This window comes from Amaranthus tricolor, chromosome 4, assembly GCF_026212465.1.
Source record: "Amaranthus tricolor cultivar Red isolate AtriRed21 chromosome 4, ASM2621246v1, whole genome shotgun sequence".
NCBI lineage: Eukaryota > Viridiplantae > Streptophyta > Magnoliopsida > Caryophyllales > Amaranthaceae > Amaranthus > Amaranthus tricolor.
In genome coordinates this window covers 8,194,630-8,257,998 of record NC_080050.1, presented here as the reverse complement: position 1 = coordinate 8,257,998, position 63,369 = coordinate 8,194,630, and the positions used below count along the sequence as shown (strand labels likewise).

Sequence of the window (63,369 nt, the reverse complement as noted above, 5' to 3'; positions counted from 1 at the left end):
CAAGCACTACCTTTGATGAATAAAGAAAATTTATGCGAAGAACATAAACATCAAAGGTGGGGGAGGTTTTGAAGAACATGAAGCTAAATAAAGAAATTTTGGTCAGATGATATACCTATTGAGGCAATAGAGATGCCTAGGAACGATTAGAGTAACTTGGCTAGCAAATCCTTACAACAAGAATTTCGAGGACAAATAAGATGCTTGATAGCTAGAGAAGAAATAATCTAATGCCCTTTTACAATAATAAAGTAGATATCTAAGATTGCTCTAATAATCGAGAAATAAAACTCATGAGCCATACTATTAAGTTAAGTGAAATAGTCATAGTTGGAAAGATATAAGCATATCATATAGCCAATTTATATTTATGATGAGGTGATTTATGATGGAAGCAACTCATTTTATAAGCTCGATGATAGAGTACTATAGGGTTAGAAAAAGATACTTGCACATGGTTTTTATTAATTTGAAATAAAAAACATAAGATAAGATACTAAGAGAAGTGGTTTAGTGGGCAAAATAAAAGAAGCGTATTCCAAAGAAATATATAGACAAAGATGTGTATCGAGAAGTAAATACGAATATTATGGCATATAGATGGTAAAATGGGGATTTTCCCATCGTAATTGATCTCATCAAGGCTCAACCATAAGCTTCTTTTTTTTGTAGAAGTCCTAGATGAGATAACTCAATCAATACAAGAAAACGTGCCATGACACATATTTTTTTTTGATGATATTATTTTGGTAGATGAGACTAGGAAGGGATATATACTAAGTTAGAATAATTGAGACATGATTAGGAGTCAAGAAAGTTAAAATTAGGTTGGAGTAAGACAAAGCACCTGAAGTGTACCTTAAGCACTAATGAGATAATGAGACGTATTATAAAACTAAAAGAGAAAGAAATCACCCCAAGTAGATGCTTCAAATACCTTGGGTTTATATTTCGGAGTAATGAAGACGTGAAGTAAGATGTGACACATAACAAGATGTTCTCATCATTGAGATAAAATAAGAAAATGATTAGTGGTAATTAGGGTTTGAAAGGGGATGTGATAATCAAAATGGAGGGGGTAAATGAGAACGGGTGGATGGGTAGGGTTAGATAAAGTGAAGGAAATGATTAGTGGTAATTAGGGTTTAGGGTTGTTTATGGATTTCAGTTATGTTATTAACATATGATATTTTAGTAACTATTAAGGGTTTCGTGAGGACAATATGGTAAAAAACCTATAAATTAAAATGAAAAGGGGACAATAGAGGTAAACTGACCAAATAAGAAAAAGAGACAATTATATTGAATTTGAGGGAGTATTATTTATTGGGTAATGATATATACAACCCTTAAGGTTGTGTATATAAGAGGGTATCTCAATGAATCTCTAGTAGAATTGATATTAAATACTTATGGGAACATTCATCAGTATTATGTTTTTCTTCTTTTAGGCTTTTAATTGTTTTAGGAACTTGCAACTGTTATTTATCCCTTTAATTTTCAATCTTTTGTGTGACTTTTGATCTTTCTTTTTTTTTATCTACTACAAGACAACTAGATCACTGGCACTACGTAAGGGTCTTTAAAGATGTGCGAACTAATTGACCGCATGGACCCCTTCTTTCTCCTGTATATGAAAAAGTTAATCAAAAAACAAAAATATATTAACTATAAATAAAACGCGAAATAAAAATTTTGCATAGGACTATAAATTTTTCAAGACGACTCTGCCACCACATATACCAGATGGTAGATTACCACCAACAATATAACCTTTTAGCTGCCTCTACGGCACCACCGTCAAAATTTTTACAGCACCATGCCATCACCAACAATATAAGAGTTTTAACTAGTATTAATCCAGCTTAAATTTCCAAAACATATATTACATTATTTAATTATGTCTATTTAGAACTCACTATGTTGTTTTGGATTCACAAGGTTCTATTGTTTGATTAATCTCCATCTTAAGTTTTAGACTAAGAAATGCACTAATTCCTTTCTGGCCACCATTCCATAATCCATGATAACATTTCAAGGAAACTCTATAATCCTGTTAGTATTTTATAATAATCATTTTAGTATTTAAATTTGGTTCATCACTTATTGCCATAAATTGTCTGTGTTTTTCCACATGTTTCATTTTATAATTCATTCATGCATTATTTCATCATGCATTAAACTCATCTAAATTTGTTATGAAGAGTTACAATTTTTTAATGTTCAACCCCTATGTACGTTAAATCTACTTTTTAAAGTAATCGGGCTATATATATTGTATCTTTGATTTAATGTTGTGGAACATGGATGAATTAATATGAACCGCTACTCTGATTAGTGACTTTGTTATTTAATATAAGTTTTATTATTCTTGATTTCAATTACTTAAATATTTTTAATTCAACTTAATTACTTTTTAATTTGGACATCTTTTGTTTTGATTTTCTTATTACTTTGTAAAAATTATATTTTTTTTGGTATTCAACCAAGATTTTTGTTAATTAGTTTCTTTGATGTTAAATTTTTTAACAATATTATAGATGAAATTTTAAATGAGTATTTTCCTTTTTAATTATAGCAATGCTTTATCTAATTATTTTTATGACAAAAAAAAGAAAAAGTAAAAAAATCAAATAAAATATCAAAGATAAGTGTTGACAAAAAATTCAAACTTTAAATTTTTATTAGCAATCATCAATATTGAGATTTAATTCAAATTTAAAAAAAAATTATAAAAAAATCAAACCACCTAATAATGTTGATTGTTACAACTTGCAAGTTACAATAATATCCCATTTGACTATTATCCTATACAATGGCGGATCTACCTACGGGCCCCCCGGGCACGTGCCCCACGTAATTTTAAAAAAAAATCGAAAACAGGGGCTTGTTAGTTCAGTCTCATTTACCAATTACTCGCTCTCTGGTTCTCAGCTCTCTCTCACTCTAAACCTAAAAACTCTACACAAACTCTTCCTCCACTGTCGCTGCCGCACTCCCGCACCACGCCACCGCCGGCTGCTGCTCCATCACAGACACCTTCCACCGCTGCTGCCTGGTGCTTTGACGTTGTCGGTGCTGCTGTGGGTTGCTCGACGCCTCGATTCGAACACAGTCGAACTCGAAGAGTCGAAGGTTTTCAAACCCTAATCCCTAAAAATCGAAATTTTTGATTTTTTTTAAGGTATTTTCACTCTTTATCCTAAACCCTAACATTAATCTTGTTCTAATCTTTAATCTTAGTGTTAATCTTAAATTCTTAATCTTGTTGACTTGTTTTAACATTTATTTTTAAATCTTGATTTTTGAATTTTGTTAGAATGTTGTTTCTTGATTTTTTTTTTTTTGGTTTATGTTGTTTGAGTGATTGAAAATTTGTTAATGTTTAATTGTTAATGTGTTTGTAATTTGAATAGATGATAGAGTAGGAGTAGGATTGTTAATCAAATAACCCTGGTTCCGTGGTTCCTATTTCACATTCATCAACAAAAACCCTAAAAATCAAAATTTTGATTTTGTAAGGTATTTTTACTCAATCTTAATCTTAATGTTCTAATCTTTAATCTTAATCTTGAGGCTTGATGTTGTACTTTTAATCTTAATCTTGATTCTTGAATTTTGTTAGTGTTTTTTCTTTTTTTTTTTTGTTATTTGAATAATTGAATATTTGTAATGTGTTCACTAAACTTGAATCATTGATTTTGTTTGATTTTTTTGTTTATCTTCTTTGAATAATTGAATAATTAAAAAATTGTGAATGTGTTTGAATGTTCTTACTGGTTTTATGAGATGATAAAGGGTAAATTATTTCCCAATGCAATGTTCGTGGTTGAGGGAAGTTTCAACTTTTTATTTTTCAATGTTAATTGTTGTATGATCATTGAAGTAGGAAAAATCACTGTTTGCTATGTTAAATATATTTAATTATTAAGTTAGGTATGAAAGATTAAGGGCTAATGATGGGTTTAGATTTTTCTTTCAAAAAAAGTTATGGGTTTAGATTTGGTTGAAGTTCCAAGAATGGTGAATTGTAGTAAAACAATGAACATACAACACTGTGTTTATCTAGTACTGTTAAGATGATGTTCTGTCAATGGTTTCAAAGGTAATTGTTGAATGATAGTTTAGTTACCTTTTTAGAGAAGAATTTGTTTCTCAATGTTTGTATTGATGCTACTGTACATAGATTCCAAAATATGAAAACTAGGCGAAAGCAATTGTAGATTGTTTGTTACTTTATAATTCATTTTGTTGGACTATGTTTTCATTGTAAATTTGAACCATTGTAGTTCCTTCGTTACCTTTTATATTACTTTGGCTTTCTCTTGGGATCATTGCGCTTCTACAAGTCATTTTGTCGAAATAAAAAATATTTTAGTTGTTAATTTTACAAATGAACCTCTGTCGAAATCCCTTCCATTTGTTGGTGTTTCAGGGGACTATGAACCTTGGATCTGCCACTGATCCTATATAAATAGCATATTGCATCCGACAGATCCAAAAGGTACCCATAAATAGGAATTTTCTATTTATCCTTTCCCTTTCCTCATCAACAAGATAAACATTCTCCTAATATTCAAGTACAAGACAAAAACCCCAAACCCTAGATTTTCCCTTTAATGACTCCATTGACAATGCTTTTTTTGTAAAGATTTTCGCCGCTATGCTCTTATTTCTTTCTCATCCTTTCAGATCGATCTTTGGTGAGGTTTGTTCTCTTATTTTCCCCCTTTTTTTTCAATTAAATTGGGGTTTTTTTTTGGTGATGCTATACCTAATTTATGCGAAAGATTCTGGTTACGAAAATTGAATCACTGATTCTTGATGCGCTTGATTGCTGAACTTATCTATTTTTGATTATGTTAGTAGGTTTTTGTTTTTTGTGTGTGTTGTTATGAGGTTAAAATCTTATTGATGATTGCTTCGATTTATCAATGGAAGAGCTTGTTTTCTTTCAATTTATTTTTAACAAGCTATATAGTTATTTATAGCTAAAACAGGCCCTTCAATTGCAGATATATTACCTGAAGTTTGTGGATGTGATGGACTAACAATGTTTTTGGGTAGCATATTTGATGAATTTAAGTTATTGATAATTCTTTGTTTGTATTTGTTCAACTGAAGAAAAACGGAAGGATTTTTCCTTGGATTGGATCGTTGTAACACTTATTTACTTGTGATTTTTAAGTCATTATCTGTAGTTATTGTTGGCTTATTTATATCTATGTCGTTTGGTTTTATGTACCTTCTTTTATATCTAATTTGTGGTTGATACTCGATTGTGTGGGTATTTTTTTTTTTTTTTTTTGAGGGTATTGGGAGGGGGTTGGTTGGTTATGTCTACACATTATTACAAAATTGAAAGATTAATTTTATGCAAACCTATCCTAATGTTTTGATCTCTAACTTACAATATATACAATATAAGTACTCCCAAGAATTTCGTTGGCATGGTTAGGGGTGTTCAAAACCGGATACCGGGTCGACCCGGTTCCGAAAAACCGTGTACCCGGTTTTCCGGATACTTTAAATTCTGTTCCGGATCTGACCCAGTTTAAACCGGGTCAGAAACCGGATACCCGGTTTTGTTTTTTTTTTATTTTTTTTTCCTTATTTCTTTTAACATTTTTTTTAATATATAATTCAAATAATATTAAAATACTTAACTTAATTAGTCATAAACTATTAAAATACAACCATTAGTTAATTGAAATACAACCATAATTCCATAAACTCATAATTCCATAAACCAAAAGCAAGCGATTAAAATTTATAAGTTGAAACTTCAAGCTCCATTAATCATCTTCAACGACGTCGAGAGTTCCATCGATTATGACCTCTGAATGCTCCAAAGTTAATGCATTACCTAAACCAAGAGCACGAACAGTCGAACAATATAAGGTTAAAGGAAAAATATTTTTACTCTTAAATATTAAATAATCAATTGAAAAATTATTACAAATTTATACTAACCTTCCTCCATTTCTTCAAGTGCAAGCAAACTCTCCTCTATTGCTAAAGGAGTTCTAGAAATACGAAGCCAATCTTGTGCGCAAATAAGGGCTTCGACCATCTTTGGAGTCAATGATGTTCGAAAATCATCAAGAATACGACCACCAGTACTGAAAGCCAATTTAGAAGCAACGGTAGAAATAGGTATAGCAAGCACATCTTTAGCCATCTTTTGAAGAATGGGATACCTTTTTGTTTGATATTTCCACCATAGTAAAATATCAAAGTTAGAATCATGAGGTTCACATGCATCTTCTAAATACCTATCCAACTCACTTTTGTTTAGATTGGTTAATGAACAACCTGTCTCCATTTAATATCTTGAATTCATTAGTTCAATAAGGTCCACCTTCCCCACTCCTTGAGTCCCACTTTGAGTAAAAATGGTAGAGGTTGAAGAGGTGGAAGTGGAGGAAGTAGCTCCACTTGTCTTTGGTGGAGGCATAGAATAAGAATAAGAATCAAACAAGTTTTGAAAAACCATTTTAATCTTTAGTGACAAGAGAGTAGCTTTTGTGGCATCATATGAAGCACGCACAATCCAATCAACATAATTCCACTTATGCCTAGGGTCAAGGAGAACAGCTACAAACACTAAAATATTGATATTATCGATGTTTCCATAATATTTGTTATATTTTGCCATCATATTGGTAGCCATTTTCCTCATACCCTCATCATCGATACTCATGTTGGCAAGCAATAATCTAGTCCCAAAAATCTCATGTGCATAAGAGTTGCAAGTTACATAACGAGAAGCAGAAAATATCAAAGTTGCATCATAAAAAACACTCAAAAAAGGTAAGAAAGTAGACACTTCCTTCCAATCCTCTTCAGTAGGAGCACCACCAAACTTCCTAAGTAACTTAACTGAAGCAGAATCTTTCATGCATAAAGAAGCAAATGACTCTTTAAATTTGATAGCAGATTCAAGCATTAGGTAAGTTGAATTCCATCTAGTTTCAATATCCAAAACAACAAGGCTTTTGCTCTCCTCTTTTTCCTCTTTTATGCATTCTTTAAACTTGTTAAGCCTAGCAGGAGAAGACCTTACATACTTCACAAGAACACGAACTTTCAAAACAGACAAATCAACTTCATTCAAACCATCTTTCACAATCAAATTCAGAATATGTGACGCACATCTCATATGTAGGTATTGACCCTCCAACAAACTAGTATCCCAAATGTTAAGTCGTTTCTTAAGGTAATTGGTCGCTATGTCATTTGAACTTGCATTGTCTACGGTCAATGTCATGATATTTTTCAAACCCCAATCAATCAAGCATTTTTCAACGGCTCTGCTAATAAGTATTCCCTTGTGACCAGCAATAGGACAAAAGTTTATGATTTTCTTTTGCAAATTCTAGTTATCATCAATAAAATGTGAAGTCAAACACATATAACTTAAGTTTTTCCTTGATGTCCAAGTGTCTGTTGTTAGACAAATTCGTGACTTAAACTTTTGAAAAAACAATTTCAACTCATTTCTTTTTTCAATGAAAAGACTATAACAATATCTAGTGGTAGTGCTACGAGAAGGAATCTTAAATAAAGGATTCAAAGCCCTACAATACTCACGAAATCCTTCACGTTCAACAAAAGCAAAAGGCAATTCATCCACAATTAGCATTGTAGCAAGTTTTTTTCTACACAAATCATAATCAAATTCCCACAATTTCGGAACACCAACACTATCAACACTACCATCCTCATTGACTCTTCTAGCAATATAAAATTCAATTTTCTTTTGCTTCATATCCAAATTTGGAGGATATTTTTTGCATCTTTTATTATGATTAGCCAAAGGAGTTGTTCCATTTTTGCTAGGACAAAAAGTTTTGCAATACTTACAATGAGCAATTTGTTGAATCCAATTCATCAACTGTGTAATGATCCCACCATTTTGATCTATTACTCGTACCAGTGAGGTTGTTTTTTCTGTTTTTTAATTGGTGATCTTGTATCTTCATCCTCATCGAACAAGCGATCAACACTCTCTTCAAATTGAGTTCCTTCATTCTGTAGTGAATTTCCATTATCATCAAAAGACGACCCCATGTTCTATACAAGTTACCAATTCATAATCAGTTCATCGCTAGTTGTACAATACTACAATCAATTCACAATCAGTTTATCATCAATTCATCCATGACCTTTCAGCTAAGATAGTCACCACAAGTCACAACTCACAACTTACATGAATCATTTCCAATTTACCATTCATCAGTTCATCACAATTCAGTGATTCACAATCAATTATTTTCTCCAAATTTAAAGCAAAAAACAAAGGATTTGTAGAAGTTAACAATTCACAATCAGTTCATCAGTAGTTGTACAATCAATTCACAATCAGTTCATCATCAATTCATCCATGACCTTTCAGCTAAGATAGTCACCACAAGTCACAACTCACAACTTACATGAATCATTTCCAATTTACCATTCATCAGTTCATCACAATTCAGTGATTCACAATCAATTATTTTCTCCAAATTTAAAGCAAAAAACAAAGGATTTGTAGAAGTTAACAATTCACAATCAGTTCATCAGTAGTTGTACAATCAATTCACAATCAGTTCATCATCAATTCATCAAATTAAATGGCTACCGAAAATCAGAATATCAGAACAAATATCAGAATTTTGAACAAATGATAAAGAGCTACCGAAAATCTAGATGGTGGTAACGGTGGGTAAGAATCCATGTAGATCTTCAATAAGTACCGAAAATGGCTGAATAAATCTGGGACAAAATCGAAAATGGCAAAAAAAAATAATTAAATAAGTACTGAAGAAGATCTGTGACAAAATCGAAAATGCGAAAATGGTGATGAACTAAGATGATAAAATCGAAAATGGCAAAATAAATAAATAAATAAATAAGTACTGAAGAAGATCTGTGACAATCGAAAATGCGAAAATGGTGATGAACTAGGATGACAAAATTGAAAATGCAAAAAAAAAATAAATCTGTGACTAATATCAGAAAATGCGAAAAATTAAGAAGATCTGGAGAAGAAGAAGAATGGCGATGAACTAAGAATGGTGATGAATTGAAACAAACTTACCCAATTAAAGAACTGAAGAAATGAAGAAGAAGAAGATGCGTCTCAACGTGAATGGTGAAGAAGAAGCAAGATGACGGCGTGAAGAACTGAAGATTGAAGAAGCAAGATGACGTCTCAGTGAAGACTGAAGGAGGAAGAAGGCAAGCAGCAGCCATCAAGAATGAAGGAGGAAGAAGACGGGATACTGGGATAGGCCCAAGGTAGATTATGTCATTTAGGGTTTTGTTCTTTTGGAAATAAAAATCAAAAAAAAAAAAATCAAACCGGATACCGGGTACCCGATTTTCTAAAATTCGCGATCCGTATCCGACTCGAATACCCGGTTTAAAACCGGGTACCCGACCCGAATTTGGAAAACCGGGTAATTTACCCGGTTTTAAAAATCGGAAATCGGGTTTTTCGGATCGGGTTTTCAAAACCGGATATTTTTGAACACCCTTAGGCATGGTAATACATCCACTTTTACATGGAGATAACTTAGATGTGTGTTATCCCAATAAGAATATTTGCCTTGTATCAATATCCGTTTCTCTGCACAGATAAATTAAATTCCCTGTTACCATTTACCAAGAGTTTATTTCATTGGTATTCCTCATGTTGTCTAGTTGATTAGAGAATGATTCTGCATGCTCTTTCCTTTGTTTATTTGGTTGGAAATCTGTTTTTTGTCTGGTTATTTGTAGACAAATATGCAAACAATCCTGAGAAAAATAAATAATATGACAATCGACATTGGGTATGTTATAAGTTACTTAAATTGTTCAATTAAACTAGCTTTTCTTCTCTTAAGCCTCAAGACTCAATGAATAACAGTCATTTAGTTATTTTATGAATTTATTTGGTGAAGCACTTGTCTTATGTTTGATCTGTGCTGGCATCTAGTTGTCTTGGTCTTGCTCCGGTCCCATGAGTTTTTTAATTTGCAAAATAAAAGGGATGCACCAGAGGCTCTTGCTTCAAGCCTTGAATCTGTTGCAGGTTTTGATTGCTTCATCTGCATCCATATTTCTCTTTAACCTAGGCTGTATTACTTTTTTGAATGGTGTATTAGGATGTTATTTGTGCTATGTTTGTTTGATTTTAGTATTTAACTGCTCAGTGCATTTTAGGATAGTTGTTGATGGAGTCACACATCGCTTCAATTGGTTGTGCATTTGTGTTTTTAAGCTTGTGGATTATATTTACCATCCTCTTAATAAAGACCATAAATAAGTTGAAGCTATAACTGATCTGAAGTACCTTAGCTAAGCAAATCTTAGGACTTATCAATTACTAATTTTGCTTAACCAATGATGTTAAAGTAAATCGCTTGTTTTTGGATGCATTTCTGCCTGATGCATATAAATATTATTAACCTTTTGATGATGATTCAATCTCTAGATAATTGCTGAGGTCTACTTACTTGCATGTTTTGGGACAATTCCCACTGTTGATTATTCTTTTTCTCTCTATTCTCTTTGTGACTTGAAATTTGTTGATTGTACTTTAAATTTTTGATATTTTCTAACTTGAAAATCTTATGCATTCTTATTCTTATTGGCAGATTGTGATAGAATTAACTATTCAATACCTCAAGCTGAAGGAATATACTACTTTTGGAGAGAATATAAGCTGCCGAGTAACTTGTCTACCTCTAGTGAGAAATTGACACTTTATTTCTAATAACAAGGATCTTGAATAGACACTAGTTCTGTTGCATTTGGGGTTTACTTTTCCCGAGGGGGGGTCGAAGAGCATCGGAACACAATGCGTTCGGTGCCCACTATATTTCCTATTGTCCCTTCCATTTTGTTGGCTACTTCTTTGCATAGTTTTTTATGTTCCCATCGTTTGAAACATCTTGAAAAAAGTGATCGGCGTGGTAATCTTAGTTAACATTAGGCTTTTTCTGTGATTCACTATTTTGTCCACTTTTGTCCTCCTTGTGTTTTTGGTTTCCCCCTGTTTCTTGCTGAAATCTTGGAGATAAACCGGGATTACTCATTGGGAGGTGTTTGATCTGCATTTTCATCGTTGCAATAGTCTTAGAAGGTTTTTTCTACTTCTATTTTAGGGCAATTCTGTGTTTTCTTTGCTATACGAACTTTGTGTTTTCAGTTCCCTGGCTCTTATTCCGATGGACATTGTTCATGTTGACGGTAGTGCTACAGATGAACAGTCTTTTGCCGTGAAGAAGCAGCATGCTTGCCGTGTTACTGGAATTGAAACTATAGAGGAACTTCAAAATGCACTTCATGATACTCTAGCAGTGAATAATGAGAACCTGGAAATCAGCAGCAAGCTACCTTCAGATTATGGCAGTAGCAGTCTGGAGGATGAAAGCACAGGATCAGGTGACAGTAACCTAGATCCGGAGGGCTCTAATGCATCATCTTGTAAGTGCTTACACAAGAGCGCTACTTTCCCTATTGCGGTTAAAGAGGAAAATGCACCTGAATCTCAGCCAGAAAATAAGTCTTGTACGCGCTCTCAGTCTCTTCCGACTGCAAACAAGCTCATCTCTGCTATGAAAGGTGGCCGAGAGAAGGAAGGTGTTCCTCCTAGGAAGCTGAGTGTATCTTGGGCACCTGATGTGTATGATCCTGTACCAACTTCCTTATCTCACTATCCAAAGAAAAAGTCTCGGCTTCAGTTAAAGAGCAACAAGAAACATGGAAAGAGCAAGCAGAAGAGTAAGAATGCACGTGGGGGAGCAAGTGCATCGAAAGATAAGAAACAACACCGCAACATGGGCGGAAAGTCTGATAAGTGTTTGGACTCCTTTTTGGATGCCGATAAGGTACCACCATCAAACAAGTTTGCTGCTTTCACTCTGCTGGATTTTGATGATGGTATTGAAATAGGTAGCCCTGATTCCAGCTGCGCGAGCAACTTTCTGGAACAATCCGGTGGTACCATGCATTGTGTTTGCTGAGCTGATGTTATGTAAGCCGGTCAAGTGGTTTTACCAGGATTTTGCTACCGAGTTTGGCATCTTCTACTGTTGTAAATAAATAAGAAGTTGAGACATTTTTTGAGGCTTTTCTATGGTATCTGTTTAGCTACTAAGCTGTTTTGCTCTCTTTAAAAGACACTTCTTGATTGAAGTAGTGAACTGTGTGCGTTGGTTGACAATTAAAAATGGGGTAGTTAATATTATCCAGGTTAAGCTATATCAATATAATGTGATGTGTTATGTGTTGTGTTAGTACATGTAAAAACAAATATCATGTATTATTTTAGATTTCTGCAGCTGTCTTATACTTAACAGACTGGTGGAGAAGCTTTGCTATCCTACTCTGGTTTTATGGTCTTTGTATGATGGCCTCTTGACTTAGGAGCTGCATGTTGAAAATATATTGACGAATAATCTTTTATGAAAAATGTTTTATAAATGTACTGCACACCACTAACATTTGTTACTAACTGACTATCAAGGTTAGAATCCGGATCTACCTTGGATCGATAAATTCTTTGTTGATAGAAGACCTTATTTGGGTCAACTTAAATATGGGTCAACAAGTCTTGTATGATACTATTTTACCGTGAAACGAGCCTAAACAAACTGCCCATTAGAAAAAAACAAATAATAGAGTTGTATAAACGAAAGATAAATAAATAAATTTGAGTACTTAGTAAAGACAATGTTTAATTACATGATTAAAATAGACACTCTTCCCTTCAATTACTAAAAAAAAACCCGACTTTTGTTGAGAAAATGGAGCATTTGATAACAGAGGAGCAAGTACCACCTCCTTTCATCCTCATTCGATTTTAACTTCCTCCTACGTGATAAAAAAAACCACTGTACATCGTTAGATTGGATAAAGTAAACTGAAACTCATCCTAAATCACGAAATTGAACAGAAGCTTTTGGGAAATCCCCACTCAAAACAAAAAGGTCTGTTTTCACACTTGTTTTTTAGTTGAATATTTGTTGTTTACAAGTTTTTTTGTTTGATTTGAATTCATGCTCTTGTGAATGTATTTAAGTTTCAGTTTAATTTCTTATTTTGTTTTGGAAATGAAAGATTGTTGCATTCTTATCTTTTTGGTTTTGGGTTAGGAGAAACTATGAATTGGAACTAGAATAATTGATGAAGATTGTGGGTAAAAAGTAGAACCTTACATTGACATTCATAAGTATGCCATTATTGATGGACATTGTTCTGCCTCTCCTTTATTTTCAGTCACAAATTCGATTATCCAATATCGTTTACACTTTGTTTGGATGAGAATTTTTGAATTTAGGAGGTAGGGGAAAGGAAGGAAAGGGGGAAGAAAAGGAAGGGAAAGGATGAGGAGAGAATAGTTGGAAAAGACGAAGTCTCTCTATTTGTTTTGAGGGAAAGGAAGAGACAACCTCTCCAAAATTGATATCCAAATAAAGGAAACTATATGACTTCAAATCCCATTCCTTCTTTTCCCTTCGATTCCTTCAATCCAAACAAGGTGCAAGTGACACCCACATGCCTCCCACCTAGGCGGGGTTTTACTCTTATTTGTGATAACCAATATATTATTTCCGATCAACACTTAGTCGCACACCATTTGCAACTTCACCTTGAAAAATGCACATGATTTGAGCCATATTAAGTGGCAGCCTTGATTTGTTAGGTGTAAGGCTTGGAAGAACATAGCCTCCCCAACGCGTCGTCAAACGGAGAACAGTTTGGTGGTGGCTGTGGACTTGTGGTTCATCATTTTTAGGGGTCAGATTTATGAGTCTTTTACTTCAATACTTAAGTGGTGGTGTTGTGATATATGAATATGTTTCAATTACTTTCCTTAATTGTATATATTACATTAAATTCATGCATGATTGTGGCTAGTGCAAGAAAAAGTGAGTGAGTTATCTTACTATAAGGATTAAACAATATACAAATTTTCTTGAATTTTATTGATGTTTAGCAGGAACTCCTTCCAAACCTCTCTTTTTGTTATTTAGTACCCGTAGAAATTATAACCATTATAGTGTCTAAGGATAAAATATCAAATGGGTGGTTTTTATAGTGTGTTCCATTGTTTTGTGAGCTTACTGAGCTAATTTTTTTATCCTTACCCATTTTAGTTTCTCACCTTGAAGGTTAGTTTTTTTTTATGCATGTGGTATTTATTTAATCTTGGGTTCATCTTAAAATGACAAACTATTAAGTTTGTTTTACGAAGCAATGATTAGTTTGGACGAGGGACTTTATGTGTAAGTTGTTCTAGTTAATTTTTTAAATCTATATGTCATTTAGAATTTCAGTCGTCAAGTTCAAACCACAAAAATAGAGGAACTACTAATTTTTTATTTATTTTGTTTTTTACTACATTACCTAATGATGATTACACACAAAGCCTTTCCCATTTGCATCCTATGTGAAATTGACCACACTTCTTCCTTTATTCTTTAGCCTTTTCTCGAAGATTGTATGTCGAAAAGCATAGGGTTTGGAAAGCCTTTATCTCACGTGTTGTAAGAACATTTTTAATTCAAAACATTGCTTCCATAAAAGATGAAAGGTAGACCTTCAAGAAAAATCAATAAAAATGATGGCTTGCAATCTAAAACTAACTCTTGTACATTCCTCCATAGATGAATAATATTGAGTCATTTACATATACTACTATGTCCTCTTTGAATTGCATCAAAGAGGAATTGATGTATTTTTAAGAAAGTGGTAATAAATAAAGAGATAGAATGCATTGTGTGGATGAAATTAAAAGAGAGTTAAAATGTATGGGTGGGATTAAAAGAAAGTGGCGGGTCATTGTTCAAAAGTAGAAATGATGCAAATTAAGTAGGACGGACCAAAATGGAAAATGATGCAAATTCAATGGGACGGAGGGAGTATGTATAACTACTCTCTTTTTCTCCTTAAAGTTGAAATGTTTCAATTAGGAGTTTATGAAATGGGCATGCTTCAGTTATATCCTTTCATTGCAAGGGATTTGCTTGTAGATGACTTTGGTTTCTACTAGATTGATTTATTAGGATGCTAACTTTGCTATCGTGTAATGGAACAAATGATTGATTAAATTGTATCAACATACCCGTGGTAATTGTTTTTTGTCAACATACTAACATGAGCTAGAATGAAGGGTGATTACACATATTTTAGAGCTAGACCTCAATATAGGATGATTGGTCTTACCACATTAAGTGAAGATAGTGGGTGGCTTAGGTTGAGTTAGCCACCTTTTGCTGAGGGTACAATCTAGCCATGTTAGTGATCATCGTGAGTAAATGTTATTATGATTGATTTATATTGAAATCCTTCCGATTTTTGTATTGCTAGCGTCTAGGAAGTTGATTAAGTGGAAATTGCAAGGTTGAAAACTTTTTATTATTAAATATTTAATACTTATTCAAATGAATGGATCCTCTATTAGTAAAGTGAAACTGTTTTAAGGTGTGATTTTACTTACTGAGAGAATTGTTCATATCTTTACAATTAGGGAGATCAATGGAAATTCTAAGTTTGGGGTACTGAGGTACTATATATTGTGTGAAGTCTATTAAGGGTGTGTGGTATGAGTTATGGTAATGGAATAAAAAGGGAATAAATAAGGAAAGGAAAAGGTAATGTTAAGATTTCTAAGTGTTTTCGTTAGACAGTTTGGTATGTGTATGGAGAAGAAACACTTACTGATTTTTGTCATTATGTTTTTGGATTCGTTCATCTTCTGTAGTCGGTTGTGCCACCACCTCCACTGCTCTTACTTCCTTTCGTCGTGTTGGTTGGAACTTACTACTACCCTATACTCCGACAACCTTGATTTAGGTGCCCCGAAACCGTGCAATGGCCATGTAACACCCCGGCCCCTCGGACCACTGGTGACTACTCATGGTGACTGTAGACTGGCCCCATAAACCAACGCAAGTATTTCCAGTGCACTTTGGCCTCACTCGTGCGCACCCGGGAACACTTCCTAGGAGGTCACCCATCCTAAGATTGCTCCCCACCAAGCACGCTTAACTGTGGAGTTCTTAGCAAATGGGCTCCCTAGAAAAGAAGATGCACCTTGTTGATATGAGTAGTCTATCAATCTTTTTCAAGCTAAATTTGGGGTATTACAGGCCAAATCCTCTATTGTTGCGAATCGAGGAGAGATAACAAAATATTGGTGTAAAGAGATGAATAATATAGAGAATTTATGGGAGAGAGTGAAGCAGGGGAGAGAGCATGTCATAACAATTGAAAGTTTAAACGATAATGGAAGTGACATGTAATTTAGCATAATGCCCTTGTTTTCGCTCAATACTGACGGGTAACAATTTTGGGTTTCAATCAACTATTGGAATTAAATTGGGTAATGTAAACTTGTGAAACGAACAAACTCCAAGGAATTTGGTTATATAAATCCGTTCTTATGGTCTTGAATTCCATACCAAACACTTACGAAATGTCATTAAGTGAAATCAAGGAATCTTGAACAAAAATGTTACTGTTGATGTAATAGACATGATATGAGTTTCTAAAGGATTAGGCTTTGGTAGTTTGTAAATTACTGGTATTGAGTAAATAAAACTTGATAAAGCTGGATTTAAAGCTACTACATAATGTCCTTCATTTGTGAGTTTATGATTCTCATCAACCATCCTCATGGTAAATGTGATGTATAAATGAGCAACTATACCGAAATTTCTTATTTTATCAAACATTTTCAATCAAGATTTTCTATTTTATTTAAGAATGCACATGTCTTGCGTGGGTGCGTTTTTCACCGTTGGGCATTACTATTGTGATTTCAATGATGATTTTCTTCTTGGAGTACAAAGTAATGATCTTTTTAGTGTGAAAGGTATTATTATTTGCTATATTTTTTTCAGGATTACAACATTTGGTGATTCACACTCGATGATAAGTCGATTTAAATGAAAATAAAGAAGATTGTGCATAAAGTGCTGGTGATTTACTAGAAATATTTGGAAAAAAGTGTTCTAAGTTCATTGCTTGAAAGTGTAGTTGATTGTTTTAGGCAAAGTCTTCTTACGCTTTCTTAATTTCACAAGGCACAACTCATTTAATTCGAGAACGAATTAAGTAGGTTGTTCACTCCAAGTTTGATCGACTATTTAGCGTTCAGTTGGTAGTACCACATTATTCTTCTTTACTTGTTATCTTATTTTTGTTTTTTGTTAAGTTTCTATTAGATCAACACTATTATATGCATCAAAATATTGAGCTCGTTAGGGAAATGGGAGTAGTGGAATGAGAATGCTTGGATGGACGAGTGAACATACTTTGAGGATTTATGTAGAATGCAAGACATAACAAAATATTTAGGTGATTTAGGTGTCACAACTGTTGAGGCTAAGATGAAAGATAATTAACTAAAATGGTTTGGACATGTGCAATGACCGAGTATTGAAGAACTGTTAAGGAAAATAGAAATTTGAAACTTGGGAGATTTTATCACAACTTAAAAAAGTTAAGATGCCTAGGAACGATTAGAGTAACTTGGCTAGCAAATCTTTACAACAAGATTTTTGAGGACAAATAAGATGCTTGATAGCTAGAGAAGAAATAATCTAATGCTCGTGTACAATAATAAAGGAGATATCTAAGATTGCTCTAATTATCGAGGAATAAAACTCATGAGCTATACTATGAAGTTAAGTGAAATAGTCTTAGTTGGAAAGATATAAGCATATCATATAGCAAATTTATATTTATGATGGAAGCAATTCATTTTATAAGCTCGATGATAGACTACTATAGGGCTAGAAAGAGATAATTGCACATGGTTTTTATTAATTTAAAACAAAAAACATAAGATAAGATACTAAGAGAAGTGATTTAGTGGGAAAAATAAAAGAAGCGTATTCCAAAGAAATACTTTAATATAGACAAAGATATGTATCGAGAAGTAAAAACGAATATTATGGCATATTGATGGTAAATTGGGAATTTTCCCATCGTGATTGATCTTCATCAAGGCTCAACCATAAGCTTATTTTTTTTGTAGGAGTCCTAGAAGAGATAACTCGATCAATACAATAAGACGTGCCATGACACATATTTTTTGTTGATGATATTATTTTGGAAGATGAGACTAGGGAGGGATATATGCTAAGTTAGAATAATTGAGACATGATTAGGCGTCAAGAAAGTTAAAATTAGGTTGGAGTAAGACAAAGCACATGAAATGTACCTTAAGCACTAATGAGATAACGAGACGTATTATAAAACTAAAAGAGAAAGAAATCACCCCAAGTAGATGCTTCAAATACCTTGGGTTTATATTTTGGAGTAATGAAGACATGAAGTAAGATGTGACAAATAACAAGATGTTCTCATCATTGAGATAAAATAAGGAAATGATTAGTGGTAATTAGGGTTTGAAAGGGGATGTGATAATCAAAATGGAGGGGTTAAATGAGAACAGGTGGGTGGGTAGGGTTGATAAAGTGAAGGAAATGATTAGTGGTAATTAGGGTTTAGAGTTGTTTATGGATTTTGGTTATGTTATTAACATAGGATATTTTCGTAACTATTCAGGGTTTTGTGAGGACAATATGGTAAAAAAAACCTATATATTAAAATGAAAAGGGGACAATAGAGGTAAACTGACCAAATAAGAAAAAGGGACAATTATACTGAATTGGAGCGAGTATTATTTATTGGTAATGATATATACAACCCTTAAGGTTGTGTATATAAGAAGATATCTCAATGAATCTCTAGTAGAATTAATATTAAAAACTTATGGGAACATTCATAAGTATTATGTTTTTCTTCTTTTAGGTTTTTAATTGTTTTGGGAACTTGCAACTGTTATTTATCCTTTTAATTTTCAATCTTTTGTGTGACTTTTAATCTTTCTTCTATTTTATCTACTGCAAGACAGCTAGATCACTGGGCACCACGTAGGTATCTTTAAGGGTTTGCGAGGTAATCGACCGCATAAGGCCCCCTTTTTCTCCCGTGTATATGAAAAAGTTAATAAAAAAAATATGTTAACTATAAATATGCTCTTAGTTCTTTCTCATCCTTTCAGATCGATCATAGTGAGGTTTGTTCTCTTATTTCCCCCTTTTTTTTAATTAAATTGGGGCTTTTTTTTGTGATGCTATACCTAATTTATGCGAAAGATTCTGGTTACGAAAATTGAATCACTGATTCTTGATGCGCTTGAATGCTGAACTTATCTGTTTTTTATTATGTTAGTAGGTTTTTGTTTTTTGTGTGTATTGTTATGATGTTAAAATCTTATTGATGATTGTTTCGTTTTATCAATGGAAGAGCTTGTTTTCTTTCAGTTAATTTTCAACAAGCTATACAGTTATTTATAGCTAAAACACGCCCTTCAATTCCACATTTATTACCTGAAGTTTTTGGATAGCATATTTGATGAATTTAAGTTATTGATAATTCTCTGTTTGTATTTGTTCAAGTGAAGAAAAATGGAAGGATTTTTCCCTAGATTGAATCGTTGTAACACTTATTTACTTGTGATTTTTAAGTCGTTATCTGTAGTTATTGTTGGCTCATTTATATCTATGTCGTTTGGTTTCATGTACCTTCCCTTATATCTAATTTGTGGTTGATACTCGATTGTGTGGATTTTTTTTTTAAAGGTATTTGGGGGGGTGGGGGGGGGGGGGGGGGGGGGGTTGGTTAGTTATGTCTACACATTATTACAAAATTGAAAGATTAATTTTATGCAAACCTATCTTGATGTTATGATCTCTAACTTAAGCTCAATACATGTCCATTAATTTTATGCAAACCTATCTTGATGTTATGATCTCAGCAAATATTTTGGTTCCATTAATATTTGGCAAGATATTCTTCCGGATAAATATACAAACATTCTACATCATAGATGTATTTTGAAATGTAATAATAATTTGGCTTATTAATAAGGAGCTAATAGTAGAGATTGAAAATTAAGATATCCCGTCGATTGGAAACAATATTCACATTTTTTTGATCATGTGCAGTCGAAAAAGAGGTGTGTCGCATGGCATTTCCTGCTCTATCTGTCACCAAAAAGTTTCTGAATGCAAAATTTCTGCTTTATTTATTCAAAAAGACTGGAACTTGGAGATTAGAACAGCAAATGGAGAATGGAGTTTGGAAAGAGGCACCAAAAGATTTTGGTCATGAGCTCATTAGGAAGGAAAATAATAAAATTTTATCAAGGCTAAATAATACTAGTTGAAAAAATAAAGCAACAATTATGCACCACATTTACGTTGCAAACGATGAAGAAAAGACGTATGAAAAAGAAAATGTCTAAAAGAGATAGGACAATAAAACATTACAGTAGAAAAAAGTCTATGGTCACTTCAACAGCAATAAAACCCAAGAGTTGCTCCCATAAATAGATACGTAGAGTTGCATACTAAGAAAAGCAGCAAGCAGACTATTGAAAACATAGAACCACAAGCAGACTTTTGAAATCATAGAAACGCAAACAGTCTATTTCAAAGAAATGTAGCCACTTGAAAAAGATAATTTCTCCCACCATTTTAACAAGTATTAAACACAGCACTCGGTAAGATATTAGTCAATGGTTTTGAGCAATTGAGCTTTTCGAAACAAGTTGTGCAGACAAGATATTTAACTCCGATTAGACCTGAGGCCTAGGTTTTAAAAAAAATTATTTAGTGGAATCTTTTCAAATAGCTAATCATTTTGTAGCTTCGATATGACAATTGGACACTTTTGAGCTAAAATCATGGAATTTTTTATGAAGTAGCCAAGTCAAATACTAGGACATGTATCATGCATGGAATATATACATGAGTATGAGTAAAATTAGATAATGCAAAGGCTATACCATGGTAGGCATTTTTGGCAAGACGAATATACAAGACAAGTGTAACAACTACGCAAAATAGATTTAATGCCTCTACTATACAAGCCTACGTAAACGGGCTTCAAATTTCACTCTTGAATAAGCAAAAGCTTTCCTTTGCATGAAATCAGATTAAGAAGGTTATACAACCTCTCCGATACGTGGACTGACAAAATTAAAGTCCACCTGAAGCCCCTTGACTGGTGGATCATACGAGTCTATGAATTGGACCAGCCTGCAATTCGCAACAAGAAAAACCATGAGGCTGAAGGTAGTTTGTGCAGCAAAAAGTAACTATGGAGCAAAGGAAATAAGAGAACTTTTAGGATTTTTTTTGAGCTATTTAAAACATATAGTTTGTCAACCACACTTAAAAATCTCACGTTAATGACAATATGACATACAACTCATCTCTGAATCAGAAAATTGTTCATGTTTCCCATTTAAAAAATCTATTTATCACTCTAGAAAGTGACTTCCAAATGAATGTAATGTTTTGTGATAATGAATAATCAAAGAAATAAATACATTCAAGTTTATACTCAGGCAAGGATGTCCCATCATCCATGGGCCATGAGCCAATTTCCTACAAATATTCTTCCAGTCTCTTTCTTTTTTAGGCAGAACAATATTTATTTATGTCAAAGTCCAAACTATAAAGAAAATTACTCAAAAAGAACTTTATAACATACATATTATCTCATTCCCTTATCCTCCTCAAATTTTGAAGCTTTTCATGAAAACATATCAAATAATCTGAATAATATTAAAATGAAAATAGAAATATTAAAAATAAATGCTCAAATGTGAAATAATTATTAGAGCTAATATTCCTAAAAACATTCAGAAAAGCGAAATATTGCATAGAAGTTTCAACAAGCAAGATGACTATATTGATATGCACACCAGAGATCAGAAAGAAGATGATAGACAGCAATAGACAAAATCATAAAAACAAAAGAAAACTTCCACATGTAATACAAACTCAATGAAGAAATAAATATGTAGACCAGACCCTCTAATTAAATAATCAAAGTGATGCAAGAAACCTGCCTGTGGTAAAAATCACAATCACGGTCGTTCCTCAAGATTCCATGTAGAAGGTTGTACATCTGCAGCAACATTTTCCCAGGTATCTAAAGTGAAAGCAACAAATTTTTAGTACTGAAACTAAAAGTTCTTACAAAATTTTATGTACGGAAAGGTCCATAATCAAGAGAAATATATTTAAAGAAGCACAAATATAAGTAATGAAATTTGAGAAAGAAAGTATACTAAGATGAAGCACTTGCCTTTTCAAAAAATAGATTCACGCGGAAAAATGAGCAAAACAGATCCATGAAAGCGTGCAGTATAAATGAGTTCTGATGAGGCTGCAAGAGACTATGCTTGATTAGAGATTAATTTAGAGGCCAGGAAGTCATATTAATTTCAAGGGTTTTTATGGGTCCATATGTATCTCTAATAAAGATTTTAGTTTTTGACAATAAAGAAGAAAATAATTAAACCATAAGCGTTTAAAAGTGCTAGAGACGACAAATTTAGAAACATCAACCATGCTACATAAAATGAAAGCTTCATGGACACTCCTCGTTATTATCATAATTATGAAATTTCACATAATCTCTTTAGGAGAAAAGCCAATGTCTCTAAAGAGATTGATAAGAATAATATATAAGTAAGAACACTCTACTGTTAAAACTACTTGACCAGCTCATTCACGAGTACCAACCAACTTGAAGGCTAGAGTTCATTTCTGAGTTATCTGCACAGAATATGTCATATGAAAATAGATTCAACTGGAAGAGACATAGACCCTACAATCCCACACACAGAGGGAGGAAAAGAACACTATGAAAAAAAAAGGTAAATAAAAGCAGAGGTAGTAACATATTTTGAATACTAACCAACAGGGTAATCACTATGCTGCTCAAATCCAGTAGAAGACGTAGTGCTTGTTCTCGAAATGCCATCAAATCAAGAAGCAGCTGATCACGGAGAAAAATGACAATCACAATTACACCAAGGCTTTTTTATGAATTCTCATACTTTTGTTAACTGGGGCGAAGCCAATATATGAAGCAAAATTACTTCTAAAAATTGCTAATAAGAAGACTTGACCTCTAACCGCATGCAATATTAAAGCTTCTCTTAATTAAGCCAATATATATATACCCTTGATATCAATAAGATGAAAAAATCTAAGGTTACAATTAAGCCAAAAACACTTAATTATAAAAATCAATATGTTATACAGAAAAGTAACTATGGCATAGATTTAAACTCACGAGTGAATTGAAAAGGTTTTCAAAGATTTCAAAGAGGGAGGGGAAAAGTAAGAGATTAAACAAAATGGTGAGGAGAAATAAGAATTAGATAAAGATTTACGTACAAAAAATTCCAATAGTAGTAGCAAAAATAGGTAGATTTGCATGCTCATGAATATAAAAGTAATTCAAAATTGAAGGCATGTTTGTTTTATTGATCATCATACTCATTGAAGGCCTATTACTAGCATGAGATATAATAATGAACTAATAAGTCTATATAATGTGAAGCAAAGAATAGAATACATTCAAAAAGAAGGGCAATAAGTTAGTAATATCAAAACAACAATACTCAAGCATTGATGCCATAAGCTAATGACACAAAATACTGATTGCCCTGCTTCACATAACTAAACAAACACCAAAAAATGGTTTTTTTGACAGAACTACGAATTTTATGTTCTTTCGGAAAATTCCTTCAAGCTCGAATGAATCAAAATTCATAAACTCTCAACTCGATCATTCCTTCTTTCCTTTTTGGCAAGTACCATGCCACAACCTTACCTGAACGCAATAGCCGCAATGAATAACTCAAGGTGTACATAAAATCTTCGATTTGCAACCCCTTTTTCCACGGTGAATCTACTACGCACTTTGTATCAATGCGGAATACAGTTGGACCAGCAACCTGCACCCAGGTGCGGATTCACAAAATTAGTACTAATTAGAAAGCTTTTTGATAATGTCTTGTACATATTCATCGGAATTCTTCATACTTTAACTGGTAATTTGTATCTCTCGAGACTTAATATAAATAATGTCTAATAAGTTGAGATAATGTCTAATAAGTTGAGATAAGAATGGGGTATTTGAACTAAGCCCTAATATGAACTTATTAGATCTTATATAAACTTACAGGCCTTAATATAATTTCACCTTCAAGGGTTTTCTGTTCATATTATCTTTGAATTCAGAGGTTAGAAGAAGAGCAGGACAAGAGATGTTTGATCCAGGGTTGGACTGCTTAGACTGTAGTAGAGGTGTTCATCCATATCGCTTTCTAAATTTCCCATGCTGGAATGTATAGCACACAAAACCAAATAAATCAGCAAAGACAGGATTCCTCTTCCTGGAACTTGAAGAAACTTTACTACTATCTCCTTCTGATGTAAGCTTTAATGTCTTATCTTCACCATGGAGCCAAGCGCCAGAGGTGCCACCTGTAATTTGGAACATTGATGAAGAAAATGAAAGATTAAGTAACAATTTCTCGAAAAAAATGACATAAAAACGTATGACCGAACTTTTGTGACCAAAATCAGAGCAGTATTTTGATAGCATATTAGCATAAAGCCATAAGGGTAAATCGAGGAATTTCAGCACTGGAGATTTATACAAAGTCAATCTTGTTTAGGTAAGTGGTAAAGTTCTTAGGTGAACTAAAAAAAAACTAGAGGGAAATTCCATGTGATGACCCTAAGTTTGTTTGCTTTTCCACAAATGTTTTTTAAATCTGTGTGGTGACCTTGAGCTTCCAAATTTTCCATGTGGTAGACAAAATGTAAAAACTTCATTTTTGTCTACCACGTGGAAAAGTTGGATGGTCAAGGTCAGCACGTGGATTAAAAAAAATGTTTGTCTACCACATGGAATAACAGAAAGTTCAGGGTTACCACATGAAATTTCCCAAAAGTATTAGCCAAAATCATTTATGTGATTTTTGCAAGTTAGCTAAAGAAGATGGAATACCTATAATGGCAGATATACATGCATGAGGTTCTTTCAGGCACGCATCATATGCAGGCCTCCAAAACGTCCCCTTTTCAGTTTTTATGTATAGATCCTCTTTTGTCTCCTATTGCCTCCATAAATCCTTTTTCTCATATGAAAAAGCAGCTTTAGCGCATAACCCAGGAAGCAAAGCAGCCGGTGCATCATTATCTATTGAATAAATAACAGCTTGAGGTTGCCCACTATTTTTGTGCACCCCGAAACGATATCGCAATTCTGATTCCGATATGAGAGATGAACAATCCAGAGAAATTGACTCGGGAACGTTCCAGTATCTTCCTTTACGATCGATAAATAGCTCAGGCCATACAGCATTTAATATAATGTCATGTAAAGGAAGCTGCACACAATATATGAAGTTGAAGTTAGCTATTAATCGTGATATTATTAGGACACAATAATCAAAGGAGATATAATAAATCATCAAAAAGCACTACAGTATTTCAAGCGCTAGTTCCTGATCATATAGAAAACTGATGAACGTCCCATAGAAAAGGGGGGAAAGGTAAAATGAAGATGTTATGATAACCGATAAAAGCATACTTTGGCAGTTTGGCTCGAAAAACGTAGAGTTAAAAGAGTTGCTGTTTTCTTACACGAAGAAATCAGATTTTCTTTAGAAAGCAAACTAGCTGATTTGTATGCTGGGCTAATGAATAAAGTATGTTTGAAATTATGATTTTTTTTTCCGAAACTAATTTGTTGATGAAAAGAAAAGTATCCAGCAAGAACCCTACGAGTGCACTATAACGGTTTTCCTGCATCTTTGGAAGAGGAAGTTAAGTAGTTAGCCATCTTATTAGATAGCCAATAAAAAGAGCTAAAGAATGCACCCAAGTAAAGAAAAAAAAAAAAAAAACCAAAAATGAAAACAAGCAACCGTTAGGAAGACTTGCACAATGTGTGTACCAAGAGTGAGCTTACACTTAAATGATGATCATTAGGATTTAGGCTTATCGGATTTCTCCTTATTATTTTAATATGTTCAAGGGCTCATTCAAATCAGTAACAAGTACGCAACAACAATGTCAAAGCCTAAATCCTATAAGATTGAGATCGGCTAATTCAAAACAGGAAAGAAAGTCATTTAAATTTGTCGCAGTTTATGGAGTCAAATCCAAGGTGATAGAGGTTTACACTGCATGACCATAAAAAGAGGATAAAGTTTCTGATGAAGTAATTGATAAAGGTATATACTAAACCTCAGAACTATGGTGCAAGGAATTCGAGCCACATCATGTAGAGATTCGTACAAATGAGCATGGACAGCATATAAGAAACATTGAAAAAACAGAAAATGCGACTTAAAAGCTAGTTATCCCATCAAAATAAAAACCGACATTCATTAAGGAAATCTTTTAATCAATGCAACAAGAGTCTTAATCCCAAAAGAATGGGGTCAGCTACATGAACCACTATATGAGTTTCAATGGTCGTCCATGGATTTCAGGTTTCGATGTAATTGGAAAAGGTCTATGCGCACTCCACAAAACTATAAAAAGAATGATGAATGGTATAATTCAGCAGTGATCTAGAAGACTTTCAATACAAGATCACAGAACTGGCGATACACGATGCCAAAGAATCGGAATTTTGTCAATCTCTTCATTTCCACATCATCGCTTTTAAGTCGGGATCCCCTGTAATTTCTAGTTAATTTTTGTATTTTGAGTGAATATTTCTTTGTAGCCTTCAAAATTAAAATCGATATTTTGGTTCTTTTTTATGAGAAAATATTATCTTTATAAATAAAATATTTATTTTACATAAGTCTATTTATCTTTCTCGAGCCTGGAATAGAAAGACCATAGAATACAAGATTAATAGACCTCAATATTTTCAGAGAAATGAACAATCCAGAGAAATTTCTAATGTTCATAGTCAGACCTTGATGTAAATCTCTCAGATTGCAACCGACATTATATATTTCAAGCACCTAAATGTGACAAAATATATGCTCCAATCTTTATCCGATGCAAACAAGTAAATTAATGACTTGCCTTGTGAAATAGTAGGACTTTATTGCGCCGTCCTTTCCTCTCACCATGGACTTCTGAGCTCAACAATAAGGAAGTCGAAGATGAGATAGGGATCTGGGTACACAAAGCTAGGGCATAGAGTGACTTGTCCATGACATGATCTGCTACATCCTTGAAGGATGGACGTTCAAATTCATCACCATTGATCAGTTTGCAAACGTCCTCTTTTAAGTTAGATATCAACTTCTTTGGACGGATTTGCCCAGCTAACCCAAGCCACCTGTAAACGGAAAATAGTATGTTGTTTGTCAGTACAGTTGGTTCAAATCACCAAAGTGGTTGCAAAGACCAAAGGTTCAAACATTCCACCATGACATACATCGAAGCCACAGAAGAAGAAAATAAAAAAGGTTAATTACAAAACAAAACCGTATAGCACTAAACATGCTGCCATGAAAAAGTTTTGCATAGAATTTCAACTATAATGAGATGCTCAAAACATTAAATTTGATTCACATTTCCTGGTGTATACATGGTTGGGCCCTACAAAATTGCAAACACGAGGCTTAGCTTGAAATGGAAAGGACAAAACCACACTATTGGTATTTCTCAATTCATCTAGACCATCATCGAGAAAACATCTCCACATTAAATATCTAGCATATAGATCACACTTGTATGTTTTGAGAACCACACATGCTTTCTTATGAATTTATGCCACACTTATAATGATCATTTGAAAGCAAGTTTGCAAATCATACACTTTTAAATGACAACTAATAGAGGTTTTCAAGCAACTAGAATTTTTCCCTATGAATGAAGCCTCTACATAAATAAATAAAAAAGAAACAAGCATCTTGCATCTTGAAAACCCGTGTTACTGATTCGCTACATTCATCTAAAATGGTCTAAAGTTTCTCAATGGTATTAGTGAATTAGGTAACACTCCTAAAAATAAAGGAGTGCAGCAGCATATGAGTGTATATTATTTGCCCTCTTTGGTTCATCAGAAAAGAAAAACATGTATCTACTCTTCAAAGTTCAAAACCAAGATGGAAATCACAAGGAAAACTACGCCTAACAGCCTAAAAAAATGTGGAAAAACAAATTTCACAAGTTCTCAACAACAACAATGTTCAATCCTAAAAGATTGAGGTCAGCTACATGAACAACGTTTAGAAGTTGCATATAGATATGATTTCAAAAGTAGAACTTATTTTAGGCTCATGAAGATCACCCTAACTTATCAAATGCAACAAAATCCATCAGCTTGGCAGCCAACACCAGCAATGAGACAACCAATTCACATCTAAAAGTTCCATCAAAGTCAACTAAACCCACTATACAATTAACACCCAACAACACAAAATCACAACTTTCTCACAAGAACACATAAAGTTCTACCCATGGAGCCACCAAAATCAAAATATCAAATTTAACACATTTACCTTACAATATAACATCCATATTGAAATAGCACCAATTAAATTCTACAGAAATGAGATACCAAGAGTAATACAAAAGGCACATACATTCCTATTTATATTGTCTAATGAACCTAATAATATTAAAACTTAAAATAAATAGGAATATCGATAAACACAATCTATTACTAGCTATATACATTATTAATTACATAATACAAGAAATGAAATTGAAAATCAAAATTAAAAAAAAAAAACAAAAACAAAAACAAAAAGAAGGGGATGAGACAAACCAATCACCAAATGAAGGGCGAAGAAGGAGGGATTGAAGAGTAAAAGAACCAACGTCTTTTTTAGAAAGGGATGGAGTAAGAGAAGGGATGATTCCGAGAGGGAAGCCATTGCCAAGAAGAGAAAGTTGTTGAACACGAAGTACTTTCCCAGTTATACAAGAGTCAAGAGGTAATGGGTCACCCGGAATGGCTTTGGCACACCCATCTAGGTTTTGGGTACTAGAAATATCCATGTCCCAAAAAGCTGCATCCATTGCTGTCCTCAATTTCGCCATTTTTGTGGGCAATTGAGGTCTATGTCTTTGAGGTTGTGCAGTAGGAAGAACAGAAGAAATATTGTGAATTTTCAGGTTTTTCCTTATCTATCTACGGTACGTAAACATTTGTCTCTTGCTCTTGAGTAGAGCTGTTCAAAACAAACCCGACCCGAAAATCCGACCCGGAATCGAAAATTATCCGACCCGAAAAAATGTAAGTTTTTTAGGTTTACCGAACCGCAATTACCCGAACCGATACTTCACTCGAACCGTTCGATAACCGAAAAGGGCAAAATCAACTCGAACTGCAACCGAATTTTATAACCGACATATAAACCTTAACCGATGTTACTCGAACTGAACAGTGATCGACCCGAGTCAAATCCGACCCGAATTATGCACGTAACAGAATGTAACCTGACTAAAACCGATTAAGATCGAACTGTTTTTAACCCGAACTGATACAAACCCGATCGATTATTAATCGAACTGTTTTTAACCCGAACTGATACAAATCCGAACCGATTGTAAATCGAACTGTTATAAATCCGAATTAAATTTTCACCTAATTTTAGCAAATTAAGTCCAATTTCAGTTTTCTAATAATACGGAAAAAGGAAGAACACAAGTTCTATACAGAAGAGATTGCATACAGAATATATATATATATATATATACACATATATATATATATACACATATATATATATATACACATATATATATATATATATATATATATATATATATATATATATACATATATATATATACACATATATATATATATATATATATATATATACATATATGTATACATATATACATATATGTATACATATATACATATATATATATATATAGATATATATATATATGTATACATATATATATATATGTATACATATATACATATATATATATATATATATATATATATATATATATATATATATATATATATATATATATATATATATATAACTAATTGAAATAAATTGATCTGCCTATAAGGGCTGGCAAAAGCTGAACCGACCTGCTAACCTGATCTGAAACCGACTCAAAATTAGCGGGTTTGGGTTTAGATTTTTGACCCAATTAATTAAATGGGTCAACCAGATCTGATCTGTTTATTAAATGGGTTAGGTTCAGGTTGAATATTTAAACCCGAAAAAAACCTGTTTAACCCATTTATTAAATTTAAGACGGATCAACATTTGCCAAATACTTCGTAAAACTAAGATAATACCAATTACCATGTATTGAGGGATTTGTCAGCTGAAGATGACTTTCAATAAGAAAGGAAATTGTCCCACATCGGCTAAGGGATTTGTCAGCTGAAGATGACTTTCAATAACAAAGGAAGTTGTCCCACATCGGCTATTAAAGATACTAATAAAAGAAAAATCCTTTAAATCACTTCCACAGATCTCATACCAACTTACGCAGCCACGCCGTGAGCACAAAGCGAACTATTCTTTCGCCTTTTACTAAAGAATACCGTGTGCTCGCTGCATTAAGTGGCATACGTTTATTTTTGGAGGAAGCCTTTAATTAAGGTTAAATTGGTCAAATGACCTGAAATATATGAATTTAATGACCTAAATAAAAAAGTAGGTTAAATGGGTCATTAGCAGGTTGATCCGATCTGCTACAGATCAGGTCGGGATTTCAATTTTTGACCCATTAATTAAATGGGTCAGGTTCAGGTTAAGGGTTTATTGACCCATTTATATATGATCCGAACCTGAAAATGACCCAACCCGACCTGTTTGACACCCCTATCTGCTATATCTGATAAAACAATCGGTAATTATTTTTTGTAAGTAAATGAGCATACATCAATTAAAAACCTGACTATTAACTTATTTCGATATTGACCTGATCAATAGTTATCCGTAACCGATAACTACTCGAAAAATAAAGCTCGAAATCGATCTGTACCCGAAAAAACCGAACCAATTAGTAATCGATGACAACCCGAGACCGATTGACACTTGACACGAACTTCAACCGACACCGAATTGATGCTAACCCGATAGCTTGAATAACCGATCTCTAACCGAACCGTGACTAACCGACTCGACCCGAGTGTGACCCGTTGTAACACACAGCTGAAAAATAACCGATCCGAAATGCAACCGAACCGAATAACACCCGTCCGAAACCGACCCGATCAACCGAATGAACACCTCTACTCTTGAGGCATTTCGAAATGCTCCCCAGACCCCACTAGTCGATTCTACGGACTGGAGGCTAAAAATCCGTGTCCAAAAAGAATAAAAAAATAAGCTTTATTTTGAAATTATGGTAGTTTTTTAAGGTTGGAATATTAGTGGGCTCAATTAAAGGCACATTTATGAAGCTAATTTTTAGCTAGACTAATTCTAACTTCCTATTTTTTTAATAAATAAAATTTTCTATTTTATTTCCTTAAAAATAGGAAAGTGAGTAAATCATGAAATCATGGGTAGTTAATTCTACCATTATACGTATATAGATTCAATATCTCTTATGTGAGATATTCTATTATTCATAAGTGCAATTTCTTAATTATTTTAAGTGATTGCAATATTATTCCTCTTAACCTTCCCAAGTTAAATTCTCTACAGATTATTAAGTGTGAAAGAAATTGATCACTTCTTTTCATTCTATTTCTAAGATTGCTTGATATAATCTCTAATACTTCACATAGACTAATTTTATAGTGCTTATAATTAATTGCAAATCGTTGTATCTCAAAAGTGTATTCCAGGTTTTAAGCCTAAATACCAAGAAGGCGCAATGACGCTTCTAGGAAAACTAGATAATGCCTCAGTTTGGTATCAGGTTTCCGTAGACAGTATTGTTTTAAAGTATCTTCGGTTTAAGGTTAATTATTTATTCTAAGTTAATTAAATTCGTTGTAATTTCAATTCCTAGAAATTTGTATTAGGTTGCTAAGACTCTACAAGAAAAATAGGACTCTACAAGAAATGATTAACTCTATGCTATGTTACTCTGGTTTGAGTGATGGATTTTGGGGGGAAGAGATGTTGACGGCTTATCACATCTTAAATAGGGTTCCTACAATAGTCACCAATAAATTTCCTTACGAGTTATGGTATAAGAAAAAGCCAAATCTAAGTTATCTTAGAATTTGGGGTAGTAGAGCAATTGTAAGATTGCCCGGCAACAAAAGGAAAAAGCTAGGTGAAAGGGGCCTAGAAAGCATAATCGTAGGTTATGCGGAATTTAGCAAAACCTATAGGTTCTATATTATAGAGCCAATGACTTTATACAGGTTCACGCTATTATAGAGTCAAGAGATGCTATATTTGATGAAGGTCGATTTTCATCGATTACCAGACCTAAAGATTTACATCAAAGTAACCCTGAAGAGATTGATCTAAACAATCAATCAAGTCCTCAAGATGATCATGTGATCATTGAGGATGAAAAGGAAATTGTTCCTACATTGCGTAGGAGTAAAAGGCAAAGAAAAGAAAAATCTTTTGGACCCGATTTTGAGGTTTATTTAATTGAAGGAACAAGTGATAATCTTTGCACTAGTATTCCATATATATTTGGAGTAGAAGGAGATCCATTAATATATAGTGAAGCTATGACTTCACGAGACTCGGATGTTTGGGAGGAAGCCATCAATGATGAGATGGATTCCATTATGGGAAACAACACTTGGGTGTTGGAAGACTTACCTCCAGGGTGCAAGTCTTAATCCCAAAAGATTGGTGTCGGCTACATGAACCACTATATGAGTTTCAATGGTCGTCCACATGGGTTTCAGGTTTCGATGTGATTGGAAAAGGTCAATGCGCACTCCACAAAACTATAAAAAGAATGATGAATGGTATAATTCAGCAGTGATCTAGAAGACTTTCAATACAAGATCACAGAACTGGAGATACACAATGCAAAAGAATCGGAATTTTGTCAATCTCTTCATTTCCACATCATCGCTTTTAAGTCAGCATCCCCTATAATTTCCAGTTAATTTTTGTATATTGAGTGAATATTTCTTTGTAGCCTTCAAAATTAAAATTGATATGTTGGTCCTTTTTTATGAGAAAATATTATCTTTATAAATGTAATATTTATTTTACATACGTCTCTTTACTTTTCTCGAGCCGGGAGACTCCTTTGGTGGCGCTCTCCTTTATGGGTATGAGTTGCCGCCATCCTTCCCTCCCCATGAGCAGGATACACTGGGTAGGATGATGATGATATTTATGGAAAAAATAAATGATAAAACAAATTTTTAAAAACACCCTAGACCCATTGGGTTGATCCGAACCTAGCCTAGCCCGTAACCTGTCGGTTTTCACGAGTCAACTTATAGAGCAAAAATGCTTATCTAAATAGAAAGATCTGACGGCATTAATGTTTTGGTTTGGGGGTGGTCTGGAATGGAAATGGATTTATTGGACGTGTTGTTTCTGTATAATGAAAATGGTTCGTTTGCACCATCTTAAATTGACCAGTGAAAACAAGAGCAATGCACAAAAGACGGAAAAATCAGTGAAATAGCCTGGAATAGAAAGACCATAGAATACAAGATATATAGACCTCAATATTTTCAGAGAAATGAACAATCCAGAGAAATTTCTAATGTTCATAGTCAGACCTTGATGTAAATCTCTCAGATTGCAACCGACATTATATATTTCAAGCACCTAAATGTGACAAAATATATGCTCCAATCTTTATCCAATGCAAACAAGTAAATTAATGACTTGCCTTGTGGAATAGTAGGACTTTATTGCGCCGTCCTTTCCTCTCACCATGGACTTCTGAGCTCAACAATAAGGAAGTCGAAGATGAGATAGGGATCTGGGTACACAAAGCTAGGGCATAGAGTGACTTGTCCATGACATGATCTGCTACATCCTTGAAGGATGGACGTTCAAATTCATCACCATTGATCAGTTTGTAAACGTCCTCTTTTAAGTTAGATATCAACTTCTTTGGACGGATTTGCCCAGCTAACCCAAGCCACCTGTAAACGGAAAATAGTACGTTGTTTGTCAGTACAATTGGTTCAAAGCACCAAAGTGGTTGCAAAGACCAAAGGTTCAAACATTCCACCACGACATACATCGAAGCCACAGAAGAAGAAAATAAAAAAGGTTAATTACAAAACAAAACCGTATAGCACTAAACATGCTGCCATGAAAAAGTTTTGCATAGAATTTCAACTATAATGAGATGCTCAAAACATTAAATTTGATTCACATTTCCTGGTGTATACATCGTTGGCCCTACACATTGCAAACACGAGGCTTAGCTTGAAATGGAAAGGACAAAACCACACTATTGGTATTTCTCAATTCATCTAGACCATCATCGAGAAAACATCTCCACATTAAATATCTAGCATATAGATCACACTTGTATGTTTTGAGAACCACACATGCTTTCTTATGAATTTATGCCACACTTATAATGATCATTTGAAAGCAAGTTTGCAAATCATACACTTTTAAATGACAACTAATAGAGGTTTTCAAGCAACTAGAATTTTTCCCTATGAATGAAGCCTCTACATAAATAAATAAAAAAGAAACAAGCATCTTGCATCTTGAAAACCCATGTTACTGATTCGCTACATTCATCTAAAATGGTCTAAAGTTTCTCAATGGTATTAGTAAATTAGGTAACACTCCTAAAAATAAAGGAGTGCAGCAGCATATGAGTGTATATTGTTTGCCCTCTTTGGTTCATCAGAAAAGAAATACATGTATCTACTTTTCAAAGTTCAAAACCAAGATGGAAATCACAAGGAAAACTACGCCTAACAGCCTAAAATAATGTGGAAAAACAAATTTCACAGGTTCTCAACAACAACAATGTTCAATCCTAAAAGATTGAGGTCAGCTACATGAACAACGTTTAGAAGTTGCATATAGATATGATTTCAAAAGTAGAACTTATTTTAGGCTCATGAAGATCACCCTAACTTATCAAATGCAACAAAATCCATCAGCTTGGCAGCCAACACCAGCAATGAGACAACCAATTCACATCTTAAAGTTCCATCAAAGTCAACTAAACCTACTATACAATTAACACCCAACAACACAAAATCACAACTTTCTCACAAGAACACATAAAGTTCTACCCATGGAGCCACCAAAATCAAAATATCAAATTTAACACATTTACCTTACAATATAACATCCATATTGAAATAGCACCAATTAAATTCTACAGAAATGAGATACCAAGAGTAATACAAAAGGCACATACATTCCTATTTATATTGTCTAATGAACCTAATAATATTAAAACTTAAAATAAATAGGAATATCGATAAACACAATCTATTACTAGCTATATACATTATTAATTACATAATACAAGAAATGAAATTGAAAATCAAAATAAAAAAAAAAAAAAAAAAACAAAAACTAAAAGAAGGGGATGAGACAAACCAATCACCAAATGAAGGGCGAAGAAGGAGGGATTGAAGAGTAAAAGAACCAACGTCTTTTTTAGAAAGGGATGGAGTAAGAGAAGGGATGATTCCGAGAGGGAAGCCATTGCCAAGAAGAGAAAGTTGTTGAACACGAAGTACTTTCCCAGTTATACAAGAGTCAAGAGGTAATGGGTCACCCGGAATGGCTTTGGCACACCCATCTAGGTTTTGGGTACTAGAAATATCCATGTCCCAAAAAGCTGCATCCATTGCTGTCCTCAATTTCGCCATTTTTGTGGGCAATTGAGGTCTATGTCTTTGAGGTTGTGCAGTAGGAAGAACAGAAGAAATATTGTGAATTTTCAGGTTTTTCCTTATCTATCTACGGTACGTAAACCTTTGTCTCTTGCTCTTGAGGCATTTCGAAATGCTCCCCAGACCCCACTAGTCGATCCTAACTGTTCAATAATTTAGAGTATAAAAGATATAAAAGTTAAAGTATAATTATAAGTTTTAATTGTACTAATTTTAATTCCATGAAAATTAATGGCAAGTACTATGAAAACATAGGGCCAAGGAGATTATAAAATATTAATTTTATAATTAATAGAGTTTTATTTTGAAACTACAGTAGTTTCTTAAGATTGGAATATATTAGTGCGCTCAATTAAAGGCACATTTATAGGTTGAAGCTAAGTTTTAGCTAGACTAATTCCAACTTTCTATTTTCTTGGGCCTTATAGTTTTACACCGCTGATTTGTTAGTATTTATTAATTAAAAGTTACGGCTAGTTTTAATTTAAAACCTAATAAATAAAATTTCCTAGAAAGTGAGTAAATCATGAAATCATGGGTAGTTAATTCTACCATTATAAATATATAGATTCAATATCTCTTATGTGAGATATGCTATTATTCAAGTGCAATTTCTTAATTATTTTAAGTGATTGCAATATTATTTTTCTCAACCTTTCCAAGTTAAATTCTCTACAAGTTATTAAGTGTGAAAGAAATTGATCACTTCTTTTCATTCTATTTCTAAGATTGCCTGATATAATCTCTAATACTTCACATAGATTAATTTTATAGTGCTTATAATTAATTGCAAACCGTTGTATCTCAAAAGTGTATTCCAGGTTTTAAGCCTAAATACCAAGAAGGCGGAATGATGCTTCTAGGAAAACTAGATAATGCCTCAGTTTGGTATCAGGTTTCCATAGACAGTATTGTTTTAAAGTATCTTCGGTTTAAGGTTAATTATTTATTTTAAGTTAATTAAATTCGTTGTAATTTCAATTCCTAGAAATTTGTATTAGGTTGCTAAGACTCTATAAGAAAAATAGGACTCTACAAGAAATGATTAACTCCATGCTATCTTACTCTGGTTTGAGTGATGGATTTTGGGGGGAAGAGATGTTGACGGCTTATCACATCTTAAATAGAGTTCCTACAAAAGTTACTAATAAATTTCCTTACGAGTTATGGTATTAGAAAAAGCCAAATCTAAGTTATCTTAGAGTTTGGGGTAGTAGAGCAATTGTAAGATTGCCCGGCAACAAAAGGAAAAAGCTAGGTGAAAGGGGCCTAGAAAGCATATTCGTAGGTTATGCGGAATTTAGCAAAACCTATAGGTTCTATATTATAGAGCCCAATGACTTTATACAGGTTCACGCTATTATAGAGTCAAGAGATGCTATATTTGATGAAGGTCGATTTTCATCAATTATCAGACCTAAAGATTTACATCAAAGTGACCCTAAAGAGATTGATCTAAACAATCAATCAAGTCCTCAAGATGATCATGTGATCATTGAGGATGAAGAGGAAATTGTTCCTACATTGCGTAGGAGTAAAAGGCAAAGAAAAGAAAATTCTTTTGGACTCGATTTTGAGGTTTATTTAATTGAAGGAACAAGTGATAATCTTTGCACTAGTATTCCATATATATTTGGAGTAGAAGGAGATCCGTTAACATATAGTGAAGCTATGACTTCACGAGACTCGGATTTTTGGGGGGAAGCCATCAATGATGAGATGGATTTCATTACGGGAAACAACACTTGGGTGTTGGAAGACTTACCTCCAGGGTGCAAGTCCATTGGTTGTAAGTGGATTTTTTGAAAGAAAATGAACATTGATGGTACAGTTGATAAGTTCAAAGCCCGGTTTGTGGCTCAAGGCTTTAGGCAAAAGCATGGTGTTGATCACTTTGACGCCTATGCTCCAGTTGCAAGGATAACCACTATAAGGTTAGTGGTGGCGATAGCTTCGTCATATAATCTAGTAATCCATCAAATGGATGTCAAAACAACATTCTTGTATGGTGATCTAGAGGAGGAAATATACATGAGACAACCTGAAGGGTTTATTATGAAAGGACAAGAACAAAAGGTGTGCAAGCTAGTAAAGTCTCTTATGGACTAAAGCAAGCACCAAAGTAGTGGCATCAAAAAATTCATGAAACTATCTTGCCGTATGGATTCAAATCGAATCAATCGGATAAGTATGTATATAGTAAATTTGATGAAAAAGGCAACAGTATTATCATTTTTCTATATGTCGATGACATGCTTATTTTCGGTACAAGTTTGTTGTAAGTAAAGAAGGTAAAGGATTATTTATTTCGGTCTTCAAAATGAAGGATATGGGGGAGGCGTATGTCAGTTTAGGCATAAAGATTATAAGATCTAACGATCGAATAATTTTAAGTCAATCTCACTATATTGAGAAAATACTTAAGCGTTTTAATATGCTTGAGTATTGCCCAGTGTCTACCCCAATGGATGGAAGTATGAAATTGTTACCTCATCAGGGTAGTCCAATTTCTCAACTTTCGTACTCAAAGATAATTGGATCTTTGATGTATGCTATGACTTCAACAAGGCCCGATATAGCTTATGCGGTTGGAAAGCTAAGTAGGTATAGTAGCAATCCGGGACCTTTGCATTGGATAGCTATTCGGAGAGTACTTAGGTACATAAAAGGAACAATGAGTCATGGGTTATGTTATAGTGGAGAACCTCCGGTACTTGAAGGGTATTCGGATGCAAGTTGGATCACTAACAAAGAAGATTCATCTTCTACTAGTGGTTGGATATTCATATATGGGGGAGGTGCCATTTCATGGTCTTCCAAGAAACAGACATGCATATCGGATTCTACTATGACGTCAGAATTTATTGCCTTAATATCGGCAAGTTAGGAAGCGCAATGGCTTCGGAATCTCTTATTTGAGATACCATTATAACCTAAGCCTATTTCACCGGTGGCTATCCATTGTGATAGTGATTCGGCTTGGTAAGGGCGTATAGCAAAGTTTATAATGGTATGTCAAGACATATTTCACTAAGGCATGACCTTATAAAAAGACTTGTCAGAAAAGGGGTCGTAACGTTTGACTGTGTCAGTATAAAGTTTAACTTGGCGGATAATTTTAACAAAAGCTTTGCCAAGGAATTCCATTGATTACGCTTCAATTGGAATTGTGTTATGTCCAATTAACACTAATGAAGGAACCTAATCTAACACTCAGTTAATGTCGGATCTTATGATTCATGTGGTTAAATCTCCTATTTGATGTTGTTAAGTAACTCAAAGTATAAGACCCAAAGGGAGTTATTTGGTACTTGTGATGTTAATAAGATAACGTCAATAAAAAGTTATCTAGTTCTATAGTTGAAGAGCTCTAGATGAATGTGTCGTATCATAAGGACACGAAAGTTACGTATGGGAGAACTTATCTATGTAAGTTCGAAGTTTGCCACTTCAGGAAGTTAGGATGGACATATAGACTTCTATGAGCTTATGAAAAGATACGGACACGGGCTTTAAAGTGTCAAGCTGAATGTACAAGAGAAATTATCTTGTATGTACTTCTCTTTAGGTGGATGGATATATATCTTTGATTCAATCCTTTTGGATATCATCGATTTTATTTTCACTTGTGGTTGAGAATGTACTAGGTGTCGATTTAATCCTTTTAGACAATGAGCATTGATATATGAGATGGAGCAATCTTGAATTGTTGCAATATTATTCCTCTCAACCTCCCCAAATTAATTTCTCTACAAGTTATTAAGTGTGAAAGAAATTGATCACTTCTTTTCATTCTATTTCTAAGATTGCTCAATATAATCTCTAATACTTCACAAAGATTAATTATATAGTGCTTATAATTAATTGCAAACCGTCGTATTTCAAAAGTGTATTCCAGGTTATAAGCCTAAACACCAAGTAGGCGGAATGACGCTTTTAGGAAAACTAGATAGTGCCTCGGTTTAGTATCAGGTTTCCGTAGACAGTATTGTCTTAAAGTATCTTCGGTTTAAGGTTAATTAATTATTTTAAGTTAATTAAATTCATTGTAATTTCAATTCCTAGAAATTTGTATTAGGTTGCAAAGACTTGTAATCTCATAGATGCTTGTAATCTCCTCATGTTTTTTTCATATAAAACATATAACAATCTAAAAGCATTAAGTTAGATTTAACACGGGCGAAGTCAGAAAATTAAAAGTTAAAAGATACATTGAAAAATTTGTTTTAAAATTGTGTCAAAATATAAAATTTTTACGAGTCATATACTTCTTCCGTTATCTAATACTTATTAGTTGCTTCATTTCTTTTTGTTTATTAAATACTGCATATATTGTATATTAAATATCTTTATTTTAACTAAATAAAAAATTATGAAAATTACATATTAAAAAATTAGTTTTTAAGAAGATTAAAACAAAATTTTATATGACTATATTATTTCTTATGCGTGAGTCGAAATTACCAAAACAAGATTAAAGATGAATAGTATTACTATTCAAATGTATCGAGTATAATAAAACGAATATTTTTTTATTTTAAATATTATCTACACAGTTTTTTTTTCAGTAAAAGAAAAGAAGAATCAAATGGCTCATCAGTAAGTTATTGTTTAGAATACGCAATAACGATGATTGAGTTTGAAAACTAATTATTATAGAAATTCTCATGTTGATTGTTCTAACTAAACAAGAAGATTACCACTTGAGTGGTATTAGGTGGTATTTAAAAATTATGAAGAAAAAAAAAACATATTTTATGATAATCACTAAAATAAACAAAATCAAAATATAAAAAAATATTTTAAAAATAATTTTTTATAATTTTTATATAAGTAAAATATTAAAAGTAGAAATAATCAAGTTTTTGGATTTCACGGTTATATTGATCAAGTTTTAAACCAATCATCTTGAAATTTACTCAAAATTTAGAAATTTTTTTTCACAAATATTAATTTTATTATTTTCTTAAAATAATTTATTCTCATTCATTACTACTTCAAAATAATGATATAACATGGTAATCTAATTCTATTTTTCATCCATCTTATTTGATTCTAACTTTTTATTTTCACAAAATTCATTTCATCCATTACTACATGAAAAGGATGATATTAGATGGTAATCTAAAATTATGAAGAAAAAACAAACTTCCTTTAAATTTTAAATAGTTGCTACAATTCCTATAGCAACTACTGCTCATTAATTGATTTTATTTGGCATACATTTTTCTATGTTACATATTTTTATAAAATTTACTTTAAAATTTTTCATCATATGAAATTAAAGATATATAAAAGATTAAAATTGTATATTAGATGGCAAAAAAAAGAAAACTATCAAAAACCAAAAGAAGTACTTAATGATAAAGCTTCTAACACCGTGAAAATGACATAGCTTATGACATCAAAACTATTAACACTAAAACTCATTCCTATTACTACATTTATACTATTAACCAAACACAGCGGTAAACCGGTAAGAGTAACTTGGGCTACGAGTAGCGATAAGAATGAGTTCCAAGAGTAAAGAACAGATAACATGGATATAAATCCATAGCCACATTTGGAAATGTTTCAAAAAGAGCAAATCAGATGGGTCGTCTAAATTAAGACCAACAAATCTTGTACATTATTGCCCAAACACTAGAACGATTTTACGAAAATCAGTCATCAAATGAAAGCAAAAGAGATGGTTTTGAAACAAATTTTAGTCCCATGTCGCAAAATTGATGAGTTCAGCTAGACAGTGGATGGTTGTGAATGTATTCAATGGCAAGCTTACACGAGTCAATTTTATCTGCCTCCAAATCGGGAATCTCCAGCTTGAATTCCTCTTCTAAGGCCATTACAAGCTCTACATTGTCCAAGCTATCTAACCCCAGGTCTTTCTGGAAGTGTACTTCTGATGTGACCTGCAAAACAGTTACAACCAAGAAAGCAATCAATTTTAACTTCATTTTGCCATTTAAAACCATTAATATGCTTTCTTACGAGATACTCCATATGTCTTGGGGCTCATTACGTCGTATTCCACAAAAGTAAAGTTAAAACTGCTATAGTGCTTCATAATCAAGAAGCATTGCAACTGCAAGCAAGCAACATTTTGCTGCCGCATTTCAAGTGAAAGCCCACCCGATTGGTACCCGTCCAATAAATTGGGCACTTAACATGTCAAGGTTGGAAACAGTCCGAAAAACCATTGTTGATTTATATCTCAATCCAAGTAAATCATACAATAAGTTCAGTTGCCAAAGAAAGTACCAATTTGCAGCAAAAATCTGATCATTGTAAATAAAGACAACAATCGGTAAAAATGTTCTCATATGGTATCAAATATCATATGTTAGGGCAAAGGGATCTAGTTATATTACAATGACATTTTATACCATCAAGAGTATGCAGATAGTCTCTATCTATCAAGTGATAGGTACCAACTACCAACCTTTGTAGTTGGCTACAGCACATCCTCTAATTTTTCATTGTTCTCATAACAAAGTATATAATAGTTCTTTCTCCAAAGTAAATGATCACCAAAATCCTTTGGTCCTCTTGAATGTCTACAGAAGCATAATTAAGGTGCATGTGCCATTCTGTTCAGAAAGTACATCAATAGTTCTGCCTAAAACTCAGTTTTATGCCAATCATAACAACAGCCACCTGCTCTTTACAACCACACAGCTTCAAGCCCTACTGAGGTCAATGTATCAGTTTTCAAAATGGGAGTTCCAATAATAACAAAATTTAAGATGAAAGGATTCGGGATTACGTTTGGAGGTGGGTGCTGGCCTACCTCAATCCAAAAGATATTCTAGACTCCAGAAACAATATCATTGTCTTGAGTTTTGATAACTAGCCAAATAAATAGTAAACAATAAATTTATCGCCTATTGCAAATATCCAAATAGTCAGCACTTACAGAGCATTAACGGCCCGTTTGGTTATCGGTACTAAAAGATGGTGATGGGAATGATTTTCAGTGTAAATTTTTGTGAACTGTACCATGTCATCCCATGGTAATGAAAAATTGATCATCAAAATGTTTTTTTATTCACAATTTTTCATTACCACCTAATACCACCTCTCTACCTGGTAATGCATCGGAATAAATTTTATAAAGAAAATAAAATGATTAAAGTAAAACAAGCAAGGCCATTAAACTTGTCATGAGATTTTCCCATCAAAATTACACTTTTTCATTACCATTCCCAATATTTAATATTAACTACCAAACAGGCTGTAAGAGCTTCTAAACTCCACTTCTTAAAGTCATGCAGCTTTTGTGCAGAATAAACCTATCAAAGGTTATTTGCAATCACAGCTCCTCGAAATATATCATCTACACAACTATTCCTTATATGTGTGGACTCAGGAAACCCGTCTCTTTGGTCCAAGATTTTTGACTGGACACCTCTCTAAACTCCTTTTGATTTTCCAAAATTTTCAATTCTTACTCCCTCTCAAAGTAACATTAAATATACATAGTACTAAAGGGATCCAAGCTTATGTAGAATGCACGTGCTTCCCTTCATTAAACAGTCCACAATCCATATGGCTAATGCCGGAGAAGAGACAAAGATGAAGGCATTGTGTAATTAACAAAGGACCAAAAAGCTCAACTTAAATCTACCACAAAATTTTTTCCAGATTTTTGATGATCTTATTTAACCTAATAATCAATTGCAGAAAAAGGACAAAAGGATTCATGGGGTGTTTGACACAAGGGAATATGAATTGTGAGATTTTTATATGGGACTTTTAAGATGAGACTTTGAAGATAAAAAACTCATATTTCTAGTTTTTCATATTAAGAACTTGGAAGAAAGTCATAAAAATGAAAGTCTCAACCAAAATACCACCCTCTCCCAAAACTTAAGGCGATTGGTGCTATTGGTTCCATTAGGGTATGTTTGGTTCACCTATGAGACTCAAACTCTTTGCTCACTCAAGTACCTTTGTCGAATGCTCGACACTCTGAGCATTGGTAATTTGGTATGACTCTTTAGCACTTCAAATTTAATCAAAATCATAAGATTTTTTCCATAAAATATCGAAAACTTACTCGAGTGGGACAAAAACCCTCAAGTCTAAGTAATATAGTGCTCAACTGTTTATTGAATTTTTCATTTTCCACTTTTTCTTTTACAGTTCTCACAAAGCCCTCTAATCTAGGTCCAAGGAGGCAATTGGGGATTAAGACTTGAAGATAACCCGAAATATCAAATATTTCATATGGTTTTAAAAATTCGAAATGGATATCAAGTTTCTAAACCGATTATTTGGATAAAAGTTTGTAGGATCCAAACATATGTTTTATTTTATGATTTGTATATTTTGATTTAAGTTTATTTAGTAACTTTTTAGAAACGAACACGATTGAATGTATACCTTAGCAAATTCTTCAGAATATATCAACACATCATCAAAACAAAAAAAGCCCCTAAACTCACTCACCCAAAAAATGCTTTCATTTGTAGCTTGTCAATCGTCATCTTCCTATCAACCTCAAATATTCATCTCTCAAACCCTATGTTACCCGAACACTTCAAAAATCTCGATGCACTCGTGTCGACCTTAGTTTTAAGAGGCGCGAGGTGCACTAAGGCGCAAAAGATCTTTTTTACCAAAGCACAAACAGGTCTTTTTCTGAGGCACAAAATTTCGCTAAATAGCTTCAAAATCAAATTTATAACATAACAATACTAAATTCATATTATAATAACTCGATAGCATAGTCTTGAGTTAACAAAAAAAATTAAAACAAAGAAAAAGGTAAGAAAAAGTACAGTGGTTCTTGATGCTTGAAATATTGTGTGACATACTTAAACACTTAAAAATCTAAATCAGAATGATCCAGCAACTCCATATTTTTTCTTTAGGGAAAGAAAGGGAGTATATTTTGCTTTCCAATTCAATACACTAAGAATTGAGGGTTATTTGAGTAATATTAGCCAAAGACATGTTACTTATCAAAAATCCAAATGGCATACATGAGGCATGCTAGGTGCAAAATGTGCACCTTTGAAGAGCCTCTTATACTCAAGAAGTCATTTAAGTGGTCGCCCCTCAGTGTCTCACGGCGCGCTAAAACACAGGTTTTTATCTGAAATATAAAACTTAAAAACTTCTCTATAATATTTTATTTCATTATTTCTCTAAAATAACTTAGACCTAATATTTTTAGTATATACTTTTTAAAATAACTTATTTTAGATTTACAAATATTAAATATAAAAAAAATCTTTTTATAAGATTAAAAATAAAAATATTTATTTTAAATTTTACAATAGAGAAAAACAATAAGAAAGATTAATTTTTTATTGTTCTCGAGGAAGGCAAAAGAAAATTTATGAAAAGACTAAAACTATTTTTTGGAACTAAAGAGTAAATTGTTGCTTTAAACGGTCAAATCCAACAATTAGAATCTAAATCTGGGTTTCCTAATAACTCTCTCTTACTCCTCTCCCTTGTACAAGCTTCCTCATCCTCAACCTTAGCCCAATTTTCAGAATCTGTTTGTTCAATTTCGACGATAGTAGTAAACCTGATCTCTAGATGAGATTGGCCTCCCTAAGAGGAAAATCTTGTTCTTATTTATAAGTTTGTAATGACGGAGTACAATTCTTGATCGGTTTCCTAATAGATGTACAAGGGACAACAGTTCTCCCAATGCTTTCTCCCATATTGTGTAGACTATTTTTTATTCTCCTTTGTCCCGCTCATTTATTTAACACAAAGATATGAGAATATTATGAGTTAAATGGAGCTTAACATAAAAGGATTGAGTACAAGACTACACAGGAGTGCTGGAGCCTCTCTAGTCAATGGTGTATGAAGAACCAACTATCTAGTCCAAGGGGGATGAAAGACATAATAGAGACAAAGCTATAGATATCAGCAGATTTCCTATAAACAATCTAGGAAAATCTTCAGGGAACTATCAGCATATCATTTCTAAGAGTATAGAGGTTCTTAAGAAAAGATAGTACACAAAAAGGGGAAAAGCTTCCTAAACAATTATATGATACAAGAGATTTCTACACGATAATCACCAGACTCAACTTGTTCCGTTAGACAATCTTGTAGGGTATAATGCACTTCAATCTTGATTGTCAAGGAACCAATTCAACCAAAAGCTTAAGCTAATGGCTGAAGCCTCAGGATATGTTATATACTCTAACACGCCCCCTCACACTAGACCCCATTAGGCTAGAAGTGTGGATGCGCATAGGCGCTGAATATTTCACTTTAAATGAGGGGTGGTTGAGATTCGAACTCGTGACCTCTCACGTTGGCTCTAAAACCATGTCAAGGAACCAACTCAATCAAAAGGTTAAGCTAATGGTTGAGGCCCCAAGATATGTTATATATTCTAACACGCCCCCTCACACGAGAGCCCTTTGGGCTAGAAGTGTGGATGCAACACATGTTCTCCTCATACATGGTGCTCAACATTCCACTTTGAATGAGAGGTGGTTGAGATTTGAACCCGTGACCTTTTGTCACATTGGCTTCTGATACCATGTCAAGGAACCAACTCAACCAAAAGCTTAAGCTGATGGTTGAAGCCCCAGGATATGTTATATACTCTAACACGCCCCCTCACACGAGACCCCATTGGGCTAGAAGTGTGGATGCGCATAGGCGCTGAATATTCCACTTTAAATGACGGGTGGTTGAGATTCTAACCCGTGACATCTCACTTTGGCTTCTGATACCATGTCAAGGAACCAACTCAACCAAAAGCTTAAGCTAATGGTTGAGGCCCTAAGATATGTTATATATTCTAACATTGATAGTGACAAACAATCAAAATTTTGCAATAGCAAACAACATAAGGTTATGACTCATGACTAGAAGAGTCAACATATGTCAGAAACATAAAACTCGGATCCAGAATAATGAACAAAATTGAAATCAGCCAAATCCTATTAGAAACTATATTGATTCACTAAACCCGATCACATTATGAGAATTTGGCACATTATGAGAAACAAAAATCATCCGATATTGATTTTAAACTAAATAAACCAGATTCCAGTCAACTTTTAAAACCAAACTAGACAAGATGGAAATCCAGATCATCATTTACCAACACTACAGTTGTATTCAAGTCTATTATGACAATATAACCTAACTATCTCATTGAAAAATTGATTCACTGTATAGAGAACACATAAGACCAGCTTATCCCATAAAAATGCAAAACAATGTAGCATCTCTGGATATTAAAATCCAAGTTTGGGAACTAGTTAAAAAATTTAACCAAGAACTCAAAAATCTTTGCCCCACTGTAAGTTAAGGGAACCCTCAAGAATGTGTACAGCTCCTAGCATTGCATTAAGAAGCTATACAAAGTTAAAATTTGCAGAAGCAACCAATTTAAAAGCAAAAATTTCTTCGAAATTGCAAACTTCCATTGCATAAGGATAACAAAGTAGAAAAATCTCACTTTGCATTATCAACAGTATTCTTTTAATCCTGTTTTCCCCTAAACAACTTCGCACCCTAAAATGAAAAAACCTGTTCACTCACAAACCCTGTGAAGCTTTCATCCAAAGCATTCATCAAATCGGATAACTATACACAAACCCAAATCAAAAACTGATTCAAGCACTGACACAAACAACAAAATCACACTTCTGAATCAATCCCAATAAAACTAATGAAACACAAGCACATTGAAAAATGGGTATTACTTAAAAATCAATGTCAAAACCCTAAATCAATGCATAGCAAAATCTAATGAGAGACCAAGAGAGAGACAGTAGACCTTGGAAGGATCGACTTTGGGGGAAGTCTTTGATAACGGCGAGAACTCTATCTGAATGCTTGATAGCTAATAGCTAATTATAATAATTAATTTTACGAATTAATTTTATCAACCGGGTTGACAAAATGATTTTGAACACTTCAGCACACCGTAATAATTAACTTGTTTAAAACTAATTTATTCAATGTTATAAGTTATTTCAATCAAATAATTTACCAAATACTAATATTAAATTCAAATTAAAATAAATTAAAATTATCTAATAAACCGTTTAAAAAACCTAAATAATTATTTTTGATAAACAACTTTTTAATCAACATTTCAATGTGGCATATGTCCTTTTAATACTCATTTTTAAGACTAGCATTGAAAAAGACGCATAATCAATTAACTCAAATCTATCAACATTCTAGAAACATTTGACAAATACGTTTAACATTCACCACTAATTACATATACTTCCTTATATTAATGTCTATATCATGACTCATGACAAAAAGAGGATGAAAAAGAGGCTTTATTTGTAATACAAGTCAAAAAATCCCAATATGGTAAACTAGAAGTCTAGAAAAAAGTGATCATATCTTTAAAAATTTTACCTAATCTAAATCTTAAAGAAGCAATGGTATTAATTTGGGTTGACTAAGTAGTATTATTGCTCTAGTGAGTTTGCTATATATCATAATTATTTAATATAATGTATTGAGAATATCCTCCGTTCCATAATACCGCGTTACACTTTTTATTTTTGGCAATTTCATATTACTTGCTACATTTCCGTTTTTAGTAATAAAACAATCATTTAAAGTTCTACCTACCCTATTTTTATCCTACTCTATACTCTATACTCTATAATAAAATACTATACTATACTCTATAAAGTAATCTAACAACCTATTTTTTCTTTTTCTTTTTCAATTAACAATAATAAAATAATATACTCTATAAAGTAAACAATCAGCTACAGTGTAGGTCAATCACTTTTCTTAATACCCGTGCCCGTGCAAATGTAGCGACTAAAACGAAACAAAGTAAGTATATATATAATTGTAAAAAATAAAGTAGTCTAATTATTAGATTTAAAGGTGTAAATAAACAAGACGGATGATTCAAATGACAAGTGTTCCAAATTAATTATGACAAAGACATTACTCTCTAGTTGTGTTACTCTTAATATGTTCTAAGTAGATATAAACATCTTGATAGTCTCTAATCAACACTCCCTCTTATTCCTACTTATGCTATTTATCTTTTTTATATTTTTCGTTGCAATATTTTATCCTTTAATATTTTTAATTGTATATAAATTAAAATTATGAAAAATTAATATTAATAATTTTTGTATTTAGACGAATGAAATAAGATCCTGTTTGATTATATGTTAACTTATAGATTACGAATAAAATACAAATTAAAAATGATTGGTAAATAGTAATAAAAAGTAAATAAAATAAGTAAGGGAGAATAAGAGGTGGTATGTTCTTAGTAGATATAAACATCTTGAATGTCTGCAACCACATACTAATAAGTTGCAAGTTGCAAGTTGCATTCATTATATAATATTCCCTCTCTTTGGGTTTTTTACCCTTTTAATGGAGTAATTTTTTATGAGAAGTTTTTAGATAAATGAGACAAATTTTAAGAAACGGACATTAAAAGTTTAATTGCCATAAAAAAAATTAATTTTCATACTTTGATCTACTTGCACCCATTGAGTGATACTACTTATTTCATGATTCTAAAATACTTGCCACATAAGTATTTTTAGCAATATTTATTATTTAATTTTATTTTATGTATTGCTGCAAATGTGTACGAAAAAATATAGTCAATTAATATTATGTTTGGATCGTCTAATCGTGTATTGTCATAACATCAAAAATTTATAAGTTTAGTTATGCATAACACAAGATATAAATAATCAAATCAACAAGTAAAATATAACAAGTATAATAGAATGAAAAAATATAAATTACGAAATAACTTCAAAATCGACCATGTTTAATTTGCTTGATTCCTCATTGCATTGTAATTTATACACATGAGCTTAAGCTGATTCCAAAATCAAGAGGATACCCCAATTTATTAGAAAAATTTTCAACAAATAAAATAAAAGAAAAAACAATATTTCTATTTTTAATCCTATTTTGTTGATTAAGAGAAGAAATAACGTGATCTCTACAAATAGGGCACGTAGAATGTGACTCAAACCATGCATCTATACATTCAACATGATACCAATGCTTGCATTTAGGTAGTATCCTGATCTTTTCTCCTTTTGTCAACCCATCAAGGCAAACCATGCAAGACGGCGGAGCTTCCCTATTGCACCGGGCGGTCGCTTGAAAGGTGGTGGCGGGCAGGCGGTCGTCTCGCCGAAATATTCTCTTTAGGAGCAAGAAAGTTATGAAGATGAAGACAAGGGTAATGACTAGTTTTCTTAAACACTCAAGAATGAAATGGAATTCCATATGCAAAGAAAGTTTTTGGCCTCTTGATTAAATTAAGCTTATGATTTATTTGGTGGGTGTATGTATATATAATATGGTAGTTATGGATGGAGAAAGATTGATTTATCATTATTTGGAAAACCCTATTTGACAAGTCAAATATAAAAGTTAATTTTGGACAAGAAAATGCACTTTGCTAGGCTCAAACTCATAATATTAGTCTTACAAAAAGTCCAAATAAAGCTTTAGTCATTAACTATTTTTTAATTTGTGAGTTTAAATTTTATCTGGTTTATTAAAAAATTAAATGGTTGATTATATGTTGATTAGTTCTGTTAACTTGTTTGACCTGTAATATCTTGAATTGAGATCAAATGGAAAGAGATTAAAAGGTTTTATGGTACAATATATTTATATCAATGCAACAATATGTTATTTTTTTTTAAAAAAAAGCTTATGTGTTAAAAAAATTGCAATTAGGTGTGCATAGTAAATATGAAATAGTCTTGGTGCTCTTTAAAAAGTTCTCACGATATGCATGAGTGAGGATAAAGTTTATTAAAAGATTTGTGTTGGTTAACCCATGAGTAGTATTGTCGATCCAAACGAGGTTGGTATTACTTGACCACAAAGTAACATTTATTATTATTATTATTATTTTCTGTTAACCATTAACTTTTCTGCTAATTATTTGCTAAATAATTATTTATTATTTGATTAATTAAAAGTTAAAAATCAACCAATGAGCCCACTAATCAAGAGATTGGTTCATATCACCTATTGTAATAATGAGTTTAATTGCATAGTTACCTTTCTTATTGTTCATTTTCTTATAATATAAAATCTATATATTTTGTAAAGTCGTGAGAGAATTGTATATGTCAACTAGGGCCATTATTGTTGTATAAAAAATCTTACCAAAATTTTACTTTGTCTTGTACTCTTAGTAATACAATTTTAATGTAGGTTGTTAGATGAGATAGTGCTTAGTATCTACTAACTACTACTTTCTCAGTTACTCTGAGATAACACCATTTGATCAAAAATATGAGAGTTTTTTGAGTTAAATATACTAATTTAAAAGGATAGAGAAATTATTTAATTAGAAGTAATAGGCTGTGGGTAAATAATAACTTGTATTAATAAAAGAACGCCACCTAAGAATCAAATGAACACGTATGGCAATTTAACAAAAGCTAAAGACAAGCAGTTTACTAAGACAAGAAGGTTAGAAATTAGAATCACCAACATATTATAATTTTAATATTACTCCATGTTTATAATCATCAACATATTAAATATTATAAAATATAGTTTAGTGGTTAAATTAATAAAAATGAAATTTGAGGTGTGTGGTTTAGATTTTCTTTAATGTAAAAACTTAATAAATTAAAAATTTTCACATATTTTATATACTTATTCCGCTATTGTTTCGATAATTTGACTTTAAGTATATTTGCTAATATATTGATTATTACACTATAATTATTTTGCTATTATATACATGAATTATATTGTAAATCATAAATATTATTAAAAGAGTTGTAAAATGTCAAATGTCACACTTAGAAAATTTATTGGTTGAAATTTGTTTACATGGCAACATATCACACATATACAATTTTCTTTTCTAATATAAAGATCATATAAATCAAAATAAATCTGAAAACGAAAGCCTCAAAGAGGTTCAACAATGAAAAACAAATGAAAAATATAATGCAAAAGATGAACACAAGTGTTTATGAGGTATCTTGAATACCTCCCCCTCAAATATAGTTTATTATAATGAATTCAACAATTACAAATATAATAAACCTCCCTTATTTTGAGAACTATCTCTCAAGACCACAAATACTAAAGCAAAGTAAGAACACTCTCAAGTTTCTAACAATGCAATAGCCCTCTCAACGATATGTGTGTTTTGTGGTGAATGTTACTATGAGTGATGAATCCTATTTATAGGCAAGATATTCATCACTCTTAGTATTCCCTCATAAATCACCATAAACTCACATGTAACATCCCAATTAACATCCTAATTAACCAAGACAATAAACATTACAATAAACAATAGAGTAATGCACCACATTATTGCATAGTCACTACAAATTCTGACCAAAAACAGAATCCAATGTAGTCTGCTGGACTTCTGCTCGACCAAGCCACTACCTCGCTCGGTCGAGCGAGCTTCCAGTGAAGCTACTGACTTGTTCTGGACACCTTGCTCGACCGAGCCAACACCGCTCGACCGGTCGAGCAAGACTTTACTCGATCGAGCGGTTGGTCGAGCCACTCACAGTCTGCTTCTTTATTTGTTGCTTTGATCAAGCAACTCCTATCAATCGTTCCAAACCTTAAATCACCCATATTCGACACATCTTTATCGACCCTCTCTAAAGTACAAGACAAAGCATGTTCGATTATATGTTTAAAGTTAACGTCATCATTAAAATTATTGGTACTTGCTTTAACAAAATCTAATGAACCTCACACGCTTGAGAACTAACTCTCAAGATTAAGATCACATCTCTAATAATGGAGATCACCCTTAAAACACTAATACAAAGAAGAAGAAACTCTTTTAGAATTAACTTAATTAGTTGCCTCTACGTATTAGCCTCCCTCATCATCATTCTAATGTTGTTTTAAGCCTCTTTATATAGCTTACAACCTATTAGAATAACCCTAATACAACTAGTCAACTAGGCTTCTTGCTCCGCAAGGAAGGCCCAAAACAGAAAACACGCTGATGCCCTCTAACAAGGCTGCTCGAATAAGCAAAGAGGCCACTCAAACGAGCGCCTGTTCCAGCCTTTTACTATCTTCCTTTGTGCGTTGTGCCTCGTTCAAGACACCCTTCTTCACTTACCTTGGCATGAACAAAGATCTTCTTTGATCACTTTCTTGCCTTGTTCAAGGCATCCCTTCCCTTGTCCAAACCACTCCAAAACATCTCCTTATGGAGTGATCTAAATCTCAACACCTCATACCCCATCGCACTCCCAACATCATTCTCTAGCTAGTGTGTAAGCCGTGTAGTATGCAATGAGATTATCAAAGTCATCTCCAACACTAGGAGAATTGACACTTACTTCAACACTTAAAAATTAGAAACTTGATTAACTTAACTAATGTTTCGATTGTGAAAAAAAAAAAGCAATGAGGGAGATAATGAGAACAGAGATTAATTGGTTTGACGTCATTATTAAAGCTTCAAAGAAGGCATTTTTGAAGCTTCAAGGTTAAAGTCGGGTTAAACAGGAGAGAATGAGAAGATGAGTTAAATCAAGCTAGGTTGGGTTAAGGGTCAAAGGTCAATTAGTTTCGTCAAATGTTATTTTAGAGGTAGTAGGTCATTATACTTTTTCGGTGACCGAATTTGTTTTGAGTTGGCTACAATACATACAGTTTTTTATTTATAATGACTATAAATCACCTAAATTTTAAAGCTCTTTTTATTAAATAATTTAAACTAAAAAAATTTCCAAGTATATAGTGAGCAGTATGTGTGTGTTTGTGTGTTCATGCATGCTTGTATAATATCAGCAACTAGATATCAAAGTCATCACGAGCGCTTGTTCTAGGTCACTAATCAAAGCTTGCTCGAAATTCAGTGGCTCACACTCGAAAACTTCTTTTTTGTTAATTTTTAACAAAACATGAAAACTTCAATGAAAAATAAATAACAAGAAATTTCCTAAGCTATACTAGGTTTTGGCTTTTTTTTTTTTTTTTTTTTTTACAAAAGCTACTTTATATGACCCAAACGTTTGCAAAATAATACTATTTGACAGAAACTATTAGTTGACCATTTAGTAGAGGTTTGAACAAGCATGTGTTAACACATGATGCCACTTATAGAAACTTATGACAAGGAAAATTTATTACCTTCATGAGAGAGAAATAGAGTGGAGGGAAATAAGCCTAGGAGACGGTAAATTTCGTTATATAAAGTTCACACACTTAATAAGGCAAAGAGATACCATATTGAAACCAGTGGGAAGAAGCACTCTAATGACTAACAAAGTGTGTACACCATCTTTAATTAATCGATATGAGATGCCATATAATAAAGATCGGTCGAGAAAGTTTTGACTCAAGTCATTTTCAATTACCTTTTAATCCAACTTTTTTCTAAATTCTTAGTATTGATGTAACGTATATTATTTGTTTTCCATATATATAATGAACTTAACAAAATTAATACAGTGCTTTTTAAATTTAAACAAACAAATATTAATCCAAAAAAGACAAGAAATATTGTGGATTATAAAATTGAAAATTTTGACGAAATTGGGAAAAAAACTAAAAATGATTGGATACTTTTCCCATTAATTTTGAGTTGGATCATTTTTTGATTATACAAATCAAAATTTAGGTAGACTCAAGATGACGTGGGTGGAGGAAATAAAAACTAACTATTGATAGAAGATAGTTGCAACTCTCTGAGAACCTGACCATAGATAGAAATAATTGAAGACATTGTATCCGTGTTTTTTAGCTATTGATAGTTCTCGTCCCCTTTACCCTTTTTCTACCTTAGTTATCTATTGCTCAGTTACATTTTTAATGTGGTTTGTTTTTTGTACCGTGTACGTATTTTTCTATGCGAGAATTATACCACTCACTTTTTTCTTTGTAGGGTCCATCTTTTTGAGAGATTATTTGAGTGTGTGCAATCCTCTCTGCCCTTTCCATGGAGAAGATATGGGTATAGTATGTCCACTACATTTCCCCCTCTGTTCATGTTGTGAATTAGACACAATTAATTAAGGACTAAGTTAGAATTAGTCAATGATTTGTCTTAAAAGAAGACTATGTTGGTTTGGGGGATTTGTCCATGCTATCTAGCCAAAACTGACTAAGTTAGAATTAGTCAATGATTTGTCTTACAGAAATAAAGTAAATGTGTTCATCAGTGGAAATTTGATTGAAGAGTATTAATGTAGTTTGTTCTCGATAAATATTGCTTGTGGATCAATAAATTTTTGAGAGCAAATGCTTGAACTCTTGAGCAACATATACCTCGAATATAGTGTAGTAAATGGGTATTTATGTAATAACCCGACTTACCGTTGACTGAGTAAACAGGGTCATCACATGGTTCATTTCCCCAAGAAACTTAAATCACACTTCCAAAACTTGAGCAAAGGGGCTCACCAGCTCTTTAACGTAACTAACTCAGCTAATTCTCAAATTAATCACCTAACCAAAACACAAGGTAAATATACAGATCACTTTAAATTCAATATAACCAACACAACCAAGTCTAATATACATTTATCCAAAAACCTAATACAAAACAATAAAATCCCCACATGCTTAGCTCAATATGACATCCTTGGCACTCTAATCAACACCGCTGACCCATCGTTCCCAACCGATTCCGATCTGTAATCAAACTAAAATTTGGAAACAATAGAGGATCAAATTAAACTGAATGAGAAGTAACAATCCAAAACAACAAAACACAGTAACTTCTAAACAAAGATTTAAAAGCAACATCAGTTTCTTAGAACTATGTGCGCACAGGGAGTCTAGTTGAGAGGAACATCCATAGCTCTAAGGCTATGTCACTCTCGGGTGAAGCTAGTCAATATTTGAATGACAATTCACCTCAAAATAGGGAGTATAGAGATTTTTCCTTTACTCAGTCAATGACCAGCTCGTGAGCCCGATCCATTGATCATATCAATATCAGCATAATCATTCATAACAAATTTGTCTCAACATTATAAAATTCACATCTTTTATAAAACAATTTTCAAAATTGTAGTCTGGCCAGACCCTTTAAGGGGCTGCTACTACTCACTTCAAAAGATGCTTCAAGGGGTCGAGATCAGATCGCAGCTACCAACTAGAAGGGTTCTTCGATGATGTCGCCTCCTGAAGCATAACAAACACAACATTACGAAAGAGCGTTCGATGCTAAACTACTAACCTATAACTTATTAAATCTCCTCCTATTAATGAATGATGCACATTCTAACTCAAACCTCTAATATGTCATCAAAATATTATAATTGTGATCTAAGCTAGTTTATACTCTTTTAAAGACTACTCATCCCTATAATTCTCTTTGTATTGCCAATTAAACACAATATATATATATATATATATATATATATATATATATATATATATATATATATATATATATATATATATATATATATATATATATATATATATATATATATATTTAAACCCAAAATCAAGAATATCCGAAACAATCTACTAATCTCATCAAGAATATCAAACCATCTAATCAACATAAACAACAAGTATCCTATCCCACAATCAATGGTTTTCCAAGGTACCTCCTAATTCATACACGACCTTTAAATCATCCATAATCCTACAAATAATAAACACTTTTCTCCAATTTCTTAATTTCTAAGTTCATACTTTTCATACTAATCATCAAGAACCACCAACTCAATTCAACATCCATTATTTCTCTATATACGGTCATCTAACATAAAAGAAACCTTTCAAACCACAAGCATCCAATATTCCAATAAAACTACTTGCTAAAAAAAAAGAAAACTTAATTTGGCCAAAGATAACTAAAACCAACATAATACAAATCATGGCTTAATACTTGCACTTTGATTGAAATTCTTGGAAGAATAAGCAAATGAATAACATACTAAAGAAAGTAAGGAATATATGTATAAAGAAATCTAGGTAATTATGTAGGTTTGAATAGTTAAGTTATTAACTCAATTAATCATCAAAGAAGTGTCGAGGTAAAGACTATGTTGAGCTCTTTCTTGACAACAACACCCAAATTAGAGAAGGCAGGGAAAGAAGAACCACCACCAATTTGTTTCTCAAAAATCAGATCATTTAGACAGCCATGGCTTGATTCTTGAAAAGAAGAAAAATCAGAATGAATAAGGAGGAGAACGGATCAAAACAATAACACATAGGAATTAAGAGGATTCGAACCTTGATTTCACGCCATCAATCGAAAGGGAATCCATTGATTCATTCTATGAAACGAAGGCAAGCAAGGAAGATTTGCGGTGTCTCTTGCGAAAACCAAATGTAAAAGAGTTTAAGCCTTGATTTGCCCTAATGTGCGGAAAAGAAAGGATTTATGCCCTAAATTCCGAAATTTCTGGGAGAAGAAGTGAGAGTTTGTTTGTCGTAGCCTATAGGAATCAAAGAGGGGGAAGAATAGTTAGATTACCTTTGAAAACTCAAGGGAAGGAGAAGAGAATCAAGGAAAAATTAGAGAAGTGTCGCCATTGTTGAGGTTCGAAAGAAAGCTTCAAGAATACGGACTGTGGAAAGCTTAAAGAATGAGGACTGTGATTAGGTTGATGCTTGGGTTCAATGTCGTGAGAGAGGGGGGAAAATTTTGGGTATTTAAATCAAAATAAAAGAAAAGGAAGAGAGGAAGAAATTAAATTGAGAATGTTTCATGTCATGTGTATTTAAGGTTATTCTCGCACTAATAATTCTCTTAAACTCACTCGTCTTAAATTATTAATTTTTCAAATGTTACAATTTATATCTCATAATCTATGAAATGTCCTTTGAATTATGTCGTTATCAATTTCTAGGCACTTTTCTTGTAAAAGTCAGCTACAAACCATGACGTGTGATATAGAATGGTATGCCTCAAAACAAAACCAAGCTATACGCACACGTAGTTTGCTGTTTTCGTTTTAATGAATTTGTTTTTGTGAATTTTGTGGTTTTATAACAAGGGAAAAATGAAATGTATGTGTTGATTTCTCAAACTGAAAATGGCTTGCCAAAGGTTGCTTCGATACAGTTACACTACGAAACAAATCTAAGGGCTCCTAAGAACACATTCAAACTTTAGCCAAAAGAATGAAAAGCATAGGAACTTCAAATTACTTAAACTAATCCAAGTTAAAGTAAATTGCAAATAAGAACAAGGAAAATTGCTCAAAGGGTTGTGTTTGTATTCAGCAAGTTGAATAATATAAGAAACAAGCTAAGCCCATTTATACTACAAGGAGATAAGCTAGCAAGGATTACAAAATAGCAAAAAAAAAAATTCAGAAATGACACCCACTTGCAACGGCTACAAATCAGCCATACACCCACTTGCAACGGCTACAAATCAGCCATTATTTGCAATATGTTTGACTAATCTTCAAATGATATTTTGGGGCTGACAAGTAGATAAGATCTTCATGATATATCACTCAAAATCTTCAAGAAATAGTGCTCAAAATTTCGGCTGCAAGTGGTGTCTCAAACGACTTGATTTTGCTAACTATTCTTTAATCTTCCACTTGCTGAAAAAATATTCATGAAATTTTAATATATTCTTCATATTTATATTCTTCATATTTCCTTGGTTTATTTGCTTGATATTTTCAGCTGATTGCTTGCGTTTCAATCGCATAATATTCGACCCATGAGCAAAATTAAATACTAAACTCAAATAAAAGAAAAGTACAACTCGACTAACTAAGCATGAGAAATGATTAAGCTTGATCCTAAACCTGGCTTAATCATCTCTAAGACTTTTTATTGTAAAAGAAAACAAAAAGACTCAAATATTCGAAACAAAATAAAAGACTTAAATTATACGACCCCAAAGAGAAGACTTAGTTTATGACTACGAAATTAAAGGACTTCAGTTTTGGACCTTGAATTTGAGCGTCTTCCATTTGATGTATCATTATATTGATCTTGGCCAGCTCATGAGAATTAGATGTAGGTGAACCTACATCAATTATATTGATCTTGGTTAGCTCAGGAGAACTAGATGTAGGTGATCCTACATCATCCTCCCCTTCTTTGGAAAAGCTTGACTTCAAGCTTGGTAACATGTCCTCCTCATGAAATGGAATCAAATCTGCAACATTGAAAGTGGAAGACACACCATAGCTACTAGGTAGCTCTAGTTTGTAAGCATTATCATTTACTTTTTCCAAAATTTCGAACGGTCCATCAATTCTAGCACTTAACTTTGATTTCCTTTGTGTGGGAAACCTATCCTTTCTCAAGTAAATCCATACTAAGTCGCCTTCTTTAAATATCACTTCTTTTCTCTTTTGATCCACTCTTTCCTTAACCTTCTCATTCATTTTCTCAATCATTTCCACAACTTGCTTATGCACCTTTTGAATCTCATTGGCTCTAGACTCGGCATCATGACTAAACTTCAAAGATGTAGGAAAAGGCGTAAGATCTATAGGGGTTAAAGGATTAAGGCCATAAACTACAAAGAAAGGAGAAAACCCGGTTGTCTTGCTAGGAACTCGATTATAAGCAAATTCAGCATGTGATAGCAATTGTTCCCATTGTTTAGGGTTCTTAGTAATGAGGGCACGCAACAAGGTTCCTAAGGTCCTATTGGTTACTTCGGTTTGACCATCAGTTTGGGGGTGGCTAGAACTACTAAAGTTAAGCTTTGTTCCCATTTTTCTCCACAAAGTAAGCCAAAAATGACTAAGAAACTTGGAATCTCTATCACTTACCATACTTCTTGCTATCCCATGTAGTCTTACTATTTCTTTAAAATAAAGATTAGCAATGTTAACGGCATCATGTGTAGTATGACAAGGAATGAAATGGGCCATCTTAGAAAACCTATCAACAATAACCATAATGGAATCCTTATTGTTAGAGGTTCTAGGAAGTCCAGTGATGAAATCTAAACTCACATCTTCCCATGGGTTTTGTGGCGTAGGAAGAAGTTGGTAAAGACCTTGAGATGTTTTGTGGGCTTTGGCTTTTAGACATTGCACACATCTCTTGATAACATGAATGACATCCTTAGCAAGCTTGGGCCAATAGAAGGTCTCACTTACTAAAGCTATGGTCTTCTCTTCTCCAAAATGTCCTCCAAGTCCTCCTTCATGATATTCCTTAATTAAGGTCTCCCTAACACTATGTCTAGGCACACACAATTGGTTTCCTCGAAAAAGATATCCTTGGAAGATGTAAAAAAGTCCTTGAGGCTTATTATGGCATTTTTCGAAAATTCCTCCAAAATCAACATCATCAATATAGCATTCCTTTAACAATTCCATTACCACAACCTTAGTATTCAAAGTACTCAAAAGCAAGTATCTCCTAGATAAAGCATCAGCTCCGGTGTTCAGTTTACCCGCTTTGTGTTTAATGGTGAAATGAAAGGTTTGCAGGAACTCGACCCACTTAGCATGTCTAGATTGAAGTTTGTGTTGGCTTTGAATGAACTTTAAGGCCTCATGGTCAGAATGTAACACAAATTCTTTGGCAATCAAGTAGTGTCTCCAATGCTCTAAACATCTAATGATAGCATAAAACTCCTTATAATAAGTTGAGTATTTCCTCTTAGCATCATTGAGCTTCTCACTAAAGTAAGCAAGGGGTTTGTTGTTTTGAGTAAGGACACCTCCAATTCCTACCCCAGATGCATCACACTCTACTTCAAAAATATTATCAAAGTTAGGCAAAGCTAGAACAGGTGCGGTGGTAAGTTTGTTTTTGATGGTGTCAAAGGCTGCTTGTGCTTTGGAATTCCACTCAAAAATCTTAAGTTTTGTGAGTTCGGTGATAGGGGCCATGATTGAACTAAAGTTTGGGACAAATCTCCTATAAAAAGAAGCTAAACCATGAAATGATCTAACTTGGTGAATGGTGGTAGGAATAGGCCAGTCTCTAATAGCTTCAACTTTCTTTTCATCTGCTTTATCCCCTCAATTGACACAATAAACCCAAGAAACTTAACTGACTCCGAAAAGAATTGACATTTCTCCAAGTTACCATATAACTTCTTCTTAGCTAGCACACTAAACACTTGACGTAAATGATCAACATGTTCATCTTCACTTTGACTATACACCAAAATGTCATCAAAATAAACCACTACAAAGTGACCTAAGAAAGGCTTCAAGGTTTGGTTCATAAGTCTCATAAAGGTAGAAGGTGCATTAGATAAACCAAAGGGCATAACTAACCATTCATAAAGTCCTTCCTTAGTCTTAAATGCGGTTTTCCACTCATCCCCCTCATGGATTCTAACTTGGTGATATCCACTCCTAAGGTCAATCTTAGAGAAAACTTTAGAACCATATAAATCATCTAACAAATCATTAAGTCTAGGTATGGGAAATCTATACTTGATAGTGATTCTATTGATGGCTCTACTATCCACACACATCCTCATTTCTCCAGTCTTTTTAGGCACAAGTAAAGTAGGAACGGCACAAGGACTTATGGATTCTCTAATCAAACCTTTAGCTAACAAATCATCAACTTGTCTCCTAATTTCTTCGGTTTCCTTAGGATTAGTTCTATAGGTTGGTTTGTTAGGCAATGAGGATACGGGAATGAAATCAATTTTATGTTGTATATCCCTTTTAGGTGGAAGTCCATTTGGTATTTCATTAGGAAAAACATATGCAAATTCATCAAGCAAAGGTTCAATCAAAGGGTGATCATGCAAAACAGATTCAGTTTCTTCATTTAGCAATAACAATTCTTTTCGTTCCAAAAATTCATGTTGTTCACTTTTAAGTATAGGAATTAAAGAATGAAAATTATTTAAAGTTGCTTGCAATTTAGAATTAGCGTTAGGTGCATATGGTGCTAAAGTTATCTTTTTGTTATTTAAAACAAAAGTATGTGTGTTTTTAAAACCATCATGCATAACTTTCCTATCATACTGCCACGGCCTACCTAATAAAACATGACATGCATCCATAGGTATAACATCACATAAAAGACTCTCCTTATAACTATTACCAATGGAAAATGAAAGCAAAACTTAAGAGTTTACAGGCATACCTTTGTTTTGATTCAACCATAATCATGTATGGCTCGGGGTGTGGAGTGGCGGTGAGATTGAGCTTGTCCACCATAGTCTTTGAAGCGACATTAGTGCAACTTCCTCCATCAATGATAAGCGAACAGATCTTACCTTTAATCGCACATTTTATGTGGAATATTGCTTCCCTTTGTGGGTTTGGATCTTTGGCTTTGACCCCACTAAGAGCTATTCGCATAACCAATAATTCTCCTTCATCCGGATATATCATTTCCTCATCAAGTTCAGCATTGTCACAGAAATCCTCCTGGTTTTCCTATTGATGATCATCAAATTCAACCAAGTTCACCATTTTTCGGTTTGGGCATTCGGAAGAAATATGTCTTAGGCCTTGACACTTAAAACATCTCCTAGGTGTGAATGAATTGGTGTTTGGTTTGGGTATATTGGGTACACTTACGGGCTGCTTTAAATGATTATTTTGCAAAGCTTTTGAATCTTGCGAATGGGCTTTAGAATAGGAATGGGGAGTGTTCTTTAGGTAGGAATTGAAATTGGTAGTTCTTGCTGAAGTGAAACGTGAGGTTTCCTTCATTTTAGTTCTTTGTTGTTTATCCACTTTATGTGCAAGGTTAATTAAATCATCAAGGCAAGCATAAGGTTGTAATTCAACAATGTTTCTGATTTTTGAATCTAAACCATTTAAAAATCTTACCAAGGTTTGGTGATCATCCTCCTTAAGGTCGCATCCAGGATCATGGTTTCAAACTCTCGACCATATTCTTCTACACTCCTACCATCTTGTTGTAGATGTTGAAGCTTGGTGAAATTCTCTTGCATGTAGTATGAAGGCAGAAACTTTTCCTTCATTTGCTTCTTCATCTTTTCCCATGATCTAATCTTGTCTTTCCCTTCTCTTTCTCGTTTTGCACATTTGCTGGCCCACCAAGTAGAAGCATATTTGCGCAATTTTAATGCTACTATCTTTACCTTCTTTTCTTCATCTGTATTCTTGTAATCAAATACTCTTTCAACGGTTCTTACCCATTCAAGGAACTCATCTCCATCTAATCTTCCTTCAAATTCTGGAATGTCGACTCTAAGATCATCTCCACGGCTTGTTTGCCTATTAACTTTAGGACTTTCAGACTCATAATCCCCACCTTCCCTTAGGGTGCGTTTTAGCTCTTGAAACTCTTTAAGTTGGGCTTGTAGATATTTAATGGTGGCATTTTGCTCTTCAACAATTTTGCTCAAATCACTTGTTTCTCCTTCACCACTTTGAGACATGGTGTTATGCTTTGTGAATGAACGAAATTAAGGCTAGGAGCGTAGCCATGGCTCTGATACCAAGATGATATAGAATGGTATGCCTCAAAACAAAACCAAGCTATACGCACACGTAGTTTGCTGTTTTCGTTTTAATGAATTTGTTTTTGTGAATTTTGTGGTTTTATAACAAGGGAAAAATGAAATGTATGTGTTGATTTCTCAAACTGAAAATGGCTTGCCAAAGGTTGCTTCGATACAGTTACACTACGAAACAAATCTAAGGGCTCCTAAGAACACATTCAAACTTTAGCCAAAAGAATGAAAAGCATAGGAACTTCAAATTACTTAAACTAATCCAAGTTAAAGTAAATTGCAAATAAGAACAAGGAAAATTGCTCAAAGGGTTGTGTTTGTATTCAGCAAGTTGAATAATATAAGAAACAAGCTAAGCCCATTTATACTACAAGGAGATAAGCTAGCAAGGATTACAAAATAGCAAAAAAAAATTCAGAAATGACACCCACTTGCAA

At 33.2% G+C, this 63,369-nt stretch overlaps 3 protein-coding genes, 1 non-coding gene and 1 pseudogene across 5 annotated transcripts; 2 read left to right on the top strand and 3 right to left on the bottom strand.

Annotated features, from left to right (window-relative positions):
• The first annotated feature begins 2,883 nt into the window (after window positions 1-2,883).
• LOC130809991 (uncharacterized) lies at window positions 2,884-12,358 on the top strand. Of its 2 annotated transcripts, XM_057675882.1 has the most exons (3): window positions 2,884-3,184; window positions 3,417-3,522; window positions 10,626-12,358. In XM_057675882.1, exon 3 carries the CDS (start codon window positions 11,199-11,201, stop codon window positions 11,994-11,996), a length of 798 nt encoding a protein of 265 aa, XP_057531865.1. In that variant the 5' UTR covers window positions 2,884-3,184; window positions 3,417-3,522; window positions 10,626-11,198; the 3' UTR covers window positions 11,997-12,358. The 2 variants fall into 2 exon arrangements, with proteins under 2 accessions (XP_057531865.1, XP_057531864.1); XM_057675881.1 differs by lacking the exon at window positions 3,417-3,522.
• Window positions 12,359-19,901: 7,543 nt separating this feature from the next.
• On the bottom strand, window positions 19,902-24,199 carry LOC130810578 (protein NAP1-like). Its single transcript, XM_057676690.1, has 6 exons — window positions 24,061-24,199; window positions 23,689-23,812; window positions 22,765-22,845; window positions 22,150-22,230; window positions 21,911-21,993; window positions 19,902-21,092 (listed from the first exon to the last, which is right to left on the bottom strand). Exons 3-6 carry the CDS (start codon window positions 22,828-22,830, stop codon window positions 20,999-21,001), a joined length of 324 nt encoding a protein of 107 aa, XP_057532673.1. The 5' UTR covers window positions 22,831-22,845; window positions 23,689-23,812; window positions 24,061-24,199; the 3' UTR covers window positions 19,902-20,998.
• LOC130810686 (protein TRIGALACTOSYLDIACYLGLYCEROL 4, chloroplastic-like) lies at window positions 23,618-29,344 on the bottom strand (annotated as a pseudogene).
• A 971-nt stretch (window positions 29,345-30,315) lies between these two features.
• Window positions 30,316-30,431, top strand: LOC130811937 (U5 spliceosomal RNA). Its single transcript, XR_009041550.1, has one exon. It is a non-coding gene; the product is annotated as a U5 spliceosomal RNA (small nuclear RNA).
• A 2,305-nt stretch (window positions 30,432-32,736) lies between these two features.
• LOC130810685 (protein TRIGALACTOSYLDIACYLGLYCEROL 4, chloroplastic-like) lies at window positions 32,737-35,574 on the bottom strand. Its single transcript, XM_057676825.1, has 4 exons — window positions 35,307-35,574; window positions 34,820-34,919; window positions 33,606-33,864; window positions 32,737-32,766 (listed from the first exon to the last, which is right to left on the bottom strand). Exons 1-4 carry the CDS (start codon window positions 35,572-35,574, stop codon window positions 32,737-32,739), a joined length of 657 nt encoding a protein of 218 aa, XP_057532808.1.
• Between the last annotated feature and the right edge of the window lie 27,795 nt (window positions 35,575-63,369).

Bases quoted from the DNA above. Each gene is read 5' to 3' on its own strand.
- LOC130809991 (XM_057675881.1), top strand. From the start codon at position 11,199: ATGGACATTGTTCATGTTGACGGTAGTGCTACAGATGAACAGTCTTTT.
- LOC130810578 (XM_057676690.1), bottom strand. From the start codon at position 22,830: ATGGCATTTCGAGAACAAGCACTACGTCTTCTACTGGATTTGAGCAGC. The intron at 22,231-22,764 runs GTTAGTATTCAA...AGTCTCTTGCAG, and splicing joins GCATAGTGATTACCCTGTTG to CCTCATCAGAACTCATTTAT. The intron at 21,093-21,910 runs GCAGGTTTCTTG...TGCGAATTGCAG, and splicing joins GATTGTGATTTTTACCACAG to GCTGGTCCAATTCATAGACT.
- LOC130810685 (XM_057676825.1), bottom strand. From the start codon at position 35,574: ATGGCGAAATTGAGGACAGCAATGGATGCAGCTTTTTGGGACATGGAT. The intron at 34,920-35,306 runs GTGATTGGTTTG...ATTGTATAGTAG, and splicing joins CCTTCTTCGCCCTTCATTTG to GTTTAGTTGACTTTGATGGA. The intron at 33,865-34,819 runs GTGATCTTCATG...TTCCGTTTACAG, and splicing joins GTTGCATTTGATAAGTTAGG to GTGGCTTGGGTTAGCTGGGC.